The sequence below is a fragment of the Pinus tabuliformis genome, chromosome 4_2 (genome assembly GCF_031772625.1).
Source record: "Pinus tabuliformis cultivar Carrire ecotype Pingquan chromosome 4_2, CPIR1, whole genome shotgun sequence".
Lineage (NCBI taxonomy): Eukaryota > Viridiplantae > Streptophyta > Pinopsida > Pinales > Pinaceae > Pinus > Pinus tabuliformis.
This window is the reverse complement of record NC_142304.1, coordinates 605632190-605704278: the sequence shown is the minus strand read 5'-3', so window position 1 is coordinate 605704278 and position 72089 is coordinate 605632190. Positions and strand designations below refer to the sequence as shown.

The following is a 72089-nucleotide window of genomic DNA, read 5'->3' as shown; positions in this document are numbered from 1 at the left end:
ACATTATAATAAACCATGTTTGACTCAGGAATAATAAACCCAAGCGATTAATATTAAAAACCCAACAGATTAATACTAAAACCCCAAGTGATTATGAACCTAAGGCAAGTTTATTAAACAAAAGAGACTAATAATATAAACCCAAGGGAATAATGAACCCAAGGGATTGATATAATAAACCCAAGGGATTAACAATAAAACCTCAAGGGATTATAAACCCAAGGAAATATTAGAAACCTGTTGTGCTAGACAACAACCCTGCCCATTTCAAAATTTTTATATAAAATTTTTAATAAGAAATGGGTCCCTTTTTTAATAAACTTAGCTAAAATCAATAGTTCTAAATAATAAGTCTTTTTGCTTTTAGGATAACTTCAATAAAAATCGCATTTTGCAAAAATTCCATATGATACATGAAAATCCTTATGATGAGGTCCGATCCAATGTAAACTCGAAACAAAACCTTGTCATAAGATAAACTATGAATGAAACATATCACATTGCGCACATCCTTTGGCTAAAAGATGGACATAACATTTCTTTTGGCATTCCTCGATGCGATAACACAATCGGAAAGCGCATATCGCAAATTTCTTAAGGAAACATTCCATGGGGTCATAAAACTCCGTTGATGCGACAAGGCGATCGCAATCGCGCATCGGTAAGGTCTTGAAACACATAACGAATGCCCATTTGAGATCCGTTGATGCGATTTCATCATCATAAATAAAGGCGCGCTTTTATCTCTCCCAGTCCCATTGCGGCTATCAATCTTCTACAGCTATCATTGGTCTCATTGCAGCTATCAATCTTTTGCGGCTACATGTCTCTCCCAGTCTCCTCCGCCACAGCTCTCTCCTAGTCCCAGACAACCAAAAATAGCGTCCTGCCACAGGACAACGATCGATCTTGTCTTCAACATTGCAGGACAGATCAGACACAAAAAGAAAAGGCACTGACTCCCGAATTTCTGAACAAGCATAAATTGAATGTATAATACCTCACTGCCTCGTGATCTCAAGTGCATACAGTGTATAGTCCAGCAGAAAAAGACCCTATGTGTTCGTTCCGCTCAAGACACTTAGCCAAGGAAGGCGGGCCAAATAGTTCCTATCTCACATTGTTTGCAGCTAGATCTAGAGCTAATCTTTTGACTTATTTCTTTTCGGCTAGGTCTCAGCTCCCATGCTGTGTTTCAACATTCTTTGTTGTCTCACACTGCGAAGTTATCAAAGGAAACAACCAATTTCATAGATGAACTACCTGTTCAACCTTCTGCTGCTAGATCTAAATCTAATCTTTTGCGTTATTTTCTTTGCAACTGGGTTCTACGGGCAAGTAGAATATGGCTACCAACTTCGTCAAAATAGTTGCTGGTCAGTTCCATCCACCTATGGAGGGCAAGCTCCTGCCCATATCATCAGTGAAGCCCCAACTCCCACTGTCCAGGTGGTCCAAGCCTCACTCGATGAGGCTTTGAAGTTTTCTAAAAGTGCCCTCATCTGTCGGTCCAATGGTTTTTGGCCGCAACTGACAGCTCTCCACAATTAGATCTCAGAGGTATGCAAGTCTGTCATTTTTGATGAAATTAATATCTACCCCTGTGCTATGGGTTTCATTATAGTAGATTTTGAAAATCCTAAAATTAGACAATGTCTTCTAGATTCTGGCCCTTGGTTTTGAGAAAACTCAGGTCTATTCATGAAGTGATGGAACCCATCATTTGAACCGTCAACAGCAGTCATAACCTCAACACCAGTTTGGGTGGGATTGCCAAGCCTACCCTTGCATCTCTGGAATCTCTCCTCGCTAAAATCCATTGGAAATGCAATTGGGAAATTTTACTGCAGGTGCCTAGAAACAGAGGAATATGCCAGAACCACCTATGCATGCTTCTGTGTGGAAATGGACTTCAGCGCCAGATTCCTAGCTAAAATAAACCTAACAAGTAAATACTATGTGTGGAACCAAAAACTCGATTACGAAAGTGTCCTCTTCAGATGTCGATCCTACTTTGAGATAGGTCATCTAGCCAAAAATTGCCCAAAAGCCTCCTAGAAAAATTCTGCTAGAAAAAACCACCACAGATCTACATGGTAGGAAGGAGCACAAAAATAACACTACACTGTCATCAAAGAAGAAAACACTAGAGAAAACTATGAATCACAAGAAATCGGGCAAGAAGAAACAACTCTCAAGACAAGTAAGGGAAAGCCATGCCCAACAACAAAAAAGTGAACTCGACAACCCCTAAAGCAGTTATGAGGATTCGAATAATGCAAAAATAAATCTTCATTTAACAGCAAAGCAGATCTCCTAGACCAAACTTATTCTCCAACTATCTTCAAAAGGACGAACACAATAGAATGCGAAGCTAAGACACCAATGTCCCAAGAACCAGAAAAGATGAAGGAGATGCAAGATAAAGGAAGTTGGAAGACCGTAGAGAAAAAAAATAAAGCTACAACACCAATCTCACCAAGAAAGACGAGGAGCCAAACAATTAAAAACTAAGAAAATTATAGGTCTGATAGACCAATTTGGTCTCACTAGACGTTAACCACTACCATCATCACGATCAATACGGTTAAACAAATGCTTGTGGGTTTTAAGAGCATAAATCATTAGTAAATGAGAAATAAACGATTTATTGATTTCTTAAAGATTATCCCACCTCCCTATGACAACTCACTCTTTATCGCAATTGGAGCTATACGAAAGAAATGGCTAAAGCATAAAGTTGGGCCTATCGATCTACAATATGCAATTATTGCTAATCATTGATTGGGAAACTCATGATATTTACTTTAAAGAACCGTTATGAATATGTGCGATGCAACATATCATTATTGCATTTAATGATCACGATTGGTAGTTGTCGAAATCATTAATAAAGCAGTTATGGTTGAATCCTTCGAGGATTTCATCCGTGGTAACACGATATATCAAATTCATATCACTTATTGCGCTTAATTATTGTTAATCTTGTGTATTGTGCATTATCTTGGAACATATTTTCTCCTCTGTTACGGTCATATGTTTCTTTTGCAGAGTAAGTTTGAATTCATCAATTCAGCAGAAATGTCGAAGAAATCAAAGAAAGTAAAGATTCCAATCTTAACCAAAGAGGAACTAGTAAAGAAGGTCTTGATACGTGATACTACCTGCGCCGGCCTAGGAAAAGCTTCATGGGAAAGCATATACAATTTATTGGAAGCTGAAGATCCATCAGTAATTTAAGAAAAAAAGGGAATAGCTAATTCCACTAAAAAATCAAAGAATACTCTCAAGGATTTGGCTTGCTCTTTTCTCCACAAAATAGCTTTCCACGCCAGAATGTTACCCTACAATGACTTAGTTAGATGGGTAATCAAGAGCATTAACATAACAGACGGAGCATTTTTTACGGCTGATGGAAGGATGTTAGGGTCGTTCAGAGTAGAAGATATCAAAGAAGCATTACAACAAGGCATTTATCAAAGCCTTTTCCAAACAAAATGACGTGGAATCGGAGCCTATCAAGTAGTGGAGGCATTACCTAAACAAACACAAGCATGAATCATCGGGTATATATTCCATTGACTCCTTAGCATCTCCTTACTGCTATGCTAGTGCTATGATATGTAGACTCTTTGGAGTCTCCAATCCCGCTAGGTTTTCGATTGAAATGGTTCCTTTAATGGAGGCAACGGTTAACTCGTATATCATGGATTGGGCAACCATTTTGTCTGATAAAATGGCCAACCATATCCTCAATTATAGAAGAAACATGTTCATGACTACCTGGGTAATACCCCTGTTTTATATGAGTGCCTACATTATGGACACTATCTGTTTCAATTCTGATTACTCCAATTTAAGTTGGAAATGGACTCCACAAGACCCAACCCCCATTCACATCTATCATAAGAAACTGTAGAAAACCAATTATAAAAACCATCTTTATAGAATCTATCATGGTTTTTTCTTGCCTGTTCATTTTTCTATATTCAATAAACCCGCTCCTCGGTTTTCCGATGAAGCCAGTGTCGACTTAACATCAATTGGTAATTGGTTTGGTGAAGAAAAGTTCACCTACATTAGACTTTTTGGAAGCACTGTTGCTCCACATGTTCTCCCCTTATACATTCCCGATAAACTATTTACCAGGGAAATAGCTTATTAAATCACAGAAGAAGGGATGTCAAGAAACCTAAAGGAGTCCAAAAAGAAAATGTGGCCTTCATTCCCCCTCCCATGTGGTACTTTCACATTGCATGACTTCAAACATGTAGAGAAAGAAGCAAAAAAAATAAAAGCACTAAATTTAGCAATCATTCCAAAGAGGCAATATGATCCAAAAGCAATAGCCTATAACTTCACCTCTCATGTCAAAATTACCAAGTCTAAACATGAAAAAGATGATTATGATGATTTTTTCACCTCAGCTGAGTTATTTTCTCAAGTAAAACAACTTGAAAAAATCAAATTGGGAGTAGAGGGAGTAGAAGCATTTCTAAACATCAGAACAATGAGGTTGCAAACTCTACTGATGGACTTATCAAATACCACCCCTATGCTGCAACGTGAAGGCCACAGTGAAGGAAAAACTACCCAGAAGATTCATGAAAAGTAAAAGAGCCATGAAAGGTAGAGGAAAAAGCAAAATGACTCCAAAAACCTCACTACACCAAAATCGCCCACAACACAACAGTTTGAGGTTATTAGTGTTCTGATTGAAGGGACAAGCGACCTACCCAAAATGGAGCAGGATATAGAAATCATCCCCGAAAATCCCATAGAAGGGATTGTACTAAAAATAGAAGAAATACCACCCCTTGATGTATTCTACAGTCCAAAGCATAGGGTTGTTGTTAAAAGACAGAGGAAAAAGAGGAAAATCGATCAAGGACCTCTTTTAACTCCTCAGGACGAAATGATGAATGTGGTATGGAAGTCAAAAGTAAATCCTTCTGAGGATTTAAATAAATTATCTCAGTATGTAGGGGATTATACAGCAGCAACAATGGAAAAAGCCTCAGAGGTCAGTCAACTAATCAAGGATAAAGATCAAAGGATCACTCAGCTTGAGATGCAATCGGTAGAAGAACAGCAAAAGATTAATCAACTACAGCAACAGTTAGCAGAAAAAAGGCAACAAAATGACAACTTAAAGAACAGATGAATCTGGAGAAACAAGAAATTGATAAGCAGGCTCTCTAGAAACAATAGAGGTTGTCTCAAGAACTAAGCAGCCTTCAGATAGTGATTGAGCAAGTAAAGAAGGCCAAGGATGATCAAATTGCACAAGTATAATTACAGATAGAAAAATACAAGGGTTATCCATAGGTTACTGAATTCAAAAAAGAAGCCTTGGAGATAACCAAAGACTTGTCCCGGCAATTGAACATCCTTTCCCATAATATATCATTGGCCGAACCCTTGTGCAACATCTCTGCATCATTAACTGAGAATGTAGTTGATAGAAATTTGGAATTAGAGAAATCAGATGAAAAAATAACAAAATTTCTCTCTTAGAAAAATTCAGAGGAAGGAATGGCTACAAATCTACCAAAAATACAAGAATCGCAGAAGGAAATCCTATTTTCAGAATGGGAATCTCAGCTAATCAAAGTCGAAAGAGCAACTTCTAGAGCCAGAGCTACAATGAATGGTGTAATCGAATTAGTAAATAACAATTTACATATGTCTAATTTGATTTCCGATTGCTCTCCAGGTAAACTCCTGAAAGCAAAGGAACTGGAACATCATTGGAGACAGGAGCTGGCAAGTAGAGAAAAACAGATTAGAGAAGTTCAAAACTTGACATGGGATGCATTCTGGTTTCTTCTAGTGAAGCCTCAGAGCCAACAGATGGTCATGAAATTCTTGTCTGACACAGCCAACTCCATGGTTCCCGAAATCTCTGATGCCACCTATACAACCCAGATACATTCTAGGATGAGTCAATCTCCGGAAATCCAACCAATGCTAGCAATCTATGAGCTACAAGCACAAGAGAAGAAGTCGATTCAATGAATTAGTTCAACCACCATCGCACTGCTAATTTTATACCAAATCCTAGATTTTCATGTCACAGTTTGAACAACTTATAGTGATTTTTGTTGATAGTATTTTTTATTTTTATTATTTAAGACCCTTTCATGTATTTAGAAAGGGTCCTCAATTTGTATAAAATTTTGAGTTGGGAAGTCGCACTACTGTACTTCTAAATACTTTTCTTATCAAAAAGTGCATCACGGTTTCACATTGTTATCAACAAGGTTTTTCAAGACTTGCAGTTTTGTATCTTCTGAAGGTTTTCTCAAATAGGAAAATGGAATCGAGGTGTTGTTCACACCGGAAGGATTCAAATGCATGTGGTACTTCTATAACTGTTTTTGTCTTATTTCCTTATGTGAATGAACACTTCTTTAAAAATTTCTATTGTTGATATATGTATTTTTTTCTCAAATAATTCTTTATCATATCATTTTTGAAGATTGAGAATTGTTATATTTCAAAGGATATATGTCAGCGATATACATATTTTGATGAATGTGATAATGTTTTTATAATTACTTTGTTTAATTTTTTAAACAAAGTAACCATTATATGAATGCATCTTTCTACTTGATAAGTAAGCCATCTATATCATTATTTGTCTTTCAGGAATAATCAAAGATCGCATTGTTTATAAATTACCTGGCTTAGATAAGAATATTTATATATTTTTGAGTTGTAGGATAAAGACATTGTCATAGATCCATTCCACATGCTTCAAATTTTCAAAGCGAATCTCATGTTCTTGAAAATGAAGTAAATGTTACTCTTTTCTTTAAGATGCTTGTGGAAATATTAATATTTCCTATAGAAGAGTCATAATAGGTTAGTTCGATTGTGATCTAAACCAAAACCAATATAAGAACCACATTGCAAACCAAGAAGCTTTTTCAAGACTTGCACTTTTGCATCTTCTGGAGGTCTTCTCAAATAGGAAAGTGGAATCAAAGTGTTGTTCACATCAGAAGGATTCAAATGCATGCGGTACTTCTATCACTTTTTTTTTCTTATTTCCTTATGTGAATGAACACTTCTTTAAAAATTGCTATTGTTGATATATGTATTTTTTCTCAAATAATTCTTTATCATATAATTTCTGAAGATTCAAAATTGTTATATTTCAAAAGATATATGTTAGTGATATATATATTTTGATGAATGTGATAATGTTTTTATAATTACTTTGTTTAATTTCTTAAACAAAGCAATCATTATATGAATGCATCTTTCTATTTGATAAGTAAGCCATCTATATGATTATTTTTCTTTTAGGAATAATCAAAGATCACATTGTTTATAAATAACCTGGCTTAGATAAGAATATTTATATCATTGCAACCACAGAAAGAACATTGAGCCTTAACATATATTTTTTGTTTTGTCTACATCAAATAATCCACTACAAAATTGAAGTTCAAAACTATAAAGAATGCCACAATGTTATTAGTTGTATTTCATAGTGATATGGACTTCAATCGCTCCTCTTCCTTCTTCCTAATTGTAACATATGCGCTATCTTTAATCTTGGCATAACATTGGGAAGAAAAAGGCGGTGCAATGTGTATACCATCTATTGATTTCGCTCCTGATATGGCTATGAAATTAAGGCCTTGCTGCTCTTTATTCCCAATATCAACTAATGCTTGTTCTAAAGTCAATCCCTGTCACTTGTAGATTGTAAGAGCCCATGCCATCTTCAAAGGAATTTGATTTCGATTTCCTCTTATCACTAGGGTGATAGGGATAATGTTCAGATTGCTTGCATCAAATGGAACACCAACAAACTTATCAAAAACAACAGTTGTGAACATTGGAATTCAAGGTGGCTTAGAGGTAGGCAGATAGAATATATCCTTAACAAAACCAAGTGCACCATTCACCAAGCCAAATTCAACCCATAGATTACATGTCAACATAACACGCTGACCACGACACAAAAAAACTTCACAGTCCAATTGATCATCATCAACACCACCGATTTTTGAACGCCTTGAATATTCAACAACAGATCGTGCAATTGGAGAATTTAATGATTTTAACATATGCCTATTATGCAAGGACACCAAATTATTTGTTGGAAACATGTGAACTACTGCATTAAATAAATCTCTTTCTGTAGGATGCGACCTCATATCAACCTGAGGGATAAGAAATTCCCAATCTTCAAGAACAGGTTTTACGTTTCTTATGTTATTGAAGACTCTATGGAAACAAGATTGTTTCTCATTATTCCCTTGTTGGCGAAAGAATGTGTCAAGAGTGACAACAATGTTGAATTTGTTCCACAAGACTTTTCCTATTGTATTACTTGCATACAAAGGCTTATCTCTGACAGGAGGTAGTTAGCCAAGGTCACCCACAAGGATGATGGATCTCCCATCAAAAGGACAATTCTTTTTCTCTAGAAATGATTCTCGTAACCGAGCATCTATTTTCATAAACAACCTTGATCCCAGAAAACTCATTTCATCAATCAATATATATATATATATATATATAACATGTCGCCTTTCTTCTTGGAATACTGCAAGTGACTTCCCCTGCAATGGCTGCATATCTTTAATTGGGATTATTAGAGCCGAGTGTATTTTTTTTGCATGTGTATTAAAAGCAATTATTCTTGTTGGCGCAAGAAGAAGCAAAGGGCTTCTTCCATCACTTGATGAATTAGAAAGAGCTTCAAAAATACAATGGATAAAGAAAGACTTCGCAGTGCCCGCAGTGCACTGAATAATCATAAGAAGAGCTTCACGAATTTCATATTCAGCAAAGTGCCTTAACACAATCTCAAAAGCATGTCGTTGTTTTTCCAACAAAGAATCTAGAGATGAAAGTGTTATGTTTGAAAGGTGAACAATATCACTCACTGATTTTGCATTCCTTATAAAATTAGTAGCTTCCTCTGCAACATCATCAGAAATAGTTGTACTTTCCCAGTCAAAGGATATATCAAAGTCCCTTCGAACAAGGGTGTGAAGATCAGAAACTATTATATACCTAGGGGGGATAATATGGGGTACAAAGGGAGGTACCCAAGGTAATAATGTAATAATGGGATGGGCCATAGTAATAAATAAGGTGGTTAACCCATATCATGTAAAGGACCACAAGTAGTTAGTAATAATGTAATGGGCCCATGGTATTAGTTAGATGGTATGAGGGAACCATGGTAAAGACCCATGGTATTGTATATATGAGGCCTATATAGAGGCTAGAGACTCCACATGGAGGGATGTCAAGGATTATTGTATGAACAGGCATATGGCTTGTGGAGTGTTCTCCTTCCTTAAGAAGTGAATGTATGGTGCTGCCCTACCTTAAGGGGTTGATCAATAAATAAGCATTTCTATATTCAAATATTGTTATTCTTGGGTTTATTTGCATTGTCTTATATTTTCATATTAGATCTATAACAGGTGGTATCAGAGCACTTTTTGGGAAAAAAAAAAGTGGATAATTCTTTTATTTGTTTTTGCAGGATTTCTGGGGCGACGAGTTTGCAGATCAGATATGTACGTTTTGGTGCAAGATCTGCAAAACATAATTGGAGATCTGGATTCTATGTGAAAAATACCTGATTTAAAAAAAATAAAAATAAAAATAAAAATAAAAAAAAATCGGTCGAATCGGAGTCCAGATGAAGGAGATGTCTCTGATTTAAAAATCAGTGGGGTTGCAGACAATTTTCCGGGGCAGCGAGTTTGTGGCACGGATCTAGATTTGCTAGTGCAAGATCTACAAAATAAAATTGCAGATCTGAATTCTTTGTGAAAAGATACCCGATTTCAAAAAAAAATCGGTCGAATCGGACTCTGGATGAAGAAGATATCGCTGATCTAAAAATCAGTGGTGTTTAGAGAAAAATCTTCAGCGAAAATCACATAGAGATCATTAACTAATTTAAATAAAAATAAATAAGTAATTAAATAATTAAATATTTTGGTCTAACTAGCCGTTCCCTGGTCAAATCTAGCCGTTACCTGGATATTCTGCCCGATCTATTTATAATGCATAGCAAGATCTGCTCATTCAACTTGTCCTGACGATGAACCACACTAGTTGGTTCAAAACCCGTCGACAAAAATTATCTCTATGTGATTTTCACTGAAGATTTTTCTCTAAATTCATATGGATCACAGAAGCCTAAATTCAATAATCAGTGGTGTCGCAGACAATTTTTCAGGGCAACGAGTTTGCGGCACAGATCTAGACGTCCTGGTGCAAGATCTATAAAATCTAATTGCAGATCTGAATTTTTTGAGAAAAATTACCAATTTTAGAAATAAAAAAAAATTAGTCGAATTGGAGTCCGGATGAGGGAGATATTGCTGATTTAAAATCAACTCTTTTTTGTAGAAACTTTCATGACGATGGGAGAGTTGTATCGCAGATCTGAAATTCCAGTGCCTAGATCAGGATTTCTATCACATGGGTAGATGAAAAATGGTTGTTCCATTTACAAAAATAGGTCATAATAGGGATTTTGAGCAATATTGATGGAAATGTGGCCATTTCAAATTTTCACGAAGTAAGTGAATTTTTCTCAAACCCTCTTCATGGAAAATTTTACTAGAAAAGATGATAGCCCTACTATTGAAGAATTCATACAAAAACTAAAGAACATATTTGAGGAGGGATGGAAGTTTATGGTACCAATTGGTTTGAAAGAAGAGGCCGCCATATGGTGGAACTCACTGGGCATCATAAGCTTGTCCAAATTCTCAAATGAAGAAATGGAAAAACTCCTTATGGACAAATGGTCTCAGGCTAGAAAACAAGATAAGGGGAAACATGTGGGGTTATTTCCTACTGGTATATCCTTATTGCAGGTTCATGGATTGATTCAAAAGGAGAAGATCATTGTTTCTATAAATCCTAGTTGCAAGCATAATTTTATCAATGTTAATTTGGCAAAAAAATTGCAAGTTCCAGCAAAACACATTGAACACACACAAGTGGATGATGAAAATGTTCAATTGTATAAGGATTTGACGATTTCTATGGATAAATATGCGTTGCATGGTGATTTTTATGCTTCACATATGGATAACATGGATGTTGTTTTGGGATACCCTTGGATGGAATCAGTGGGTACTATCAATATTAACGTGTAGAAGAAATTCCTGATGCTCTGGTATAAAAAGAAGAAAATTACATTACATGATATTTCCATTAATAAACAGGTAGAGTCCAAAGAGGCTGAAGCAGAAGATGTTCCAGGGTCTGACATATTAGATGATGAGCCAGTGATGATCGACAATCAAACACAAATAGAGGCTGAAGTAGAAAAGGTTACAGGTGCTGATACATCAGAGGAGGGTTCAGTGGTTGAAGTAATATTAGAAGATAAGACACCACAACAAGCACCACAACATGCACCAGATAACAGTCAGGCTCCAGTAAGGGGTGAATTAAAGAAAAATACACTGTGGGTTATAACTTCGACGTATCACCACCCACATCACCCCGCAAGACAACAACCAACAAGATGGCAACCAATTAGCCACAAGGACAACAACCCCCACATGACAGATAGAGCGGAGCGAAGATCCACCTACTACACATCAACACAGAAGAGCTACCACAGTCAACTTCCATCTCAAGCGAGCAAGGCACCAGCGAGATCAGGGGTTCACCTTTCTCTTGGATGGCTAGATGCACGTGCATGGCACCAATGGACTACTCTTTTGAGTAGATCTTATTATTTGTGTTCTTCCCATGTTTCGGGGACGAAACATGCTAAGGGGGTGGAATGTTATATACCTAGGGGGGATAATATGGGGTACAAAGGGAGGTAACCAAGGTAATAATGTAATAATGGGATGGACCATAGCAATAAATAAGGTGGTTAACCCATATCATGTAAAGGACCACAAGTAGTTAGTAATAATGTAATGGGCCCATGGTATTAGTCCGATGGTATGAGAGAACCAAGGTAAAGACCCATGGTATTGTATGTATGAGGCCTATATAGAGGCTAAAGACTCCACATGGAGGGATGTCAAGGATTATTGTATGAACAAGCATATGGCTTGTGGAGTGTTCTCCTTCCTTAAGGAGTGAATGTATGGTGTTGCCCTACCATAAGGGTTTGATCAATAAAGAAGCATTTCTATCTATTCAGATCTTGTTATTCTTAGGTTTATTTCTATTTATCATATATTTTCTGGGTCAGATCTATAATAGAAACATTCACATCGTTTGGTGGAACCATACGAGAGAAAATCTGCCACTCTTGAAAATCATCTTCAACATTCATTTCGTGGTTAGAAAAATCACCATGTTCTTCATTTCAATATTGTCTATAGTTGATGGGTGGCGATCAACATACCATGCTTAATATAAAAAATTCCTCCAACTTTCAATAATTACTTCAGTTGAAACCCCACGGGGGTAGGCGAGTTGGTAATCACATTACGGTGAAGTTCGTTAGAAAGGCGGGCTCCTTACTGAAGGTCACGAGTTCAAATCCCCCAGATTAACCCAGAAGCTATGGAGAGGGTCAGGCGTAGTTTCTCAGGGGTTATAGTGGTAGCGGTCAGAATCGACCCCGTGTTACGTGAGTTGCGAGGCTGCTCTAGTTACCAATTCCTCTATAACAAAAAATAAAATAAACTTCAGTTGTAATGCCAATTTCTGCCGAAATGTCACGAAATGGCTTGTACAATAGCAATTCTGACTAGAAAAAGGTTTCAAATTCCTTTGAAGCCTCACCGGGAATAGAATAAAACCGTGGCCAAACCCAAACAATAGCATGAACATCTCTAGGCTTCCATGGATCTTGTTTACGCTTGCTATTAAATGTCCAAGATCTTGTTGTTTCTATCAAAGATAGATGTTTAAGGAAAAAAGGTCTCTTCTAATAATGTTGAACGAAAGTATTCTCAGATGAACATTACAAGCCATCCCTTGATATTTTCCTAAAAACCTTTCTTCCAACATTTAAGGAAACAAATTTCCGACTACAAACAATAAGAGGCAGCTTAAGCAACATATGGCATATTTCTTGTGCTCCAATGTCACAGTCAACAATCATTTCTGTAAGAAACTTTCTATATGCACATAAAGCACGATTCTTAGGGCCAATAGAATTTGAAATTCTAGTTAACATATGATGATAAATTTCAGACCTTTTTTCTGCTTTCGATGCATACTTAGCAATGTATTTCAACATAGCATAACGGGAAAGCACTGGCTAACAATCAACATTTGCACACCACATTGTTAGAAGGTCAATGCTATGTACATTAAGCCTGTCATCATTTCTTGCTGACTCATGTTTTTTTCTTCCTTGATCATCTATGAACAATCTTGATTCACCAGAAAGATCCCATGGAGCATTGTACTGACATGTTCGAATAGCGCGCTTTTTGCGTAAACAAGAATCCATAGTACACTTTGTGTGCCTTTGGACATGGATTAACAATTCTTCATAATCATTATGAGGATTACAAGAGAAAACCTGACCAGTATTAAATAGGAAAGGGTCATCATTGAGGCTTTGTGGAACCATTATGTTGTGACGATGTACGTCACATAGAATCCATGCAGTTACATATTTGTCGAAGAACATTTTTGCAAGCTGTACATCAGAACTATTTGACCAATCAAGTATTTCCATGTCAAGAGCACCTTCTGACCATAGGAAACCATGGATATGCGCTGAACCTCTATTTTGCCACTCATATCTAAAATAAATGAACATAAGGTTACTACAAACAATACAAATAGAATCACAATAAAAGTTGAAAAAGTATAGAAAAAAAATTCAACACAAACCTGTACCAAAAGTGTTTAGCTTTAAGATATTTTTGGATAACTTCCTCTCGAAAAATATTGAATCTGTGGTGCATAAATGCTGCAACAATATGAGGGTACTGGATAACATTCTCAATTTTCATACTCATTTGAAGAACGAGAATGTGAATGTATGGGCATGAGGTTGTGCAACTCTGGCCACTTTGTGTCAGCTGCACTCAAAGTAAAAAACAAAGATGGACAACCTAACTGAGTAATCATGTCTGTCAATTCAGATCGATACTTAGTCCAGTATGCCCTTGTACCTCTCAGAGAAGAACCAAACTGCATAAGATGCTTAGCCAACTTATTACCTGGTAAATCAGATAATTGGTGACGCAACTCCTCGACTGTTGTAGGTGAGTTATCATGTAAATGTTTCTTTGCAAAAATTGCAGCAATTGCTTGGCTCCAATGTCGCATTATCATGTTTAATACGTAATATCGAAACCGAGGATGGCTTCGAAATCTTTGATCATAGTACCTAAGAAGATGCAATGCATACTCATGAACTTCAACACTACAAATACGTGTTTTCAACCAATCAACATCACTAGTGGGGAACAATGTTGGGAATGCCATATCGAACAGCCCCTCTGTATTATATTCATTCATTGGAGAGGTTCTAATAGTGGGCCAATCCATGTCTTGAACATGTGAAGGATGAACATTATCAAGAAATGCTCTAATTTCTTCCAGTTATCTGCATTCATTTGGTAGGTGAGAAACAAAGGAAGAAGGATGAAAGGGAAAATGTTTAGCATGAAACTCTTCAATATTAGTTTCATTGATCTCAGATTCTTCAATATGACAATCAACAAATTTAAGCCTGGAGGAGACATCTGTTGATCCTTCGGGCAGAGCATTCACTGAATCATAATCAATTACAACATCTCGATAGTATTGATCACGATGGATTTTGAAAAGTAATGCATCCATCACTGGAGATCTTTTGACATAACATTCATAATATTTAGACTCAACGCCATGTCTCCTCACAATTAAAAAGTCAATATCTTCAACGCGTCAGGGAAGCCTTCATACAATTGTAGAAATATCTTGAGGAAAGCTAATTTTATGACCACTATAGTTATATTTCCCACCTTGAGCATGTGTCACTTGAAAAATGGGATTCACACGTGCTATTAGCATTTCTTCAACTTGAGTAAGAACTCTTAAAATATGAGGTTGCTCACCAGGATCCATGTTATTATACCGAGAAAAATGATGGGCTCCTCTTTCACTCTTACATCGTCTGCAAACAGGTCCTTCAGAATGTCTCACAACAAGGATTCAGGGATATGATTCTTGTCAAATGTGGCACATCTAGACAACTAACAAGCTATCTATCTTTGCTTGAAACCTTTTATGCACTACAATCATGTTTTCATCAAAATGAATATGATCTCTATTCACCTAACCATGTTGAAAACCATTTCGATGAGTAAAATCTCTTCTAACATTTACTTCATCTTCAAGAACATAAGATTCCCTTCGCAAATTCGAAGCACGTGGAATGCATCTATGAGAATTTGTTTCCAAATTTATGGTATGGATTTTGCGAATATGAGAGGATGTAAAGGTATCTTTGTCATAAAAGACTTTAAAATTTAATTTGCAACTAATTATAAATGAACAAAATGAAAAAGAATCAATTGCATTGAAAATTTACATTTTTGTCTTCACGTGGATGAGGGTTATGAGATGGTTGCTCCTAGATTCTAAGAATAGTGGACGGAACATTTTTGCATGTACTTTCTTTGCCTTTATTCAAATAAGTTGTTTCATGTTTCAAAAAAATAAAATATGTTATAAAAATAAATGTCCAAAAAAGAAAGATCCAAAAATTGAAAATAAATCAAATACATCTACAATAGTTTTACAATTTGATCTTTTTGATTCCAATTGGCCAACCTAACGAGATGAAATCATGGTTTCTCCATGAAATGTTACAAAACACAATTTCAAGGCAACTATAAATGAGAAAATGAGAAAAATATCAAATCCACTCAACATTTACATTTGTTTGGCAATGTGGATGAACGCTATGAGATAGTTCCTCTTCGCTTCTAACATCAGTAGATGTAACATCTACGAAGTTAATTTCTATGCCTGTATTGGAATGACTTCTGTCCTATTCAAAGAAAATAAAGATGCCATAAAATCCATTGTCCAAGCAATTAGAAATTTAAAAAATGAAAAGAAAATCAAAAACACTGAAAATTTACGTTAGTCTGGAATGTAGCTAAACAACCACTATTGCAGCGAAAACCAAAATATAATTGTGTTACCTCCATTGTGCCATGCGAAATGTTATCAGGGATGATTGATTCTCTTGCTGGGACCACATTACTTTGATAAGCGGGATTTCAAGGTCTTTTGTTTCAAGCAACTGAATCCAAATTATCAAACAAACGACCAAGTAAACTATCATTCAAATAATCACACAAAATGTCATAGTTACCTTGACCATGGCTTATTTGCAACCTTTGGCCATCAAAACATGCAATTGGACACACGGAAGGGTTAGGGTGGATATTTGCATGCACAATATCGATATGGCATTCTTCCCGATTGCAAAATGTTTCCCCAATGTTATGAACATTTTCAGAAGAGCATCGAACAACAAGACTATGTTTAGGAGGAACATATCTTGATAATGAACCATCAACAGGAAATGTTCTTTCCATTATATTGTCCATACTACGATACTTACAAGGAACTATAGAATCATTTTGAAGAGTGGCCTCACTCGTTTTTCTATTATATACAGCTCTCCTATGCTCATTTATCGTATCCTTATTTTGTTGATACTGCAAATGATGACTTTCATTAGACCTCTCACGCGATTGTGATGACAAAGTTATTTTTCTTGCACGCATGCTTGTGCCTTCAAATGACATGTCTACAATGAATAATAATTATTCATTATGAAATCATAAACATGGAACATAAAAGTGTATTTCTTATTTTTTTTTTCCAACCATATAAACTTATGAAAATGTATAAGGTTTTTTCCAAATGCCTAAAAACAAAAACAAAAAATTTCAAAATGGAAAAAAAAAACAAATGAATTCTTCCAAATGGCTCAAACAAAAAAAAAGGTCTAGATTTCCATGTATCATATTATAATATAAAAAAAACCCATACTATTGCGACACAAGAATCTAAAAATTTGGAACTATATATACTATCAAAATATAAATATAAATATTAAAATGAACATAAACATATAAAACTGTTTGGGAATCAATGACAAAACCCATTACAAATATAATGTATAACATAAATCGTAGAAATTATAATTATACAATGAAATAAAAAAGCATAACATCGAGAAACATCTACATGTAAATAAGAAAACTTTAGTGGAAACAATATTAAATATTTTACATCACAAAGATCGATACAAACATAATTTATAGTATTACCATAAAGACACATAGTATGTATAGAGACAAAAATGGAAATCTTTTCCACAACCATAGAGAGTATATAAAATGGAAATATTTATAAGAACTCCTAAGAATACTAATATCCTAAGAATCCATCACCATATTCCAATGGTGGAATCTCATCAACAGAATCCATATGTACAACAATTGCAAAAACATCTCCATACTCAATAAGATCATTGCAGTGCTCTTGTACTAGGTACCAAAACCAAGACATCTGCTCATTAGTTGAATTATCAATATCTATTGGAAAACATATGTGAGTTACCATGTCATACAATAGGAAAGGAACTTCACTGCAGTTGCACATAAGAACGAGCCCATGGACTGTTCGGAACAGAAGATAGCCAGGACATTTTCTAGTTATATCTGCAGAAATTTCTTCCAACAACTTCCATCTGAAACCACAATCATCTTCAAAGTAGTCAATTCTTCATTCAAAGCACAGTTGATCAAATTGGAAATGATCTAATTCTTCAATTGACCATACGGAAGTGGACCCTTCATTGACAAGGCATATCAAATTCATTTATATTGCTAACGACATACAACGTATGTCACTGATTGGAACAAATGAAAAACCCCACTCATTTTTTATTACGTCAAACTAGTAGATTGTATACCCATACCAAGGATAATCTTCATACTCCTTGTCGAGATACAACCAAAACAATTTACTTTTATAAAACACTACATTCTTGGGGGTGAAGTGCCACCAAATGGAATAGCAGCCCTTTGCATGTTTTAGAACAACCCAGTCATATTTTCTACTGCTTACATTTTCCAATAATGAAAAGAACCCCGACTCTCCAATTCGTACCGGCCCTATGTTTTTAAATGCCTTTGTAAATCGATTCGTTACGAAATAGTTTTGTGTTTGGGAGTATTCTGTTGGTAAAGATAAAACCACCATTGTTCCAACAACACACCCAACAAAGCATGGTGTTCCTGGGTTTGTCGCCATCTCAGGAATGAAATTGACCATACTCGTATGCGGCTCACTCCGTGCAGGTAATATTGAGCTTGAAGCAACACTGAGCCGTAAGCCATTGGGTGCAAATAATAGTACGTCACACCTTTAAAAAGGGCCTCAACACCCCTATGCCTTGTCATGGAATCACTAAGGCACTGAGTCGATGTGGGGCTATCATTAATTAGGGTACTCTTCCCTAGCTCATCGTGAAGACAGTGGGCTAGGTGCCCGAGTTAGCCAAATAGGGCTTTGTGCCTTAGCCAAATCTAGAAAATGAGGGCAAGACAACCAACATAAAGTCATATATGTTTTCGAGCAGGCTTTAGGTTATGAATCAAGGAACTAAGAGTAGTAGTAGGATGTGACTCGTGATATATCTGTCATCATCCTGGAAATGGTTCCTCTACTCTGTATCTTGAATCTATGAATCCCAAATGAAATTGATATATGTGGCCATTCCGATTAAGGCATTGGGCAACAAAACAATTGTCTTCACTATTGAAGAAACAAACGAGAAATCCAATTTTCTTCATGGAGACATTCATGCAACATAAAAAGAAAGAAGAGTTCTGCAAAGCATTCTTCCATTTTTTACATACAGTGCCAAACTTTATCACAACCGATAAAGGGAGCCACAGCAAGACAAGTTCAAGAACTTCGAATGGAAAAGAACTCCAAATAGTTGGATCCATGATGAAACTAACAGTGTAAAAAAAAAGGCATTTGATATCAACAAAACAATTCTATGTTGAATAAAATTAAAAGTAACATAAATACATAATTTACTACACACAATTTTCCATTTTGTTGAAACTGTGTTAACTGAAAACATAGTAAAGGATCATGAATCCACCATGATGATCTCTTGGGCTCCAATTGCTGACCTGAAAACGTTCACTTAAGACTTATGCCGATGCTCGAGAGTGCTTAGAAACGTAAATTGGGATTTGAGTTTAACTATAGAATTTTCCAGTCTCAGTCTTAGACCAAAACTAGATTGTTATTCTACCCAAATATCTAATTTTACTTTTTCATACCTTGTTATTCATTTCTATTTCATCAGTGGTTTCCCCAGTGTTTTCTTTCAACATATCTACCTAGTATTTTCTTTCAACATATCTATCTTTCAATTAATCCTGCATCTAAACTAGGTATGGTTGACCTACTTCGGCCTTATGCCCATAACCAATAGTTATTAATTTCAAATCAAGATGTAGATTTGTTTTACAGATTGGCTCTCATAAATTTAGAGAACACTTCCAATCTAAAATTTAGGAAAACCTATTCAGTCATTGGTAACATAATTCAATTTCATAAAATAACTCTAATTTCTCAATGAAGCACAAGGTTTATCATTCAATAAAAAGAAAAGAAACGTTACAAAGCACTTATATGTTCTATAATTTAGGAAAATATCTTTAGTCATTAGTAACATAATTCAATTTCATAAAATAACTCTAATTTCTCAATGCAGCACAAGGTTTATCATTCAATAACAAGAAAATAAAGTGTTACAAAGGACTTATCTGTTTTTATCGAATCTGTCAGAAGAATTATATCTTTTATATCAGGCAATGGCGTTCAGTCCCTCCTGAGCCTCTTCCCTTCCTGAGAGTTTAGGAATTTATCCTTAATTTAGGCGTTTGATGTTGTCTGTGAACATCAAGACAACACTTGTCCAATTCAAAACTCAACCTTTCTAAGTCCAACTCAAGAACACCTTAGTGTGGCAATGTCTAGCGAAAGGTTTTAGCTCAAATTTCTCTTTCTCAACCCTATCACTCGCCCTGCTATCCTGGGATATATTTTCTTCCAGAGAAAGAGAAACTGATAACTGTCCCTAACTTTCTGGATGCTTCTTTTAAAATTTCTTTCTTGAAAACAATTTCCTTCAGTTTCTTTTAAAATTCCTTTCTTGAAATTAATTTAATTCAATTTAATTATATTTTTTCATCACAAGACTTTATTAGGCCTTTTACCAAGCCACTAGTCATTACAATAGTAACTTAGTAAAATATTCACATGGGTGTTACAGAATGTGCATTGGGAAATATATCTCCAATTCAGTTCAATCTAGTTGAGGCGAGAAGTACTGTGTACTGGTGGATTAGAACATTTTGAGACAATTTATAATTTATTTGTTTTCTAGTTATTACCAGATGTTTTATACTCGTAATATTTAAAAGTCTATTTATAGACCATTGTGGACTCAATCAACTTATGCTATGATTTTATACATAATTTAAAAAATATGTTAGCACTTAATATTATTTATTTATGTTTAAATATTGATGGCATATGTGTAAAGTTTTGGTGGCTTAGTCAAACCAGTGATATAACACCATTGATCGTTGCACAATGTTAGATGTATTTTCGTTAACTTATTCGGATTATTAAATTAATTTGAATAACTTAAAAATAATTAATTAAATCAACATTCTCACTCTCACATGACAAGAAGTAAATTGTTTTTGGATAATATTACCTAGAGAAAATACGATTATCAAAGTATTTCACACTAACCTAAAATATGACTGAAATTGTTTCACAATAAGGTAATTAGACTGAGAAAATTGAAGAACACTTTGCATCTTGTCTCCATGCAGACACTTTCAACCATTCAAGCTTGCCAGCGATAAATTAGACAATTAAGGTAATTCATATATTGGACCAGTGCTGCAAAGATGTCGAGATGAACCTGAAAGTATATTTGGTGGTTTACATATAATGTCTGACAAAATTAAACAAATTACTCTTAACATTCTCAAGAAAAGCTATTTCATCTTAACCTCAAGCGAACCTTATGTAAAGGAGCAACAAATCAGTGTCGAGATTCATTCTGATGAACTTGCATATGTTATCTTTGTAAATGGATGGAAATACCAAGAAATTTAGTTTCATATAACCTTATAAAATAAATCTCATATGCCTGCAGCTATACAGGGAACATTTTTAGCTTCTAATAATATCAGGTGAAAAAGAAGAAAGTCCCTTGGTTACACCAAGACACGCACTAACTTTATAAAAAGAAAAATAAGCTCTCTACTTCCTACCAACATTCACAGGAAAATGCAATCCCTCCCCTAGCTCTGCCACCCTCCCCTAGCTCTGCCACCCTCCTTCTCCGCCACCCTCCCCTGGTATTTCTGATTTTATCCTAACATTCCCTGACAAAATCACTGATCACAGCTGGAGGGCCTGACATCCCCTGATAGATTGGGGACGAGCTGGAATTGCAACCGTGGAAAGTTATTGCTGGTTCCAATTCGAATTGAGAAAATGGTCACCCACAGGCTGCTCTCCAATTTGACTCAGCGCCTCCCGCTCTGCAATTCCACTCTGCAGCTCACCACCCAGGTACTCTTCGGTGAACCTATTAGCATCCTCTGCTAAAACAATGGCGTGCTGAGCATGAGGCCTATCAATGAGGCTTACTATATTCTTCAAGCATGCTATTAAATTTGTCAAGTTGTATCCTGCTTTCCCATGCCTCTGGCTCTCAGTCAAGTATCCCTCCGCTTGCATGGTTTTCCCAAATCTCTCGTAATACAGTTGATGTAGGGAAGCAATGGAAACATGGGCCCGTATTCCTTCTCCACTTCATTGTATTTACCTCGATTGGAAAACAACATACTTTCCTCATCATAAAACTTGGCTAACATTCTGAAAGAATCGTCATCAATGAACTAATGAAGGATTCAGATTAAACTATTTCTGTAAGAATGAACACAGAGATCTTTGTACAAGACATAGAACAAAGGTTAGAGGTCAGAGGCCAGATATTATTACTTGAGTACACATAGAATTGTATCTCATAAGTAGGCCATAGGCAGAAAATAAAGAAATGCATTAACCTTACAACCACAGACTCAAATTAGTAATGTCGCAAATCCAAAGGAGTAGTTAATGAACATCCCCTGCCTCTCTAGCTACAAAGAGAACTTGGCTAACATTCTGAAAGAACCATCGGCAATGAACTAATGAAGGATTCAGATTAAACTATTTTTGTAAGAATGAACTAAATGATTCAGATTAAACTATTTTTGTAAGACTAGAAGATGCCTTTTCTTTAAATAGTGGACCCAAAAAATTGCCCTATCCCATGTAATTGTAGTGGCTATGGGTGGGTCGCTGGTACCAAGCCATCTCAAAATACTTTAATTTTGGCCAACAATGATCACAAGGATATGGACAGTACACAAACAAATATAATTAACATTGTTCAACAAGATGAACCAAACCCAAACTCCTGAAGTCTAAACAATAGCCATAACCAACAAATCCTATGCAAGGGAGGAGCATGCCCACCAGGATTTGAACCTGGATCTTCATCATAACAACTGCTCCATTCGAGCACTAAACTACAACCCGATGGACTATAATTTAGGTTCAACTATTGCATTAGCTTTACCTGTTTAATTTTGCTTATACTATAGCATTTTTTGTTATAAGCAATATTGAATAATGTGTGTGAGGCTTATTGTTTATCTGGCTAAGATATTCTAAGTTTGTACTACCAGGGATAACCTCGGTAAGTGCACTTATTACCAAAATAAGAGAGTCATGCTTCCTAATTGTCTGGGGCAATTCTGTCACAAAGCCCACGGAGATTTCTTCCATTTCAAACTAGCCTCTGGTGAGACCTTTTTGTAAGTTCTAGATATGATTGTTTGTATGATAGTGGTTGTCCTATTTGTATCCCAATGATCACTTTTATATCAACCCTATCTAGTAGAGGATGGAACTTGCATGCAGAGATATAAATCAATCTAGATATGATCAACCCATCCTTATTCTTCATCAACAAATTTCCAGAAGTTAAAATGTAAACATTGGGGGAACTCAAGGTTTCCTTGTTTTGGTTTGTTACCAAACACAAGGGGAAATTTCTTATGATTTATGAGTTGATTGTATAGCTGCATTGGCTCTTTGCTTATACTTGGCATTATATCTTCCTGCCATTAAATTAGGTATTAGGAATAAGCTTGATGTATGCAAGCATTAGGTTTCATTTATGCTACATTCCTTGTGGCATCCTGGCTTGTGCCTTATCTTCAGAGGCTCTTGAGAATGAGAAGCTAGATATGAGGTTCCTTAAGTATTTTGTTAATAAATTTGAATTGGATTTTTTACTTGGGGTGACAGGAAATGTGAATGATTGGACCCATCATGTCACCTATTCTAGCCTTTTTCCTTTATAGGTACATCATGCATATCATCAACCATTAGAGATTCTGGAGTTTTCTTGCACCCTATGAGAGTGTACAGTCCCCATATAAAGCCTAGTTGTTATCACCTAAAAATGAATGTTTCATTATGCATTTTCAGCGGCATCCTTTTCTCAGTAATTCAATTATAAGAATGTGAATCCATTGGCATGAGCGTTGTCTTGAAGGCCAGTTACGAAGTCAGATACCAACATAGAGCTAGACAATGACACCAACAAGGCATGGTGTTCCTGGGTTTGACGCCATCTCAGGAATGAAATTGACCATACTCGTATGCGGCAAAACTAGTAAGCAACCAACAAGGAAGTCATATACCAACATAGAGCTAGACAATGACACCAACAAGGCATGGTGTTCCTGGGTTTGACGCCATCTCAGGAATGAAATTGACCATACTCGTATGCGGCTCACTCCGTGCTTGTCTCTCTTTGCCCGAGGACTACCTTGTTCATCTAGCTTGACTAGATGAAGGTACAAATCATGGATATGATATTTCCATTTCGTTTCTGCTACTAATATTTCCAGGGAAGGAAGTGGTGGGTTATTGAATTGCATAAGCCATGATGTTCATGCTTCCTTGGCAGCTGGACAGTTGATTTAATATAACACAACATATTTTTGTAGCATTGGGTGTATGTATATACACAATATGCATGCACACACATACACAACCCTTTCCTGGTTTCCTGAAACTTTGAAAGTGGTATTTCCAATACACATTTTCAAAAACGTACCCATTTTTCTGTTTCAGGTAACTTATCACTATAGCCTATGAATTTTAAATGCTCTTCTAAAGAGTTATCAAGCACCTGTTCTTGGATATCTACTTTGGGTGATATCTAATACTCAATCTGGTAGTAATGTTTTGAATTTCTCTCAGCTATTTCCTATTCTCACCACACAGTTTTCATGGGGTATCCATGCCATGGAATGATTTCCTTCAACTGATGCAGGTTTTCTATAGGACAATGATACGGGATGTTATTGATTATCATCAACAGTGACATAAATGGAGTCTTTTTTATGATATCAGTAATATGTCCTCCCATGGTTGCCTCTGGTATAGGTAAGGAACGCAGTAGGCCAGTTGTTATCAAGTCTCTCTCTTTTTTTTTTTTTCTTAAATAATTGTTTTGTGAAACAAACCATTAATATCTTTACTGATTATTTTCCAGGATGAAAATATTGAGTCAGAATTAGGTTAGCCTTGAACAAACCCATATGTCCATCTGCTACTTATGAACTTAAATTCAAATCCTATTACCCCATCAACTCTGTAAACCTATTGTACCAATAGATGATATTTTCCATCATTTTCCAATGAGATATGCTAGCTACATTAATGAGCTCAATAATCCATGCATTTTTTGTAGGCACATGTTATACACATTGTTGGAAAACTTCAAATTTTGTTAGTGATGTGTCTACCACTAAACTATGCTTTCCCATGAAGGAAATTTCAAACTATTATATGCTTGCACTTGTCTGACCTATTTCTGATGTACAGGGGACTGATACTAATGTTTCAAGAGATATTGGACAAAGATATCATCTCCATATGTATCAAGCATTATTAATAGCCAGAATTTCGTATTATGCATCCCTTCCATCCCCCCAAATGCTCTCTTTTATTGCATGGAGTATAGAAGTTAAAAAGGTTTTGTAATAAACATGGCTACTTCTTCGCCTTGAGAACAATTTCAGCTTGAACTCTAACCTGTTGCTTTTTCTCTATTTATCTATTTTCCTTTTTTGAAAATGATGCATATAGTATACTAAAAGTCAGATACATCTACATCGAGATCATTACATCCAAGGGCCAAAGAGCAGCCAGACAAGAGTCCCCTGTGCCTACATAAGCAAAGAGTGCTACCATATTTGTTGTTTCCATGATTTGAAGATTGTTTACATCTTCTCTAAACATGGCAATCCCAGTGGAAAGTTGGATAGTTGAGTCTGATCTAAATAGAACAACTTCTTCGAAAGTGAATGAAGTGCGTCACTCATGAAAAATTGATTAACATTATCATTTATGCCTATTAGATGGATTAGATCCGAGATAGGCTATCTTGCCTGATCAATCATCCATTTGTTTCCAAATACATCACCTTTCCAATGTAGAGGGAGAACACATTTGCTTTCTTGCTTCCAAGAGTTGGTAACTTTTCTTCCCCCTCTTGAATTTGCCTGAGAAGGTCTTGCTTTCTTGGAACTCAATCATTGTAGGATAAGCAAACACTGGGTATGGGGAGAAGGCACTTGGTTATTTTGTCTGAATGTTGAGGGCAGGGATGAGGTCGGACCGAAGCAACTTTCACTAGTGCTCTTGGTGTTTGTGTTGGTATTGAAGATTTCATCGCCTTTTCTTTGTTCTAACACATCTCCTTTGCCACGGGTAGTGGAATGTGAGTGTAATGATTGGCTGCTATAAATTTCACATATATTTTGGAAGCACCGAGAATCTTTGAGGACAAACTACTAGTAGAGTTCTGATGTAAACATACATTGTAGAAAGCCCTTTCATTCAAGTCTAGTCCTGCTTAGCAAATGGTCACCCTAAAAATACATGGCCAACATTCATTGGATTGCATCTATTCGAATACTTCCTTTAAGGAATGCCTTGTTGAAAGTGAATGAGGCAAGAAGCAACATCTTAAAGGAAATGCTTGCATCCCAAATTTTTTGCATCCTTTTGTGCTATTTATTTTTGTCATTATTGAGTGATTGATATTTTAGACCTGAAAAAAAAGAATAAAAAATGTTTTATATTTATATATATGGTGGATAACTTGCTAAGATTGAAATTTTGGTTTTGATGTCCTTGCGTATTGTTTGACCAAATCAGTTCAAAATGGGCAAGCGAAAGAAATGGCAATATATCATGGATCTTGAGGTGCAAGACCTCAAAGGCAAAATGACATTCTGTAGTAAAGACTTGGTTTGGACGGAAATAAATAAAAAAAACAATGGTATTGATCGATTTGTTGTAATCCCGTTACGACGAGTTGCTGAATTTATCAAAGGAGAGGAAGAAAATCCTATTTCTCCATGTAAATTCATAAGAAAAACAAAAAAAAAATCAAAAGAAAGATCTATTACTGCATTGCAATATGATATGTGAGTATTTAAAGTATATACTGTTTAGATATTTTGAAACCACAGTTATCTTTCTTTGTATGTACTAACAAATTAAATTTTTGGTTTAGTTATCATTGTTCATTTGGCCTAGAGGACAAAAGAGGAAATCTTTCAGCTAAACGAAGGACCTCATTTGTGCAGAAGAGGGGTTGCCAATGCCACGTTATTGTGAAAGTTATGCATGAAATTCCTGATAGAGCAATATTAACTTTCAATATGTATGAACATGAAGATGGGGAAGGTTGGGCTTGTCATGGTCAATGTGACACTTCAGGTGAGACCAGGGCCTTGCATAGGCCAAAGCTTTCGAGGGACATTGTTGCATATGTAGAGAGTTGTTTCTTTTTGGGAGTGCCTATTGATGTAGTGTATAGAACCCACATTAAGAGACATGTTGACATCGATGTGGCAGCTCAAGATAGAGTTTTATTCTTATGCAGGAAATATATTGTAAACGACTATAATAGATTGGCGAAGGGAAATTATCAACTTCACAAAAAGGATGAAATGAGTGTAAACCTTTGGTATCAAAAGCATCGGGAAGATCTTTTCTTTTACCAAAAGCCCAATGGTGTGGAGGTCCCTTTTATAATAAGGATTCAAACAAAGTGGATGTTGGAGACAATGATGAAGCTATCGTACAATAGCTTAATAGCCATGAATTCAACATTTAACACAAACAAATATGTGGTAAGTCAGATGCCAATGATTTATTGAATAAATTTATTTAAGTTTTATACATTCAAAATGATTAATAACTTTGTTTTAATTTATGTAATGTTGAAAATGACAGTATCAGTTGTATACACTTGTGGCATTTGATGAACAACAAAGCGGGGTGCCTGTTGCATGGTTCGTGGCATCACGAAACACATCAGATGATATTGCAATATGGCTGGAGCAGCTCATGCGCAAGTGTTTCCAAAATCGTCCTGATTGGAAGTCAATGCTTTCATGGTTGATGATGCACTGGCTGAAATCAGTGCCTTGAGGTAACTTTAACATTGTCATGATATAACCAAACTTGCATTTTTTCTAAAAATACCACACTAAAATGCGTTGAATATGGCAGGAGGATCACAGGTTGTGATGTGATCTTATGCGTTTGGCATGTATGGAGGGCTTGGTTGAAAAATGTCAATCGGTTGGCCACTAGTTCCATAAAAGCCAAAGAGATGTTCAATGAGTTAGGTTTCATCACGAAACACACTCTTAATTATGAAGTGGAAGATGCAATCAATCAATTTTTTATCAAGTTTGCAGATGAAGAGAAGTTCTTAGACTATTTCAACAAGAATTGGGTCACTAGAGATAAGATTCGTAAGTAAAAAAAAAAATTGTATTATATGAATTTTTTTCTTTTATAAAGGTTATATAGTGAGACTGACATCGTTCTATTTGCAATTAGGTATGTGGGTGAAAGGTTGTCAGGAGTTTCGTCATGCAAATCGGGAGACCAATAATGTTGTTGAGTCATACCATTGTTACCTAAAAACAACATTTTTATCTGATAGAAGGAAAAAATGTGCCCGAAGGATGGATTGGTTATTGCATATGCTACTAACAACAGTTGAACCTTTTTATCGATTTAAGGAAATCTTAAAATAAGAAGGATTTATAAACAACTACAAGAGAGAAAAGCAGTTAGAATCATAAGTGGAACGAGTAAGAAAAATTTTGGATACTGATTGTTGTCCTCATGAGAGCATAACCCGTGCTTATTGGGTGAGAAGTCAGACAGATCGAGGTAAAAAATACCTTGTCACCTAGTATCGTAAGGATTTTATAACTTGTGAATGTCCATGGTCTAACATTTGCAAGCATGCCATAAAGGTTAATTGGTTGTATTTCCACTTAGATAATTCAAATCCATTGCTTCATGAGCATGCAGAGGATAACATATGCAACGACCCACTTGAGATCAATATAGAGCCTTGAAACCATGATGAAGATGTTGATGCTACTCTTATGGCCAAAAACGTTGTTGATGCAGATGCTGAGGCACTTCATTTGGCAAGGGAGGAGTTGTTTAGCTATACACATCTCATTTTAAATAACCCTCCTACTACTTTGGCGAAGACAATCCAGTTGACTAGTATGCTTTAAAAAATGTTGGATGAAGCCAATAATTTTCACGTTACTGATTTTGACTTCACACCTGGATTGGAATCTCTTGATCCATCTTTGAAGAGGAAGAAGAGTTTCCTTAGCCCCACAAAGAAAAGAAGCATCAGAAGAAAAAACAATGGTTTGGAAATTGATTTAAATGTTGATCCATCAGAATATGAACCATTTGAGTTTCAATACCTCAATAAGCGAGGACGTCATCGATCAAATAATGTTGTCTCTATGGTTCTAGGTTAGTTTCATATGTTTAATACAGTCATGGTTTTAGATTTAAGTATTTAATCATCACTATTCTTTAACATGTGGTATGTTTATTTTTACAGCAATGCAACAATCTCCAACCATGGTGATAACCCAAGACCAAAGGGAGATGCAAGACCATCCAACCTTACCTACCATGCCAGATACATTTCACACTCTTTCATTGTGTGTGCACATATACCTTGATGCTCTAGAAAATTTCTTTGCGATAACGTTTGACACTTTTCTAGGTAACTATAGAATAAGTGGAGAAGCATCATCTTCTACCATGACTGATCATCTATGGAAGGACTTCAACTCTAGTGGGAATCAATGAGGTATGCACAAAGAATAGATAAGCTAGGTTATTATGGCATTGTCAGGTGGCCCTTTATCATATGATAAGTATATTTATGTTTTCCCATTGTTATGTTGTTATAAAAATACCTTTTTCATAATCTGTTCATTGACATAATATGTTCTCTTAAAGTTCATGAAACTTTGTGCTTTGACATGGAATGTTGGGTTGTTTCAGAAGGCTATAGGTACATTGAGAACATGGGTGCCTGCAAAATTTGAGGAAAGTTTGAGCCTTCATCAGTGCAATATTAAGAATATGGGTGCTTGATGAGCACCGAGGAATGTTTGAGGACTCATCAATGCAAAAGTAAAAGTTCAATTATATGCCACTACTCTCCTGAAGTTTCATGAAATTTTGAACTTTGACATGGAATGTCGAGTTAATTCACATGGCTCTATAATTGTTCAACAAATTGAATTGTGGGTTATTTTTACTACAATATTTATGTATTTTCTCACATAATTGGTCTAATACTGCAGACTAAGATATAACAATGCTATATACACACCACAATTTTGAAATGAATTAGTGTTTTGGACATCAATATAAATTGTTCTTCAAATATATTCTCAAATTTTAGATCTGTTATATGATCAAAACAAATATAATTTTATTTACGGTGTTCATATTTAAGAAAGAATCTCTTGGGTTCATGGCATCTTGACGTGCAGTTTTCTAAGCCTGTTGCTTTTGAACCAAGTCAACCTGAAACGTGCATTCTTAGTTATTCTAATGCTTCAATTATGAACTTTGTTACCAACTGCACAACCAACTTTTCCATGAGTTCTAAAAACATGAAGTAAACAAGACACAAATCAAACCCCTTATTTGGAATTTTGAAGCCTAATTTGGTATTTTTGAAGAAGATTACAAACTTGCCCATGCCAAGGTCTGATACCACTTGAAAGCTTGTTATTTCATATTAAAGTGTCAATGTTTGATACATTGGATGCTTGTGTGTATTTATTATCTTTCCATCATGGATCTGCATATCATATCTTTGTTTAGATGGACATAATGAATCACTTCTAGAGGCTATAGTTTCTTTTTTCTCCTTGTACACAAATAAACCCTTACATCCATACCAACCAATACATTATGCATCCTATCCATACTCTATAACCTTCAATGCTTACATAAATACAAGTTTGTAGTTTTATAAAGTACACAAATAAAAATTATATCCATACCAACCAACACATTCTGTCTCCTTTACATAAGAAATCATGGTGTTGTCCATGCTTTTGATGCCTTCCTCCTGTCATTTGTGTTGTAGATGATACATCCTCTTGTCAATTAATGACTTGAACCACTTACTTGAGACTACTTCATTGTGCACTATGACATTTTTATCTAACTTCTTTGGAAAATGAGGAACTGATGTGATTCATCTTAATGCAAAAATTTATAAGATTCGACAAACCCCTGTTCAGCATTGAAATTGATGATAGCATTCCATGTTATTAATTACCAATGTGTCTAATATTTTGACCCACATCTATGTAGATTTATATCATAAAAACTTTATAATCATGATTATTTAGGGATTGCATTAAGACTAGACCTTAAATGGAAGATAACACTCATCTTTTGCATGAATGTTGAACATTCTGAAGTGCTACTCATGGACAATAAATTGATATGCTATGTGAATTGATAACAACAATTAAAGGATAGAAACAGTGCCTAAAACAAGGATGTCTATATTTTCACTATAAGAGATGAGACAAATTGAAGAGGGAGCATGCATAAACCTCATTGACATACCATTCTAGATTTCCCACCCCAAGTAGACAATTATATATTATCTATTGGATGAGGAGGACACATAGGTAAAGAAACCTTTCATCACTAATCAACAACCAATGAACAAATCATATATCATATCAATATCTCTGCCTCTTCAACACTGGCAATGGGCCTCTCACTTCTGGATTAGTGCATGTAAATCTAAGGGGAATGTCCCTAATATATCTTGTTGATCCAAACTTTAGAAATATTCTATTTGAACACTTCAAACCAGCAAGTAAAATACATAGATCTGCAAATAAAACTTGCAGATCAGTGAACAGATTCTTGAAATCTGCAAATAAATCTTCGAAATCAGCAGTCAAGGGTATCTATTTATATGATTGACCGGGGCCTTGTCCTTATGAGTGAGAAAAGAGGGTAGGAAAGAAGAAAATCAAGAAGGGAGTTGTGAATCGAATCTTGCTGATTTATGAATATTAAATCTGAAAGTTTCAGTTACAGAGAATATCCTACAAGGGAATTTTTAGCAATTAAACCACTTGAATAAACCCAACAACATGTCTTCAATTAATCAGAGCTGTTACAAACACGGTCTGAACAAATCTTGGATCTACCTATTTCTCAAAAGAACCTAAGGGGACATGAGATAAATGTCACAAATTAATTCCTTTTAGTGACCTACAAGAGTAGCTTAACCGTAGCCATACTCTATAACCTTCAATGCTTACATAAATACAAGTTTGTAGTTTTATAAAGTACACAAATAAAAAATATATCCATACCAACCAACACATTTTGTCTTCTTTACATAAGAAATCATGGTGTTGTCCATGCTTTTTATGCCTTCCTCCTGTCATTTGTGTTGTAGATGATCCATCCTCTTGTAAATTAATGACTTGAACCACTTACTTGACACTGCTTCATTGTGCACTATGACATTTTTATCTAACTTCTTCAGAAAATGAGGAACTGATGTGATTCATCTTAATACAAAAGTTTATAAGATTCGACAAACCCCTGTTCAACATTGAAATTGATGATAGCATTCCATGTTATTAATTACCAATGTGTCTAATATTTTGACCCACATCTATGTAGATTTATATCATAAAAACTTTATAATCATGATTATTTAGGGATTGCATTAAGACTAGACCTTAAATGGAAAATAACACTCATCTTTTGCATGAATGTTGAACATTCCGAAGTGCTACTCATGGACAATAAATTGATATGCTATGTGAATTGATAACAACAATTAAAGGATAGAAACAATGCCTAAAACAAGGATGTCTATATTTTCTCTATGAGAGATGAGACAAATTGAAGAGGGAGCATGCATAAACCTCATTGACATACCATTCTAGATCTCCCACCCCAAGCAGACAATTATCTATTATCTATTGGATGAGGAGGACACATAGGTAAAGAAACCTTTCATCACTGATCAACAACCAACGAACAAATCATATATCATATCAATATCTCTCTCGCTTCAACACTGGCAATGGGCCTCTCACTTCCGGATTAGTGCATGTAAATCTAAGGGGAATGTCCCTAATATATCCTGTTGATCTAAACTTTAGAAGTATTCTATTTGAACACTTCAAACCAACAAGTAAAATACATAGATCTGCAAATAAAACTTGCAGATCAGTGAACAGATTCTTGAAATCTGGAAATGAATCTTCGAAATCAACAGTCAAGCGTATCTATTTATGTGATTGACCGGGCCTTGTCCTTGTGAGTGAGAAAAGAGGGTAGGAAAGAAGAAAATCAATAAGGGAGTTGTGAATCGAATCTTTCTGATTTATGAATATTAAATCTGAAAGTTTCAGTTACAGAGAATATCCTACAAGGGAATTTTTAGCAATTAAACCACTTGAATAAACCCAACAACATGTCTTCAATTAATCAGGGTTGTTACAAACACGATCTGAACAAATATTGGATCTACCTATTGCTCAAAAGAACCTAAGGGGACATGAGATAAATGTCACAAATTAATTCCTTTTAGTGACCTACAAGAGTAGCTTAACCGTAGCCATACTCTATAACCTTCAATGCTTACATAAATACAAGTTTGTAGTTTTATAAAGTACACAAATAAAAATTATATCCATACCAACCAACACATTCTATCTCCTTTACATAAGAAATCATGGTGTTGTCCATGCTTTTGATGCCTTCCTCCTGTCATTTGTGCTGTAGATGATCCATCCTCTTGTCAATTAATGACTTGAACCACTTACTTGACACTGCTTCATTGTGCACTATGACATTTTTATCTAACTTCTTCGGAAAATGAGGAACTGATGTGATTCATCTTAATGCAAAAGTTTATAAGATTCGACAAGCCCCTGTTCAGCATTGAAATTGATGATAGGATTCCATGTTATTAATTACCAATGTGTCTAATATTTTGACCCACATCTATGTAGATTTATATAATAAAAACTTTATAATCATGATTATTTAGGGATTGCATTAAGACCATACCTTAAATGGAAGATAACACTCATCTTTTGCATGAATGTTGAACATTCCGAAGTGCTACTCATGCACAATAAATTGATATGCTATGTGAATTGATAACAACAATTAAAGGATAGAAATAGTGCCTAAAACAAGGATGTCTATATTTTCACTATGAGAGATGAGAAAAATTGAAGAGGGAGCATGCATAAACCTCATTGACATACCATTCTAGATCTCCCACCCCAAGTAGAAAATTATCTATTATCTATTGGATGAGGAGGACACATAGGTAAAGAAACCTTTCATCACTTGTCAACAACCAACGAACAAATCAGATAGCATATCAATATCTCTGTCGCTTAAACACTGGCAATGGCCCTCTCACTTCTGGATTAGTGCATGCAAATCTGAGGGGAATGTCCCTAATATATCCTATTGATCCAAACTTTAGAAATATGCTATTTGAACACTTCAAACCAGCAAGTAAAATACATAGATCTGCAAATAAAACTTGCAGATCAGTGAACAGATTCTTGAAATATGCAAATGAATCTTCGAAATCAATAGTCAAGGGTATCTATTTATGTGATTGACCGGGGCCTTGTCCTTGTGAGTGAGAAAAGAGGGTAGGAAAGAAGAAAATCAATAAGGGAGTTGTGAATCGAATCTTGCTTATTTATGAATATTAAATTTGAAAGTTTCAGTTACAGAGAATATCCTACAAGGAAAGTTTTAGCAATTAAACCACTTGAATAAACCCAACAACATGTCTTCAATTAATCAAAGCTATTACAAACACGGTCTGAACAAATCTTGGATCTACCTATTGCTCAAAAGAACCTAAGGGGACATGAGATAAATGTCACAAATTAATTCCTTTTAGTGACCTACAAGAGTAGCTTAACCGTAGCCATTAACTCAGAAATAAGATGAGGAGAAAGTTGTGATTTTTCTGAAGAATAGTGAAGGACATTGGGCATTGATTATTAAACTGCCATTCTTCTTTTTCTCTTATAGCTGAAGGTGATATCGAACTGCCCAAGCATAGAATTTCTAACAATAGCACTTATCTTCCAAAACGATGAGCAATAAAGCAGTGCTCAACTGTATAACATTAGCTCTACATCTGCATGATAATTACGGAATGTATGCTACTCTTCTTCTTTGTAGAACACGCTAAATCTGAATTGAAGAATACAATAGAAATTTCAAGAATAGCATTGGACATTAGGATTGTGCCATTCCTCTTAAGACTGAATCCCATTTTAGGCAGAGTTGATCCTCAAAATATCTATCTGAAAAGAAGCAATGATTTTTAATATGAAATCATGCAATTGTAAGCATCATATCTTATCAGAGTTAGAGGGAGGTTGAGAAGACTTACATTTTTCATGAAATTATGATATTATGCCTTTTATCATGCATGCAAGTACTATTGATAGTGCTTCTATTGATTGAAGATAGTTAAATTTCAGTACATGGTAAACACTAAACAAACCTGCAACTAAGAACACTTAGAAAACTGAAAAGCTATAAGAAACTTTCAGAACTTCTTCTTTATGCAAGATCTGAAAACATTTAACCTAACCGAAAAGTTTTTAACAACAGAACTTAGAAAAACATCTTTGTTTTCTTTATTAACTCCGGAAAGAAAACCAAACAAAGTGGATCCGCTCTTTTGTAAACTGAATGAATAAAAAAAGTAGAGGGACGCTACCACTATTGCACCATCCTAATTAACTTAATTCAACCCTAATTCACTTCTAGGAAAGTGCGCCCAAGGTTCTTTCAGAAGTTTCCTAGAATAGAGAGCCTCACTCCTAGACTAATGCACACTAGTCTAAAACTGGAAACCTCATCTACCATGCACTTTTCCTATAAATTGATAACAACAATTAAAGGATAGAAATAGTGCCTAAAACAAGGATGTCTATATTTTCACTATAAGAGATGAGACAAATTGAAGAGGGAGCATGCAGAAACCTCATTGACATACCATTCTAGATTTCCCACCCCAATTAGACAATTATCTATTATATCTTGGATGAGGAGGACACATAGGTAAAGAAACCTTTCATCACTGATCAACAACCAACAAACAAATCACATAGCATATCAATATCTCTCCAGAAACAAAGATCTGAGAAGATGTTTGGAAGGATCAAACAACATCATAATTTATTGATGATAATCACAAAATCATGAACCAGTTACTTTTCTCAAAATACATTCGTCCATGTACATGGAGTATATTACATTTGTCCATAAATTTGTCTCCCATACAAAAAACTGTAATCATTTCATGTTGGGGAGGAATAAAACATTAATAGGTTATTCTTCAGTGAAAGAACCATGCTATGATAGACCCCAGAAAAAGGATAACAGCAACCCATTCGCACAATGGGGATTTATATTGATGGTGATTAATGATTTTTGTTCCAGTGGATAGTGATCCTATGTCATATTTGGCATCTACTTATGTGCTTAAAAATGCTCTGGACATTATATCAGTGGACATCTTTTCAATATTTGTAGAGTGATTGATGGTAAAATGTTTAAATTGAGAACTCCAATTTATTGCTTCCTTATGAAGAGGTTTTAAATTGTCCTTTCGAACCCAATAAATTCCTTTCATCTGATTACATATCAACTCCGAGTTGGTGAAGACTTTAATATCATTTACATCATGTTGTTTTGCCTCTTTTAACCCTTCAACAAGGGCAATGTAATATGCCTCATTGTTTGTCGTCATTCCAGGCACTTCTCTCTTTCCATGAAATAAACGATTTATTGCCATATTGTAAAGGATGAATTTAATAACTGCTCGACCTGGATTTAGAAAGCAAGACGCTTCAATGCATAAACGCCACTTTTGCACCATTTTTTACACTTCAAAAACCTGAAAAATAAATAACAATAAATTCATGTTAAACAAGTAGACAATTATCTATTTCCTAATACTCAACATGTTTTTCAATCATATATAATTAAAAAAAACATATAATTTGTGTTCATTTACACTGCAACACTTTCAATACTGGCAACTATTCTGCAAAAACACATTCAGAAATCACCACTTTATATAGATGAAATGCTCATTATAGGACCCATATACATCTATGTGTTTTAAAATAAATGATACTCAAGGAAGTGAATATTGTATGCAGTTCCCTTATTTTTGGATGTGTGAAAAGGAATAATTCTGATCATAGACTAATTCACATCATTCTTTGGTGTGTCTGTTGATAGTAAGTATAGATTCCCTTTTTTTGGGATGTGTGAATAGATTAATTCAGATCACAGTGAACATATTGCTTCATTATTCTCAAACATTTCTGTATATTAGTCCCCTCACAAAGGTACCATTACACTAAAGGGGGGAGAATTATAGTGTATTATGGTGTGTCATAAATACCATCCTGTACAGCATCATCATTTCCCTACATTCTTATTTTTAAGAGATAGCCAGAGTGTGTACATAAGGTATTCAAGGAGCTAAAGAAATTTTCATCCTTTACAAGCCTGAAACTACTATCCACCAAGGTTTACAGGTCCCTTGACTCGTTTGCAAGGGTTTTGGTTAAAAGATTATTGTTTCTAGGTTGAAATTTAAAACACAGGAAAGTAGGACTTCCTTTAACACATGATGTACTCTGATTTGCATAACAATCACATCTTGTCATGCAATTTGTCAAAAGCTTAGGCTACCATCTTCATTTCAGAAAGGAAATCACAAGTTATTCCAATTTACGCAAGCATTGGATCGCTGTTAGGCCCCTATACTACTAGTGTAACCCCTTATTGTTATTAGTATAACCCACTTATTATATTGATGTACCCATGTAGTGCCCATATTGTTACTATTGTGCCCCATAGAAGCCCACTATTGTTATTATTGTTCCCTTACATTATTATTGTTATGTCGGCTCTGATTATGTTATAACCCCTTAGACTCCTATATATAGAAAGGAGGTCTTTTGATTTGTATCATCCAAGAATTGTTCATTTATGTAATGTAAAGGAGGTTGCCCCCTCGAAGAGGCTAAATTCTAAGGCATTCATCTATCTTTCTATCTTTTCTTGAGTTGGTTTAATAACATTTGGTATCAGAGCTTTGGATTTTAGGGTTTCGCTGCTCCAAACAGGTCATCGTGGCATTTTCGCTATAACTTTTTTCTGTGACGTTTCAGAAGTCGCAAAAAAAACACATTTTAGAAGAAATCGCGTTGAACCTTAGGTTCGAATTTCATAGCTTTTCACGTGATATTTGCAGAGATATGATCTAAGGAATTTGGTCTTTTTGCAGACTCCTGAATTATATTCAAAACAGGTGACCTGGGGAAAATCGTCATAAATTTCTCTCTGGCGATCGGATTGAAATTTCGTAAGAAGGTACAGAAAGAGGACGGACTGTAGTTTCTTGTACGCATTTTTCAGATCCAAAGGTTGAAAAAGTGACACGTGGCACTTCATGCAATTTTTCTCTTCTGGAAAGGTCTATAATCAGGTCATCTTGGGAGATTGTGCATAACTCTTTCTTAGAGAATCCAATTTGGATCAGACTTGTGGCATTGGAAAGAGGACATAGAGGAATACTATAGTTCATAATTTAAGAACTTAAATATCTAAAAGTACAGAGTTACAGTCGTTTCAAGGTCGAGCTCCTAAAATCAAGAAAAAGCAAGATGAGGAAGTTTGATGGCAAGGATCCGGTAAATTGGATACTTTAGATGGAGCAATATTTTGATCTACATGGTGTACAACTGTTACAAAAGGTATGTATTGCATCTTCATATTTAGAACCAGATCAATTTTTATGGTATGAAGGGCTTTGTTCTCGTAAAAAACTTGTTACGTGGTCAATTTTCACGGAGGAAATGATAGCACATTATGAGGATACAAAGAGCAACACCTTCTTTAGAGCAACACCACAACAATTGGAAAGAGTAAAAGGGATTTGTGACATAATGAAAAGCAAAATTATGGACACCAGGAAGCATACCCCTCACAACTATAAAGATCGAAGTGTTGTTTCTCCCAGCCTTCCACAACCTACAAGGGTTACACCACAACAATTGGAAGAAAAAAGAGAAAAAGGGCTTTGTTACAATTGTGATAGCAAATGCACTAAAGGTCATAGGTGTGCTGAGAAGAAATTATTTTACATAGAATATGAAGAGGAGGAAGAAAAGGATCAAGAAACATCAAAAGAAGAGGATATACGCCAGGCCCACCACGCTTCCGCTGTGCACTAGATGAAAGGTCAAAAGAAGAAGATATACTCCAGGAATAAAGCCTAGATGAAGAACAAATAAATCCGACCATATCTTGTAATGCATTGGCAGGAATTACAACTCCTCAAACCATCAAGATAGAAGGACAAATCAAGAAGAAAAAGGTAATATTGTTGATTGATTCAGGAAGCACCCACAATTTTATTCATTGTAGGGTAGCAAAAGAATTGAATTGCTTCCTATATCCAGCACCAGAGTGTCAAGTGATGATTGCAAATGGAGGAACAATAAATTGCTCTGGAAAGTGCCTAATATCAAGCTATCCATGGGAGAATATGTATTAAGTAGCCCAATGCTTTCCATTCCAATGGTTGGTGTTGATGTTGTACTAGGAGTCCAATGGCTACAATCCTTGGGTACAATAGCTTTTAATCTTCAAGAACTTTTCATCAAATTTTCTACGGAAGGAAGGGAAGTTGAATTAAGTGGTATTGCAGGGAAACCAGGAAAGATAATCAGCTCTAATAGCATGACAAAGCTTCTAAAAAAGGAGCAAATAGGTGTAATTGCACAATTATGTTCGCTAGATGTTTCCACATTGGAATCATCTATTTCTCCAGATCTCCAAAAAGTCCTGGACAATCATTCAAAGGTATTTGAGACTCCAAAAGGTCTCCCACCTATGCATAGTCATGATCATGCTATTCATCTGATTCCAGGAAGTGTTCCTCCAAACATCAGGCCGTACAGATATCCCTATGTCCAAAAAAGTGAAATTGAACGTATGGTTGCAGAAATGCTAGAGGTTGGTATAATTAAACCGAGTCAAAGTTCTTTCTCAGCTCCAGTAGTATTGGTGCACAAGAAGGATGGATCATGGCGCATGTGTCCGGATTATAGGGAGCTCAACAAGCTCACTATTAAAGATAAGTTCCCCATTCCTGTTATTGATGAATCACTGGATGAATTGCATGGATCAATTTACTTCACCAAGTTGGATCTTCGTTCGGGATATCATCAAATCAGAATGAAGATTGAAGACATTCCGAAAATAGCATTTAGAACTCATGAGGGTCATTATGAATTTTTGGTCATGCCTTTTGGCCTTACCAATTCACCTTCAACATTTCAAGGTTTGATGAATTCAATTTTCAAACCATTCCTTAGAAAATTTTTGTTAGTATGTTTTGATGATGTACTAATCTACAGCAAGTCTTGGAAGGATCATGTTGAACATGTTGACAGGGTGCTACAACTATTGGAGGAGAAACAATTATATGCAAAAAGATCCAAATGTTTCTTTGGAGTCCAGGAGGTGGAATATTTGGGTCATATTGTATCTCATGAAGGAGTTAAGGTAGACCCTAGCAAAATTAAAGCCATTAAGGAATGGAAAATCCCCACATCCATAAAGCATCTACGAGGATTTCTTGGGTTGACAGGGTATTATCGCAAGTTTGTTAAGAATTATGGGAGAATAGCAGCACCTCTAACAACATTATTGAAGAAAGATTCATTTTCATGGACTCCGGAAGCAACAAAGGCCTTTAAACATCTTAAAGAGGCAATGTGCCAAGCACCGGTCTTAGCTACACCAGACTTCACAAAAACCTTTATTGTGGAATGTGATGCTTCAGGAAATGAAATTGGTGTTGTTCTAATGCAAGATGAAAGACCCATTGCTTTTGAAAGTCGTCCAATCAAGGGAAAGTTTTTAAGCAAAGCTATTTATGAGAAGGAAATGTTGGCAATACTCCATGCACTTAAGAAATGGCGACCCTACCTAATGGGAAGACACTTCAAGGTAAAAATAGATCATGATAGCCTTAAATACTTTTTAGAACAAAGATTATCCTCTGAAGAGCAACAAAATTGGGTCACAAAGATGTTGGGTTATGACTTTGAAATCATCTACAAAAAAGGGAAGCAAAATGTGGTGGCAGATGCACTCTCAAGAAAGGATGAGGATGTGGAGGCATTGTTTTGTGCTATTTATATTATCCAACCAGATTGTATAAACGAAGCAAGGGATGAATGGAAGAAGGACGAAGAAGTATGGCCACTTATTCAAAAGTTGCAAAAGATCCCAATTCAAGCAATATTTCCAGAAGTTGAAGAGGAAGGAAAAATCATATTGGAACCTGGAGCTTCACAGAAACAAGAACCCAACAGCTACGAAATCGATCAATTTCAGAGTATCTCATCAAGTGGAAGAACTTACCCGTTGAATATTCCACATGGGAGGACAAGAATTTTATACAGAAGCATCAAGAACTACTCAAGCGTTGAAGACAACGCTTTTTGAAGGAGAGGGGCATGTTAGGCCCCTATACTACTAGTGTAACCCCTTATTGTTATTAGTATAACCCACTTATTATATTGATGTACCCATGTAATGCCCATATTGTTACTATTTTTCCCCATAGAAGCCCACTATTGTTATTATTGTGCCCTTACATTATTATTTTTATGTCGACTCTGATTATGTTATAACCCCTTAGACTCCTATATATAGAAAGGAGGTCTTTTGATTTGTATCATCCAAGAATTGTTCATTTATGTAATGTAAAGGAGGTTGCCCCCTCGAAGAGGCTGAATTCTAAGGCGTTGATCTATCTTTTCTATCTTTTCTTGAGCTGGTTTCATAACAATCACAAACTGAGCTAACATATGTTTCTCATTCCAAGGTGATGCATTGTGTTGAAGCAACAGGAAAATAGTCTACCGGAAGACAAATACCAGCCAGTGTTCAATAAGCATCCACTTGGTAATTGGAAGAAGATTCCCAACATAGTAGTGGAGCATTAGCTTTCTATTCAAGAATGGCATTAAGGGCATGGTCTAGGTTGAATCTTGGTCTATGCTTCGTATCATTTACACAGTGTGTTCCAATTGAACCTTCTGCATGTGGTTGATAGAAGGTTCAACTACACAAAATAACCTTGATCTAAACACAACTATAGAAGCTTGGAGATTGGTATTGGCTGGAAAATTTCAATTGCTTCATTAGTGTTGTGACTTGTACAAGAACATTCCCAACATAATATCTCCAAGAATACTTGGAAACTGCTTCTAGAATTCACTCAACATAAACCCACAAATCTCAAAGGCTATGATCCTCAGGGTAGAAGATAAACTTAACTTCATAACAAATATGGAGTGCCTCTATTAAATACATCTCTATCCACTCAATTATCATTGCAAGCAAGCAGCCAAGTAGTGGACCAATCTAGAATGGAGGCTTTGATATTGCCATTTCTAGTTTCTACAAACAACACCAACTTCACATGCCTTAATAAGAATGGTGAGTATAGAGGTGATGTAGAGAAGTTGCACCCAGAATTGCGTTGAACACAAAAACTAAAACTCAAAGACCTGATTGGCATACTGAACAGTAGAGGTACATCTTTTTATTCCATTGCCCACTAACTGTTGTGCAAGCTACACTGAAGACAGAGATCATATTTTCACCTAACGATTGGAAGTGCACTAACATGCCTGGAAGTTACAAAAGATGTTTTTTTTCGAAAAATCTAATTCCGACTTGGCAAAACTGGGCGCTTAAATGTAATTTCATGCTTATTTGGCAATGTATTTATTGTGGCGAGAGAGGTAGGCACTGATTAATTAGCAATTTTGGATATCATTGTCCAGTTGTTACAATTCTCTTTATAGGAGCATTCTTTATATTGCTCACAATTTTTTGATGATTATGATTAGCTGTTACAATGTTGCTCATAAAAGCACTTTCCAAATTGCCCTTTTGCAAAAGTTTCAATTATATCCTATGTTATACTCTACTTACATCACAATTCTAGTCTCTTACATAGGTGTGGCTTCAAGTGTGATGAAGCCTAGATAAACCAGGCTGGAACATATAAGGGAATGGAAGAACACCAAAACAGCTAAAAACATGCAAGAAGGTGGAAGAATACCCAACCGATAAGTCTCTAAGGCTATAAGCCTATTGATCTCCTGCAAGTGCTAGATCAATAATCTGTTATTATCTAACCTGTATTAAAGTTAATTCTAATATGCTCCAACCTACAGGCAATTATCTATGAAAGTTTCCTCTAACGAAAAATGTATAAATTATAAATTATACAAGGCAATGAAATATTCAATAGCAACACAAACACCAAGAGCACTAGTGAAAGCAGTAGTTCAAGACCTTGAGGTTTCTTATAAAATTGTTTTGCCCATTACCCTGTTTCAATGGTTGGAAGCTTTACTGATTCAGTTTCTTTGCTCCGAGTATTTGATAGCATAGAGTTTCAATTTCTGTGTGTTTCTATGAATTTCATGGAGAAGGATTGTTAGACCAGATTAGTTAGGTTGAGTAGTTTGTATAGAGGTGATCGTAGAGAAGTTGCACTCAAAATTGCATTGAACACAAAAACTAAAACTCAAAGACCTGATTGGCATACTGAACAACAAAGGTACATCTTGTTATTCCATTGCCCACTAAGTGTTGTGGAAGCTACACTGAAGACAGAGATCATATTTTCACCTAATGATTGAAAGTGCACTAACAAGCCTGCAAGTTACAAAAGATGTTTTTTTTCAAAAAGTCTAATTCCGACTCCTACTTTCCAAATTGCCCTTTTGCAAAAGTTGCAATTATATCCTATGTTATACTCTACTTACATCACAATTCTAGTCTCTTACATAGGCGTGGCTTCAAGTGTGATGAAGCCTAGATAAACCAGGCTGGAACATATAAGGGAATGGAAGAACACCAAAATAGTTGAAAACATGCAAGAAGGTGGAAGAACACCCAACCGATAAGTCTCTAAGGCTATAAACCTATTGATCTCCTGCAAGTGCTAGATCAATAATTTGTTATTATCTAACTTATATTAAAGTTAATTCTAATATGCTCCAACCTACAGGAAATTATCTATGAAAGTTTCCTCTAATGAAAAATGTATTTACAAATTATATATCATGGTTTTGCTTTCCGCGCCTTTCCTTCATTAGTTCATTGCCGACGGTTCTTTCAGAATGTTAACCAAGTTTTATGATGAGGAAAGTATGTTGTTTTCCAATCGAGCTAAATACAATGAAGTGGAGAAGGAAGATGGGCCCCTGTTTCCATTGCTTCCCTACCTCAACTGTATTACGAGAGATTTGGGAAAACCCTGCAAGCCGAGGGATACTTGACTGAGAGCCAGTGGCATGGGAAAGCAGGATACAGCTTGACAAATCTAATAGAAAACTTGAAGAATACAGTAAGCCTCATTGACAGGCCTCATGCTCAGCACGCCATTGTTTTAGCAGAGGATGCTAACCGGTTCACCGAAGAGTAGCTGGGTGGAAAGCTGCAGAGCGGGAGGCGCTAAGTCGAATTGGAGAGCATCCCGTGGGTGACCATTTTCTCAATTCGAATTGGAAGCGGCAATAACTTTCCGCGGCTACAATTCCAGCTCGTCCTCGATCTGTCATGGGATGTCAGGCCCTCTAGCTGCGATCAGTGATTTTGTCAGGGAATGTCAGGATAAAATCAGAAATGCCAAGGGAGGGTGGCGGAGCTAGGGGAGGGTGGCGGAGGGCGGAGGGATTGCCGGTGGCCGGAGCTAGATGTTTTTCCGGCCGGTGACGAAAAACGGGCCATTCCTACGCCTAGGTAGACTACTCCATTATTATCTAATCACTTTTTAAGTGAGACACCACATTTGTATATAAGGCTTTTAAGTTAGACACCAAATTGGCATATAAGACTTTTTGTTTGTATGAGATTTTTTTGTTTGTGGGACAAGAGACTTCCTAGGGTGGATATATAAAATTATTTACTATTATCTAATCACCTTTTAAGTCAGACACTAAATTGGTATATGAGGCCTTTTTACTAAATTCGTATATGAGACCTTTTTGTTTGTATGAGACCTTTTTGTTTGTATGAGACCTTTTTGTTTGTGGGACAAGAGACTCCTGGCTGGATTTTGTTTGTGGGACAGGAGACTCCCTCGGTGAATTTCACTGCTAAGTATGTTAAGTTTACAAAAGCATACATATTTTACCTCTAGGGATTTGAACCTATGACCTCTTAAGAGGAAACACATGCTCTTAACCATTTAAGCCCACTAAAAAAGCCACATGCTCTTAAAAAAATTAAACTTTATAATTAACACTAGAAAAAATTAACTTAAACATCTTGAGTAACGAAACATAAATAAATATAAAAACAAGGAAAAGAAACCTGATTAGCCTGCTCAAAATAAAGAAATGAGATTTTTCCTTATACAAAATATCAGCCAATACAAAATCTAACCAATATATAGAAAATCTATCTAATATCTAATAATAAGATTTCTAATCAAATTTAAAATAAACAAGTTAAAATAATATTAAAAATAATAAAATTTAATTTATAATGTTAAACTATAAACCACTTCTCTAACAGAAAAGTGAATATATAATACCATGTCACAGTTATTACGCCGTAAGGCGTTTTCCTCTGAAATGAACTCCCCCAAATGCCTTTTTGTCCTAATCGTAACCGTTAGATCTTTTGTTAGACAATTGAACAAAAATCAGTTGTTTGATTAGCCATCTGATTTAATAAAAAGTGTTTTAAAATATTAAAAAACCTTAAAAAATGTTTCACTTTCCACTTGACATCTGTGCGCCGAGCTTCAGGAAGAAGTTGCAACTTCCTGAGAGCATGTGGAAAACCCCCCCTGATTCCAGTATCATCTGGACTGCATATTCTTGCAAGAATTACTCGTGCCTCATTCAGAGAAAATACCAGAAGGGCTTCGATGACTGAAAAGACTACTTTGACCTTCAAGGCCAAGACAAAACCAGGTGGGTAAATGGCGGTGGCTCCGTGGATTACTCTGTCGACGAGGTCTTGAATCTGAAGAAGAAGACAATTCGATTTGGATTGGACATCGGAGGAGGAACAGGAACTTTCGCCTTAAGAATGAGGGAGTGGAATGTAACAATTATTATGACTTCGATGAACTTGAATTGGCCCTTCAAAAGTTTCATTGCCTCCAAAGGGGTTATTCCCATGTATATCACTATAACACAGAGGCTGCCATTCTTTGAAAATACTTTGGACATTGTTCATTCTATGCATGTCTTGAGCAATTGGATTCCCACACAGCTGCTGGAATTTGTACTCTATGATATCTACAGGATTCTGAGGCCTGGAGGCCTGTTCTGGCTAGATCATTTTTTCTGCATAAAGGATCAGCTGAAGATCTATGTGCCCATGATTGAGCAGCTAGGGTATAAGAAGCTAAAATGGTTTGTTGCCCCTAAGTTGGATAGAGGTCCCGAGCTCAAAGAAATGCATATCTCTGTTGTCTTGGAGAAGCCACTTAAGAGGCAGTGAGCAAGCTACTTGTAGATGCAGTTTTAAGTTTCATGGGTTTAAGGTCCCTTAACTTAAACAAATAAACATTTCTCTCTGTAATGTATTTTAATTTTCAATTATGGGAATATATATGATGCCCTTTCCTATTTTTAAGATATTTTCCACTTTCAATGTATGGTTCATGTATGTGGGTTTGATTTAGGGCTCCAATATTTTCATATTCATATTAATATATAAGACAGATCTGCAATTTGAAGTTTTGGATTTTCTACCGTGCCATGGTTTTCATTGATTTTTGAAAAAATGTGGATGGTTCGTCTGTAATGGTCGAGGGCTGAAATTCAATGGCCATGTTTAGTAGGTTTTGACTGCAATGGCGAAACTACAAATTATCTGGAATTCATCGTGATTGAATTACGAATGGAATAACAAGAAGATACGGTATACTGTAAAATCACGTTATTTTTATGGCTGTGAAATGTAGAATTTGTGTACTGTGTCCAAACTCTTTGTTAGGTGAGGGTTCTGAGAAGAACCTGTAGAAACATGTGAGAGATCTGAAATTGATACTCTTTTGATTTTGTTTATCAGGAAACTTTTCAAAGATGCTCAGAAGGTAAAGTTTAGCTTGGTGGCTTTTACAGTACTTCTATTTGAGAAATTTTTAATTTTCAATTACGGGAATATATATGATGCCCTTGCCTGTTTTTAATATATTTGCCACTTTCAGTGTATGGTTCATGTATCTGGGTTTGATTTAGGGCTCCAAGATTTTCATATTCATATTAATACATAAAACAGATCTGCAATTTGAATTTCTGGATTTTCTACCGTGCCATGGTTTTCATTGATTTTTGAAAAAACATGGATGGTTTGTCTGTAATAATCAAGGACTGAAATTCAATGGCCATGTTTAGTAGGTTTTGACTACAATGGTGAAACTGCAAATTATCTGGAATTCATTGAGATTGAATTACGAATGGAATAACAAGCAGATACGATATACAGTAAAATCGCGTTATTTTTATGGCTGTGAAATGTAGAATTTGTGCACTGTGTCCAAAATCTTTGTTAGGTGAGGGTTCTGAGAAGAACCTGCAGAAACATGTGAGAGATATGAAATTGATACACCTTTGATTTTGTTTATCAGGAAACTTTTCAAAGATGCTCAGAGGGTAAGGTTTAGTTTGGTGGGTTTTACAGTGCTTCTATTTGAGAAATTTTTAATTTTCAATTATGGGAATATATATGATGCCCTTGCCTATTTTTAAGATATTTGCCACTTTTAGTGCATGGTTCATGTATCTGGGTTTGATTTAGGGCTCCAAGATTTTCATATTCATATTAATATATAAAAAAGATCTGCAATTTGAATTTCTGGATTTTCTACCGTGCCATGGTTTTCATTTATTTTTTAAAAAATGTGGATGGTTCGTCTGTAAAGGTCAAGGGCCGAAATTCAATGGCCATGTTTAGTAGGTTTTGACTGCAATGGCGAAACTACAAATTATCTGGAATTCATTGAGATTGAATTACGAATGGAATAACAAGCAGATACGGTATACAGTAAAATCGCGTTATTTTTATGGCTGTGAAATGTAGAATTTGTGTACTATGTCCAAACTCTTTGTTAGGTGAGGGTTCTGAGAAGAACCTGCAGAAAAATGTGAGAGATCTGAAATTGATACACTTTTCATTTTGTTTATCAGGAAACTTTTCAAATATGCTCAGAAGGTAAAGTTTATCTTGGTGGCTTTTACAGTACTTCTATTTGAGAAATTTCCGATGCCTTCATAACTACGCCGTAAGGTGTTTCCTGTTAGATCTTTTGTTAGATCAACAAATTCTTAAAACAAAACTCTTCATTAACTTCTTATCATGACACATGGTTTAGCTGTTGAAGGAGGACTTTCCTATTGTAAGAACATTGAAATATTACCTCCGCAAATAACATATCAAAAGTACCTAAAAAAATTAAATTATTGCATTAAATGGGTAATATGCATTAAATTACCCAATCCATGATGAGGAGGGGTCCTTCGCATCTAGGCATCCATATTCATAAGACCGTCTTTCATAAGATCCTGGATCAACGCATCAAAGTGCCCAATGACCTAATCAAGATGCCAAAATCAGGGTCCTCACAGTTTCCTCTGCTCATCGTGCTCGCCAAGAAATACGATCAGCCATGCACATCCTTCTTTCAATGTTTTCTTCATGAGGCACCTTGAGAGATACCATACCTCTGATTTTATGATCATACAGGCTGCCACAGGGGTCTGCTCCAAAGTGCCTCACACTTCTTCTATCTTCCAAACTTCCAAGGGTGCTGTCACCCTTATCCAATGGTGCCAACACAAAGGAGCTGCATACTTTTCTTGGATGAACTTCCTTTGCTTCATCTGCTAGACAAAAATAGGATCACATGGAGGGCTGCCACTAAACCCTCTCAACAAAATCACATAAACTACTAGATAATGAAATTATGGAGGGCTTTTATTATTCTTCAAAAATCATTTTCAGATTGATGTCTAAAGGGACCATCCCTTCTCATAACTGCATACTCTATTTTTATTGGCTTCAGGGCAACTCTTATGAAGGTTTCAAAGACATGAATATATATTCCTTATTAATTTGCAAGTTGGCTTGAATGGAACAGGGTTTTAAAACTTGTACATATATATATATATATATATATATATATATATATCCACTTGTAACGTTGATAAGGACTTGGCCTCTTCTTCAATACACAAAATAGGGTTCCTTGATTTTACTAATATAGATGACATAGGACGCCCACTGATTGTCTTTTCGAGGCTTGGAAATATATGCATACAAAATATCGACTTCCTTAAATTATGAAGGGCCTTAGAATTTTTCTTTAAAAGATTCTCCGCTTCCTTACAAATATGTGGAATTAGAAGTCCACCACCTTTCTTCTTTTATAGCCCGGAGATCAGGAAATCACAGCCCCAATGACATGTATTGATCGGCCAAATTCACAGAGCATGATAGTATATAGCAGTGCGTTATGTGACATAGGCTTCTTGGCCTTATTACAAGCACAAGCAATAAGTAGGCATCTTCTTAGATAAAACAATCGACATTAACAAAACTTTTTCTCTTCAATAACTCATAGAAAAAAGAGGCATGAATAGGTCAGATTCACTATCTGAATTGAAGAGAGAGAGAGAATATAAGACAGAGTTCACCGAGCCATAACATTTCTGCCTCCATACCACAAGATCGAAAACAGAGTAATCCTTTCTCCAAGGTTGGCTTCATGAAATGACCTTTGGCATATTCTTGTGTTCTTGCACTTTTCTTGGCCTCTTAGGAGAATAAATTTCTTTTCAAAAGACTTATTGAAAAGCATACTTATGCCTAGAATGTAAAAGAGAAATAGCTCCATTTCATAGCGGACCTTTATTGTTTCTAGTGCTTAGAACAATAGGAACACTTGGCTCCTTCTTAATGGTTCAGAGAACTAGGCCAACAACTCGGTTCTTCATTGCTCCATAGGGCTGTCTTTAATTCATTGATCAAATCCAAATAAATATATGTATCCCTAGAGTCACTTATTTGATCCTCAACAAATTTTCTTGTTGGAAATCTTTATTTAGAAGACTCGAATTTATGTGAGCACAGATGACTGGATGGAAGGACTGCTAGCTTCAGAATTCTGATGCAGAGGTGCCAAAGGGATCAAATCTTCAAACATATTGTTGATTGCTTTATCCAATGAGAAGATTGGACTCAGATCAACAAATTCTTAAAACAAAACTCTTCATTGACTTCTTATCATGACACGTGGTTTAGCTACTAAAGGAGGACTTTCCTATTGTAAGAACATTGAAATATTACCTCCGCAAATAGCATATCAAAAGTACATAAAAAGATTAAATTACTGCATTAAATGGGTAATATGCATTAAATTACCCAATCCATGATGAGGAGGGGTCCTTCGCATCCAGGCATCCATATTCATAAGACTGTCTTTCATAAGATCCTGGCTCAACGCATCAAAGTGCCCAATGATCTAATCAAGATGCCAAAATCAAGGTCCTCACATTTCCCTCTGCTCATCGTTCTCGCCAAGACATAGGATCAGCCATGCACATCCTTCTTCCAATGTGTTCTTCATGAGGCACCTTGAGAGATACGATACCTCTAGTTTTATGTTCATACAGGCTGCTACAGGGGTCTTCTCCAAAGTGCCTCGCACTTCTTCTATCTTCCAAACTTCCAAGGGTACTGTCACCCTTATCCAATGGTGCCAACACAAAGGAGCTGCATACTTTTCTTGGATGAACTTCCTTTGCTTCAGTTGCTAGACAAAAATAGGATCACATGGAGGGCTGCCACTAAACCGTCTCAAGAAAATCACAGCAGCTGCCAGATAATGACATTACGGAGGGCTTTTACTATTCTTCAAAAGTCATTTTCAGATTGATGTCTAAAGGGACCATCCCTTCTCATAACTGCATCCTCTATTTTTATTGGCTTCAGGGCACCTCTTATGAAGGTTTCAAAGACATGAATATATATACCTTATTGATTTCCAAGTTGGCTTGAATGGAATAGGCTTTTAACACTTGTATATATATACATACATATCTATATATATATATATATATATATATATATATATATATATATATATATATATATATATATATATATATATATATATATATATATATATATATATATATAGATATATCTATATATATATATATATCTATATATATATATATATATATATATATCTATATATATATATATATATATATATATATATATATATATATATATATATATATATATATATATATATATGCGCTTGTAACAGTGATAAGGAATTGGCCTCTTCTTCAATACACAAAATAGGGTTCCTTGATTTTACTAATATACATGACATAGGATGCCCACTGATTGTCTTTTCAAGGCTTGGAAATATATGCATACAAAATCTCGACTTCCTTAAATTATGAAGGGCCTTAGAACTGTCCTTTAAAAGATTCTCCACTTCCTTACAAATATGTGGAATAAGAAGTCCACCACCTTTCTTCTTTTATAGCCTGGAGATCAAGAAATCATAGCCCCAATGACCTATACTGCTCAGCCAAACTTGCAGAGCATGATAGTATATAGCAGTGTGTTATGTGACATAGGCTTCTTGGCCTTATTAAAAGAACAAGGAATAAGTAGGCATCTTCTTAGATAAAACAATCGACATTAACAAAACTTTTTCTCTTCAATAACTCAGAGAACAAAGAGGCATGAATAGGTCAGATTCATTGTCTGAATTGAAGAGCGAAAGAGAATATAAGGCAGAGTTCACCGAGCCATAACATTTCTACCTCCATACCACAAGATCGAGAACAAAGTAATCCTTTCTCCACGGTTGGCTTCATGAAATGACCTTTGGCATATTCTTGTGTTCTTGCACTTTTCTTGGCCTCTTAGGAGAATAAATTTCTTTTCAAAAGACTTATCCAAAAGCATACTTGTGCCCAGAATGTAAAAGAGAGATAGCTCCATTGCATAGCAGACCTTTATTTTTTCTTGTGCTCAGAACAATAGGAACACTTGGCTCCTTCTTAATGGTTCAGAGAACTAGGTCAACGACTCGGTTCTTCATTGCTCCATAGGGCTGTCTTTAATTCATTGATCAAATCCAAATAAATATATGTATCCCTAGATTCACTTATTTTATCCTCAACAAATTTTCTTGTTGGACATCTTTATTTACAAGACTTGAATTTATGTGAGCACAGGTGACTGGATGGAAGGACTGCTAGCTTTAGAATTATGATGCCGAGGTGCCAAAGGGATCAGATCTTCAAACATACTGTTGACTGCTATATCCAATGAGAATATTGGACTCAGATTAACAAATTCTTAAAACAAAACTCTTCATTGACTTCTTATCATGACACGTGGTTTAGCTACTAAAGGAGGACTTTCCTATTGTAAGAACATTCAAATATTACCTCTGCAAATAGGATATCAAAAGTACCTAAAAAAATCAAATTACTGCATTAAATGGGTAATATGCATTAAATTACCCAATCCATGATGAGGAGGGGTCCTTCACATCCAGGCATCCATATTCATAAGACCGTCTTTCATAATATCCTGGCTCAACACATCAAAGTGCCCAATGACCTAATCAAGATGCCAAAATCAGGGTCCTCACAGTTCCCTCTGCTCATCATGCTCGCCAAGACATAAAATCAGCCATGCAAATCCTTCTTCCAATGTCTTCTTCGTGAGGCACCTTGAGAGATACCATACGTTTGATTTTGTGTTCATACAGGCTGTTACAAGGTTCTGCTCCAAAGTGCCTCGCACTTCTTCTATCTTCGAGATTTCCAAGGGTACTGTCACCCTTATCCAATGGTGCAACCACAAAGGAGTTGCATACTTTTCTTGGATGAACTTCCTTTGCTCCAGCTACTAGACAAAAATAGGATCACATGGAGGGATGCCACTAAACCTTCTCAACAAAATCACATCAACTGCTAGATAATGACATTATTAAGGGCTTTTACTATTCTTCAAAAATCATTTTCAGATTGATGTCTAAAGGGGCCATCCCTTCTCATAACTACATCCTCTATTTTTATTGGCTTTAGGGCACCTCTTATGAAGGTTTCAAAGACATGAATATACATTCCTTATTGATTCGCAAGTTGGCTTGAATGGAACAGGCTTTTAACACTTGTATATATATATATATATATATATATATATATATATATATATATATATATATATATATATATGTGCTTGTAACAGTGATAAGGACTTGGCCTCTTCTTCAATACAAAAAATAGGGTTCCTTGATTCTACTAATATAGATGACATAGGATGCCCACTAATTGTCTTTTCAAGGCTTGGAAATATATGCATACAAAATCTCGACTTCCTTAAATTATGAAAGGCCTTAGAACTGTCCTTTAAAAGATTATCCACTTCCTTACAAATATGTGGAATGAGAAGTCCACCACCTTTCTTCTTTTGTAGTCCGGAGTTCAAGAAATCACAGCCCCAATGACCTATACTGGTCGACCAAATTCACATAGCATGATAGTATATAGCAGTGCTTTCTGTGACATAGGCTTCTTGGCCTTATTAAAAGCACAAGGAATAAGTAGGCATCTTCTTAGATAAAGCAATTGACATTAACAAAACTTTTTCTCTTCAATAACTCAGAGAACAAAGAGGCATGAATAGGTCGGATTCACTGTCTGAATTGAAGAGCGAGAGAGAATATAAGACAGAGTTCACCGAGCCTAACATTTCTGCCTCAATACCACAAGATCGAGAAGAAAGTAATCCTTTCTCCAAGGTTGGCTTCATGAAATGACCTTTGGCATATTCTTGTGTTCTTGCACTTTTCTTGGCCTCTTAGGAGAATAAAGTTCTTTTCAAAATACTTATCCAAAAGCATACTTATGCCAAGAATGTAAAAGAGAGATAGATCCATTGCATAGCAGACCTTTATTGTTTCTTGTGCTCAGAACAATAGGAACACTTGGCTCCTTCTTAATGGTTCAGAGAACTAGGCCAACAACTCGGTTCTTCATTGCTCCATAGGACTCTCTTTAATTCATTGATCAAATCCAAATAAATATATGTATCCCTAGAGTCACTTATTCGATCCTCAACAAATTTGCTTGTTGGACATCTTTGTTTACAAGACTTGAATTTATGTGAGCACAGGTGACAAGATGGAAGGACTGCTCGCTTCAAAATTCTAATGCAGAGGTGCCAAAGCGATCAGATCTTCAAACATACTATTGATTGCTTTATCCAATGAGAATATTGGACTCAGATCAACAAATTCTTAAAACAAATCTCTTCATTGACTTCCTATCATGACACATGGTTTAGCTGCTGGAGGAGGACTTTCCTATTGTAAGAGCATTGAAATATTAGCTCCGCAAATAGCATATCAAAAGTACCTAAAAAAATTAAATTACTGCATTAAATGTGTAATATGCATTAAATTACCCAATCCATAATGAGGAGGTTTCCTTCGCATCCAGGCATCCATATTCATAAGACCGTCTTTCATAAGATCCTAGCTCAACACATCAAAGTGCCCAATGACCTAATCAAGATGCCAAAATCAGGGTCCTCACAGTGCCCTCTGCTCATCGTGCTTGCCAAGACATAGTATCACCCATGCACATCCTTCTTCCAATGTGTTCTTCATGAGGCACCTTGAGAGATACCATACCTCTGATTTTATGTTCATACAGGTTGTTACAAGGGTCTACTCCAAAGTGCCTCACACTTCTTCTATCTTCGAGACTTCCAAGGGTACTATCACCCTTATCAAATGGTGCCAACACAAAAGATCTGCATACTTTTCTTAGATGAACTTCCTTTGCTTCAGCTACTAGACAAAAATAGGATCAGATGGAGGGCTGCCACTAAACCTTCTCAACAAAATCACATCAACTGCTAGATAATGACATTATGGAGGGATTTTACTATTCTTTAAAAATCATTTTCAGATTGATGTCTAAAGGGACCATCCCTTCTCATAACTACATCCTCTATTTTTATTGGCTTCAGGGCACCTCTTATGAAGGTTTCAAAGACATGAATTTATATATTCCTTATTGATTTACAGGTTGCCTTGAATGGAACAAGCCTTTAACACTTGTGTATGTATGTATCTATATATATATATATATATATATATATATATATGCTTGTGTAACAGTGATAAGGACTTGGCCTCTTATTCAATACACAAAATAGGGTTCCTTGATTTTACTAATATAGATGACATAGGATGCCCATTGATTGTCTTTTCAAGGCTTGGAAATATATGCATACAAAATCTCGACTTCCTTAAATTATGAAGGGCCTTAGAATTGTCCTTTAAAAGATTCTCCACTTCCTTACAAATATGTGGAATGAGAAGTCCACCACCTTTCTTCCTTTATAGCCCAGAGATCAAGAAATCACAACCCTAATGACCTATACTGGTCGGCCAAATTCACAGAGCATGATATTATATAACAGTGCTTTATGTGACATAGGCTTCTTGGCCTTATTACAAGCACAAGCAATAAGTAGGCATCTTCTTAGATAAAACAATCGACATTAACAAAACTTTTTCTCTTCAATAACTCAGAGAACAAAGAGGCATGAATAGGTCGGATTCACTGCCTGAATTGAAGAGCGAGAGAATATAAGACAGAGTTCATCGAGCCATAACATTTCTGCCTCCATACCACAAGATCGAGAACAGAGTAATCCTTTCTCCAAGGTTGGCTTCATGAAATGACCTTTGGCATATTCTTGTGTTCTTGCACTTTTCTTGGCCTCTTAGCAGAATAAAGTTATTTTCAAAAGACTTATCCAAAAGCATACTTATGCTTAGAATGTAAAAGAGAGATAGCTCCATTGCATAGCAGACCTTTATTGTTTCTTGTGCTCAGAACAATAGGAACACTTGGCTCCTTCTTAATGGTTCAGAGAACTAGGCCAACAACTCGGTTCTTCATTGCTCCATAGGACTCTCTTTAATTCATTAATCAAATCCAAATAAATATATGTATCCCTAGAGTCACTTATTTGATCCTCAACAAATTTTCTTGTTGGACATCTTTGTTTACAAGACTTGAATTTATGTGAGCACAGGTGACTAGATGGAAGGACTGCTAGCTTCAAAATTTTGATGCAGAGGTGCCAAAGGGATGAGATTTTCAAACATACTGTTGATTGCTTTATCTAAGAATATTGGACTCAGATCAACAAATTCTTAAAAAAAACTCTTCATTGACTTCTTATCATGACACGTGGTTTAGCTGCTGAAGGAGGACTTTAGCATCTTCAGGTTTGATTAATGGCCTTCATGAGCTATTTAGCCCAGCACTTGCACATACCTAGACTTGTATTATTTTTCGAGACCTCTCATGTTTTCTAATGCTTGCAACAAGATACTTCAAATACATTAACAGTCCACTGCTTCATCTCTTGAGATTGCATTCCTCCTCTTGCTTGGGCTTGACCTCAGCTAGCTCTAATACCATGTTAATTTTTGAGTTAACATGTTCTTTGCTTAGGTAAGAGGTCAGTTACTTCATTAATCCATTAGCCCATTATTAATTCCATTAATCCATTAGCAATCATGTTGACCATTATCACATGACATTAACTGATGAAAAAACATCAAACATAGATGCGAAAGACAAGCCAAGACAAGAGGACACCATGATTTAGACTTAAAGCCAGGGCAAAACCCGACAAGGGGGAAAACCCACAGATATTTTCTTCTTGATAATATCAAATGTTCACAGAGAGAGAAATCCATAAGTACAATGATACATTAGTAAAACTCAATATATTGACTTGCCATAGATGATCCCAATCAATTGTCCAAATGTCAAAGTCACATATGGAGAAGTCAACAACAGTCAAAGCTATCCTAACCAGTCAGCTATCAACGGTTAACAACTCAGTCAAATCTGCCCAATCTATTCGGTAAAAGGAGATAGAAATTCACCCTCTCTAGGCAGTCAAAATGCAGTCAAGGCGGCCTTTAAAAGTCTGGTCAAAACTTGGTCAACAATTTGTGGTTAAACCTGCCTCAGACTTGTGCTCAAACACCTCAGTTTGTGCTTGGTTCCTCTGCTCACAAGTGCGGCCTAGCTGGCAGAGTAATAATCCATCAAAGTCGCAGTCAAACAATTGGGCAAAGTTCCTAGTCAATGCTGCTTTGTGTACTAGAAATGTCAACCATAGAAAATCACAGGAAATCCATCCTCCAAAAATTTGCATGTATGGGAGAGAGATAGTTTCTCAAAGAAAGTCGAATCCATCATGAGAGGAAAGAGAGAATCATGTGTGATGATGCCAAAATGGAGTGAAATCATCTTATATTTATATAATTCAATGTGGGTCAAAGGTCATGTCTTTTGGGCTTCATGAGCCTACATGATTGTGGGGCTGACCTTGACCAAAACCAACATTGTGGGCTTGACTTCAAATATACATTTCTACCTGTCAGAATCCATCGTGCTTTAGGTCAAAATTGGCCCTCTCGAGAAGAGGAATCCAATGACATCATCATCTCATACAAAGGAGTCGTCCATAGTGGAATTTGACCTTAGTTGACCATTTTTAACAATTTCTTATACAGAACTCTAGTTAAAAGACTAATTTTACTCTCAATAAACATTGGACAAAAACTTCTCTCGATCCAGTTTGAATCTGGTAGTATCAAACAAAATTTTCATTCCATAGATGAAACAACTTTTGTATTGCACAAGGGTTCAACTTTTTTGTGGAGAGGTATGTTCATGACACCTCACTTACAAACTAGTTTGTTGTAAAGTTCATCTTAACAATGATTGATTCACTCGAACGAAATAAAGTGGGCAATAGATCCACATACACATCCTACACACATGGACTCATACATAAATATTGTGGGAAGGACAGGAAGATGTGCTGACCTGACTTGAAAAAGAAATTGTTTCAAACCAATGTTGTCAAACTTGGACTCTTCTAAGACTCAGTTGGGTTGTGACTTAGGAAGACTCAGCAGAATATTTTAGGCTTGGCAAAGAGAAAAAAAAATACTCAGAATATGTGTTGGCAAGTTTCAGAGGAGTCTGGCAAGTGGGGATTATGACAGAAGAGTGTCTAGGAGTTACTCTTTTTAGAGGCAACTCAGTGGACTTGGCAAGATTTAGGAGTCCGAAAAGAGTCTGACAACATTGTTTTGAACAAGCATCAGTCACAGTCGAAAAGAAAATGAACAGACAAAAATCAACACTCTTAATAGAAAGGATACATGTGTAGAGTTCTATTTAAGAGTTCAAGGCTAGACTCCAGTATAAAAGTAAATTCTGTTTGCTGCTGCAAACTGTAAAGTAGACAAGAAACAAGCTAAGTATTTTATTTAGCTGAACCTAAAATGATTTGAAAATGCTCAAACGTTAAAAGCAGTTAAATTCCTACCATTTATCTTGGACCTAATTTCATACATAAGCATGCTAGGAAACCACACTCCTCTATAAAAATATACAAGTTGTAAGACGATTATATAAACAATCATAGATTGAAACAATTTTGAGCAAAGGAAATGTTATTTCAATATATTGGCCCTGTTCAAGTTTTGAATGATTTAGAAATTAGCAGATCTATTAGATAGTGGAGGCAGGAAATTTGCACTTCTTTTCTGTCAAACCTGGTAGCTGATAAAAGATGAGAAACAACTTAATCACACACATGTTGGTAAAGGCCTAATACTAAGAAGATAGGTAGAAGTGGATGATTAATATTGTTTATAGGTTTAGCCAACAGTTTTATTGGTAACATGCTTAGTTTAAACTTTTGGTGATACTGTTTCATCACATAGGCTGACTACGGTTTGGTGAATTGTTACTGGAAATATACTTAAATGAAGATAAAATATAGGTGGTAATAACTAGTTGAATGGAGATTCCCAGTATATTGGCCCTTTTGAGGATTATTACTTGACCAATTTGTTGCCTTAGTCTTCTGAGTACATCTTTTTTGTTTTTGTTGGTTGGTTGTTGTTGTAATTGGAAAATTGTATAGGTGATTTTCATTCACATGCTTATTGGAATAGCTGGCTCTTGAATAGGGCAGTCATGCAGTTGAGTATGTGAGAGCGGTTTGTAGAATGCATTATCTAATGAACTCTTATGTAGAGGCAAAAAGTCTCACTCATAGCCTACTCAGGGCCTCAGATGGGAATTTCTTTTATAGACTGATCAACTTACTAGAACTACTACTGCACTTTCTTCATCAACAAAAGCCACTGGAAAATGCTTGAAAAATAAACTCTCTATAAGGGCCATTGTCAATAAAAATATTTGTAGTGGAGGGTGTTTCTACATGTTGACCAACCATGTAAATTGGATCTTATAAATTATAATTCTTGTTTTCTAGCCTTCTATTTCTGTAGATATCAATTGTGTAGTTGATGGCATACTTTTTATAAATAAATTTCCATGGCTATTACAGTTCAATTAAGAGCCAATCTCTTGCAGAGTTCAGAGTTGAATTCATCTGTAACTGCCTTTGATTTAGGGAGTGATCTAGAAAAAACTTCAATGCCTAACAAGACTATGATAATCACAACCATAAATGCAGCTTGGGCAAAAGAAAGCAATGTACTACATTTGTACATGTAGCGCCTTCGAATAGTTATTGAATCATGTTCTCCTCATTGCAGTGGACCAAGGGTCATTTAATCGTTGCCAACATATTCATCACACTGCTATATTTTGCTGAAAGAAATATCTGATCTCAATGAATCTACCTCTGCATACCAAGACTGGTGTGAATGGTAAAATTCAATGAATTTGCCTCTGCGTGCCACTAGAAGTTGTTGGATGAAAATATCTGTTTTAAAGGCAAGAAATGGAATGGTTTTTTTGTTATTTGGATTACCAAAAGAAATGGCTTAGTTAAGATAGCTTATAAATGGAGACATAAGTTCTAAGGCTCTCATGGTGTCATTTCAGTATATTGGCCCTGTTCAAGTTTTGAATGATTCAGAAATTAGTAGATCTGTTAGATAGTGGAGGCAGGAAATTTGCACTTCTTTTCTGTCAAACCTGGTAGCTGATAAAAGATGAGAAACAACTTAATCACACACATCTTGGTAAAAGCCTAATACTAAGAAGGCTAGTAGAAGTGGATGATTAAGATTGTTTATAGGTTTAGCCAGCAGTTTTATTGGTAACATGTGTAGTTTGAACTTTTGGTGATATTGTTTCATCACATAGGCTGACTACAGTTTGGTGAATTGTTACTGGAAATATACTTAAATCAAGATAAAATATAGGTGGTAATACCTAGTTGAATGGAGAGTCCCAGTATATTGGCCCTTTTGAGGATTATTACTTGACCAGTTTGTTTCCTTAGTCTGCTGAGTACATTTTTTTTTGTTGGTTGGTTGTTGTTGTAATTGGTAAATTGTATAGGTGATTTTCATTCACATGCTTATTGGAATAACTGGCTTCTTGAATAGGGCAGTCATGTAGTTGAGTATGTGAGAGGGGTTTGTAGAACACATTATCTAATGAACTCTTATGTAGAGGCAAAAAGTCTCACTCATAGCCTACTCAGGGCTTCAGATGGGAATTTCTTTTATAGACTGATCAACTTACTAGAACTACTGTTGCACTTTCTTCATCCACAAAAGCCACTTGAAAATTCTTGAAAATAAACTCTCTGTAAGGGCCATTGTCAATAAAAATATTTACAGTGGAGGCCCTCAGCCTAACAACCATTTTAGCCAGCCTTGGAAGGCAAATAGTTGAGTTCAAACATGATGAAAATTTAATTCCCTGTATACAAAAGCATGTATTAGGTGTTGATAATGGCTAGAAATATGAACTGAAGATGCATATACCTCCTTCTGTACAAAAATGAACAGAAGCGGCAGAGGTATAAGATTCACCTCGAATTTTCTTGCAAGTTCAATCCACTGTAGGATTTGAAAGGAAGTGTCATAGTGCTAAGAGCGAAAAAAGAGGGGAAGGAAGAAACTAATAATTTCAGAAATTTTAGCTTTCTATCTGTACCTTGATTTGTTCTAATAAAATAAATATTAATTGTTTGACAGCATCCAAGGAGCTATCTGGTAATAATAATATTGTTATTATTAGTATTATAATAATAATAACAACAATGGAAAGGTGGGGAAGGAAGAAACTAATAATTTCATAAATTTGGACCTTTTATCCTAGCTTTATTTGTTCTTCAGATCCAACTAATATTTTGTAGATCCAACATATGGTGAACCAGCAGCTTGAAAGCCAATTGCAAGTCATTCAACCAACAACGATCTATAAGCATGCCATAGTATTATGTCTCTGCATATTCACAATAGTGATTCCACTGTCATATTATTATTCCCCACTTGGATAGAGCAATGACACAAGGGGTTTCTACATGTTGACCAACCATGTAAATTGTATCTTATAAATTAAAATTCTTGTTTTCTAGCCTTCTATTTCTGTAGATATCAATTGTGTAGTTGATGGCATATTTTTTATAAATTCCTCCACAACCTATTATTATTTACAAAATATTCATTTTCATAATACAAATAACTAACTATTGCAATTGTAACTCATTACCATCCACCCTTGCTTTCAACAATGTCCATTCACATGTCCCTATTCTTCCCCACTCTATGTTATTCCTCCCCACTCTATGCCTTACGGCGTTTCCTTTGCAACATATGGTGCAAATTCTAGTAATAAGACTGATAGAAGCAAATAATGGGATTCACTAATTTAACTTATAATGTTAAACTATAAACTACCTGAAAACTAAATATATTATACCATGCGACAGTTATAATAAGACTGATAGAAGCAAATAATGGGATTGGCTATATATAGCTGTATATAGCATCTCTATTTTTCTAGCAAAAGCCTTAGCATGTGGAATCTGACCAGACGCATCGTGTCAATAATGGAAGCGACAAACTGATAATGAGAAAATAACACGAGTGAACACAATTCAATAATGAAATAGACTTCATAGGTGGATTCTCGTGAGCACCCCCACCATCTTAATAATGAAAGCAATAAGAGTCGATAATGGAAATTAGATATTATGTGAGGCAACGTGTCCATAATGGAGGTTGTATTATTTTAATATTTCTTCATCATTTGTAGAATAGTTACTCACTATTTTTCTTCCTCATTCATTTTAAACATGCAATTAAAAGGAAAATCACCTTATCTTTTTTCGAGAATACTTTACTTTTCTAATTTTATTTTTTTTTCAAATATTTTTTTAATAAATAAATACATATTTAAATATCCATGAACAAGATTACCTATTTATATTCAAGCTAATACTACCCTTGACATCTTATACCTACTTAAAAAACAAATATCTATGAATAAACTAGGAAACATACTGGGGCTTGGGGTGGCCCCCAAATTTCTAGCCTTGAAGGAATTATTCATCAAATATCGCCTATACATTATTCTTCTTCAAGAAACTATGCACCCTGCTTCCCATTCAATTGGATACTTTAGACGAATGTTTCTGACTTGGCAAATGGTTGCATAGATGCTTCTAGGCTCTCTGGGGAACATATTGCCATCTGGGACCCTAACCATGTCCGACTTTTGGCATTTTCATGCTTTACCGGCATTTTTCTAGCTGGTAACATTCATGGCTTTTTGGGTCGAATCCATATTCTGAATATCTATGCTCCTTTTCGGGATAGAGAACATTTCTGGCTTTGGTTGGTAGATTCGAATCCCCTGCATATTCCATCTATCATTCTAGCTGGGGACTTAAATTGTACTATTGGGGACCAAGAACACTGGGGACATAAATGCCATGGAGACTCCATGGCAAACACTCTAAAATCCATCATCCTGGTGTTGAGATTTTCTGTTTTATTAAATTTGGGAAAAATCTCATGTATGTGACAACAATAGGATTAGTTGCTATATTAGCTCCAGTATTTTTTGAGGATTTAATGCATCCGATATTTGTTGTGAGGGAATTTATGATTCAGTTTTATGCTCCAGCTATATAGAAATGTAATCCCGTAGAGGATTGTGAGAGTGTGTAGAGAAAGTAGAGAAAATAGGGAGAGCTGAGAGTATGTGTGAAGAATTAGAATTGTTGTAATCTCCTTTGAATAATAAGATTGTCGATGCCTCTATTCTGGTGGACGTAGCCCAGATTGGTTGGGTGAACCACGTTAAATCTGTGTGTTATGGTTTTTTGTTTTTTAATGTGTTGTGTATGTTTTATTTAGTTTATTTCCGTTGCGCATTGTTTAGTCTAACAAGTGGTATCAGAGCGGTGCAGCGGAAGCGTGGAGGGCCCATAACCTACAGGTCTCTGGTTGTGGAGCTGGTGCGTGTGATAGATCTACTGAAGGTGGAGTTTTGTCGATTGGCACAATTTCGGCAAAGACAGTCGCGCCAATTTCTGGGTAGTGAACTAGTTGGCACGTTTTATTTTGGAAGAGATGCACCAATTGGCGCGGATCTGAGTTTAATAATCGTGCCAGAGAACCAGTATCCCGATTGGCATGGAATCGACGGGTTTAAGTGCGCCAATATTTTGTCACTTACGCGGATTTTCTTCTAGCGCAGATCATCTCCTGTTAAAGGAGCGCCAGGCAGTGGATTGTGTTTTAGGCATGGGTTTTCCACTGTCAAGGAGTGCTCGACAGTTTTTCTCTCTGGTAAACCTACAATTTGTTTTTTTTTCTTTTCAAATTGTGGTTACACGGTATGATAGAGGTATTTTTAATTTGGAATTGGAGATTTGTGTTTTGATACAACATGGAAAAAACTCAAAGTGCTCATTTTGAGATCGAGAAGTTCAATGGCAAAAATAAACTCGAAATCTGGAAAGTGAAGATGCATGATCTGCTTGTGCAACAAGGCGTGGCGAAAGCGCTATTGGGAAGATCCAAACAGCCTTACCCCATGACAGACGATGAATGGAATGAATTGGATAGAAGAGCTCTGAGCAGTATTCGACTGTGTTTGGAGGATGATGTTTTGTTTAACATTGTGTCAAAGAAAACTGTTGCGGTTTGTGGACGAAGCTTGAGAAGTTGTACATGACAAAATCCTTGACCAATAGGATTCTTCTGAAGCGACAGTTGTACAGTCTGCACATGAAGGAAGGTACAACTATTACTGATCATTTGAATGTCTTTAATACTCTCATGGTGCAATTAGAAAGTATAGAAGTAAAATTTGAATCAGAAGATAAAGCTGTCTTTAATACTCTCATGGTGTAATTAGAAAGTATAGAAGTAAAATTTGAATCAGAAGATAAAGCTATAGCTTTATTCTGCTCGTTTCCCGAGTCATAGGATCATTTTGTTACTTCTATAAGTCTAAGTATATCAAAAACCCTTGAATTTGATGATGTTGTTGGAGCTTTCTTGTCCGAAGAGACAAGGAAGAGGTCAAATTCAAAAACCTCTACATTAGAAGCAATGATGGCTAGAGGTCGTTCTAGAAAAAGACACTCTGGTAAGCACAGCGACTCGCGTTCAAAATCGAAAGGGAAGAAGAGTAAGGTAAAGTGCTAGTTTTGTGGAAAATCGAGATATTTGAATAAGGGCTGTTGGAAGAGACAGCAAGCATCCAAAGAAGAATCTTCAACAATGAAGCAAGAAGCAAACACGACAAATACAAGTTCGGCATCCAAGACAGGTATGAGTGATGAAGTGTTATCAGTTGATTTGTCTAGTCATGATCAACATTAGCTGTTAGGTTTTGGTGCATCAAATCACATGTGTATTCATAGGGAATGGTTTAAAACTTATAAACCAATCAATGATGGAGTTGTTTACATGGGAAATGATGTCACATGCAACATTGTGGGAATTGGAACTGTTCAGCTTAAAATGTTTGATGGGACAAACAAAATTTTAACTGATGTAAGACATGTACCTGAACTAAGGAAAAACCTCATTTCATTAGGAGTACTGGACACAAATGGATATAAAACCTTTATTCAAGGTGGAGTAATGAAAATTTATAAAGGAATTTTACTAGTAATGAAAGCAAATAAGGTTGGAAATCTTTTTTAGTTAGAAGGAAGAACAGAGTCAGATTATGTTTTTATAGTGTCTGAAAATGACAGTAATTCTATTCGTTTATGGCATCAAAGGTTGGGCCATATGAGCGAAAGAGGTTTAAAGATTTTATCTGATCGTAAGTTACTTCCTAGTCTAAAGTCTATTAAGTTAGTTTTCTGCAAACGTTGTCTATTTGGGAAACAAAGCAAGCATAAGTTTCAAACTGGAAAACATACTAGTAAGGGAATCCTTGATTATATCCATTCCGATGTTTGAGGTCCGTCTCCTACAACCTCATATGGCGGATCGTCATATTTTGTATCTTTTATTGATGATTTCTCTAGGAAAGTATGGGTCTACATGTTAAACAATAAGTCTGATGTGTTTACAGTTTTCAAACAGTTTAGAGCATTAGTTTAAAACATCACTGGAAGAACTATTAAATGTTTAAGAACTGACAATGGTGGTGAGTTTACTTCAAAGGAATTTGATAATTATTGCAAGGAAGCTGGGATCAAAAGACATAAAACCACTGTGTATACTCAACAAAATGGAGTTGTTGAACTCGGGAACAGGATTCTTTTAGAGAGAGCAAGAAGTATGCTGAGTAATGCCAATTTGCAGAAGGAATTGTGGACAGAAGCGGTTGCTACAGCTTGCTATCCGGTAAATCGATCACCATCAACTGCAATAGGATGAAAAATTCCTCAAGAGGTATGGAAAGGTCATCCTTGTGATTATTCTAAACTAAAATTTTTTGGTTGTGATGCATATGCTCTAGTTCCAAAACATCAGCATTCTAAATTAGATCCTAAATCAAAAAGGTATATCTTTTTTGGATATGGTGATGGGACTAAAGGATATAGAGTGTGGGATCCTACTACTCACAAGATCATCATTAAAAGAGATTTTAAATTTAATGAATCCTCACTTGAAAGTTCAGATGTAGATGATAAAGTGAAAGAGGATAACGTATCTAAGCTTCAACACATTCAATTTGAAACCAGTCCAAATACTGATGATGATCAAGATGAACATGGTTCATATGTAAGTCATGAACAAGTTTCAGATGCACGTCATGAACAAGATGTAGATCATGAACATGATTCAGAAGTTGATCATGAAGAAGTTCCTACAGATAATAATCAGCAAATTGTGGAAGTACCAGAAACATCTTTAAGGAGGTCCACAAGAATTAAACGTCCTCCTAGAAGGTATGATGATTATGTTACTTCAGTTACTTTAACCGCTAACGTTGATGAACCTTTGTGTTATCAAGAAGCTGTAGAAGGTTCTAAAAGTGAAAAGTGGAAAGAAGCTATGAAGGATGAGATGACGGCATTACACAAGAATGACACATGGGATCTGGTAGAACTTCCTAAAGACAGAAAAATTGTGGGATGTAAATGGGTGTACAAATTGAAAAGGGGTCTTGATGGTTCAAAGGACAGGTACAAAGCAAGGCTAGTCGCAAAAGGTTTTTCTTAGAAAGCAAGCATTGATTTTCATGAGATATTTTCACCAGTTGTAAAAATTGTTTCAATTCGAATTGTATTAGCATTAGTTGCCTTACTTGATTTAGAATTACAACAACTAGATGTTAAAACCGTATTTTTACATGGCGATTTAGATGAGGAAATTTACATGGAACAACCGGAAGGGTTTGTTCAAGATCGCAACAAGAAATTTGTCTGCAGGCTCAAGAAATCATTGTATGGTCTGAAGTAGTCACCTCGACAATGGTACAAGAAGTTTGATTCTTTCATGTTGAGTCAAAATTATATAAGAAGTGAATATGATCATTGTGTTTACTTTAAGAAATTAAGTAATGGCATGTTCATTATCTTAGTGTTGTATGTTGACGATATGCTTTTAGCAAGAAAAAGCATAACAGAGATCAACAGGTTAAAGGCTCAGATGGCTAGGACATTTTACATGAAAGATCTAGGAGCAGCAAGACAAATTTTGGGCATGGAGATTTTCAGAGACAGAAGTAATGGTAAGCTGTGGCTATCACAACAAAAGTATATTGAGAAAATACTCTTGAGGTTTGGTATGAACAATGTGAAGCCTGTTTCAGTCCCTTTAGCTTCCCATTTCAAGCTTTCTTCAAGTTTATGTCGTAGTACAAATGAAGAAAAGGAATATATGTCTCGAATTCCATATGCCAATTGTTGGTCGCTCTAATTGTTTTCACAATTCGAGCTCCACATAAATTGTCAACCCGAGAAGGTCTTTTTATTTCAAAGGTAATGGCGCACTTGATATGCTCAATTTCAAAAGCGGGATCAATGTTGTAGTGAAAGAAAGACACACACCTGTTAATTTCATTAATCTACTAATTCATACTCTACTGAATTAAAGCTGAAGTCAATCAAATTATAGCAGAAATGATTTCTCTGTTACAGTAAAGGAAAATCAATCTACAAGAAAGGAAATCATTCAACCATAGCAGGAACAGGACCCTATTCCCTGGTGAGGAACTTCAGCACCCGCTGCCTGGCACTAATCACACTGTAAGAAAAGTACTTCAAGAGATCAAGACTCTATTCCCAGGAACAGGAACCTTCAGCACTTGTCCTCTTGTTTCTAATCACACTGCAGGCAAAGGAAAGCAATCAATGGGAGCAAGACCCTATCCCTTTATGCAGGGATCTTCAGCACATGCTCTCAACATCATTCACTCATGCATTCAATACGTGTAGCGCTAAGAAACAGAGTATTGCAAACCATGTAACTAGTGTTTCAACAACAGAATTAAGAGAAGTGCAAACACATAAAGAAATAAACAAACTACAGGAATCAAAAGGGTGAATCTTGTGAGGAAGGCGGGCCCTTTCCTTCTCACAAGATTCCCCAGGAGAAAGAATTAAATTGGAACGCTCAAAAGAAGTTTTTATTCATCTGTCAAAGTAACTGATACATTACAAAAGGAGACTAGCTCCTGTTCTCACACAATACTGTTCTGTGACTCACAATTCAATCCCCCTCTAATGATGATGTCTCCTCTTTTTAAAGAGGAGACATCATTTACAATTTACATGAGAGCGAGTATCTCGATTCTGTTTCCAAAACAGGGCTATTCTGTTCTTAAAAAGAGATACTGTTACAACCGAGACAACAGAAGTGCTATCTTCAGGATGATCCAGGTAACCGTATCTTCAGGCTGTTGCTACTATTGCACAAAAAGTTCTTCCAGAATCGCAAATTACGCATAACGGGATTTGCGTGCTTGACGGCTGTTTCAGCAACTGAGTTAGCTGTTTCAGCAACGGAGTCAGCTGTTTCAGCAACGGAGTCAGCTGTTTCAGCAACGGTCGCTCGTTCCCACCAAGGCATATACATATCTGCGATCTTTGGCTTATGTTAGCAACAATGCACTTCAATAAATGATAAAATATAAGAGTATTGTGGAATTAAATGTAAGACAGATTAACCATATAATAAAGAAGAGGTTTCTATATACCTTGGGATAAAGTGAATGAAAAAGACATTGAGGTTCATGGTTTTAAGAGTAAAGTGATGTCAAAATATATAGCAAAAATGGTACATAGTGGAGTCCTAACACCAATGTAGTAGGTTGTTTAATGTATGCGATGGTTTGTACTCGACCAGATATTTCACATGCAGTTGGGGTTGTCAGCAGGTATATGGAAAATCCAGGAGAAGAACACTGGTCAACAGTGAAATGGGTGCTTCGGTATTTGAGAGTGTTAACGGGAAAAGTGTCTACTCAGAACAACCCTATCCCACTAAGGTGTGACAGTGACCTTAGAAACAAACAGAGAAAACTACTTTCGTATTCTTCTTTATGAACTATAAACGAAGAGGAATAGGATGAACCAACCTGTGTCTTGCACTAGTCCTTTGATCCAATCTCTCTCCTCTTTGACAGCTTCCAGCTACCTGCTCCCTTACTCGCCCAGCTTCACCAAGTTCCTGTAAGATCACAGAAGAAGAAAACTACACAAAGACATGGATTTATATTCATAAATAGCTTTGGATCAGATTTAAGCTAAACATGCAAATATAACAAACATCAATGATACACAAGCATGTAGGAGAAACTCAAATAGTTTTATTGATATAACAAGAAGATCCAGGAGGAGTTACAACCTATGATTCTTGATCCAGCATCAACCTCCCAGCAAAGGAATCCCCTCTTCACCTCCAACAAAGCATAAATCACCCAATACTCTGATATCTATCTCAAAACCAACAGCAATTCTCTGCAATGTACAAAATTCCAGCCTCTGGATCTCTGGGATGAGGGATCCATATATAGATGTATGCAAAGAGGATGAGTCAGCTTATGATCTGACTAGTGGCTTCTCTCTGTCAGTTCTTGTTTCCACTTGGAGACTGAGAGCCTCTTACTCATCCTTGGTCGAACTTAGTGAGGCAAGTGTCATTGGGGAAGATTCTGGAAGCTTCCATTGTCTGTCCACCTCGTGGAATGACACTGCCATTTGTCATTTCCCGCTCAACGCACCCTGGTAGTGCATTTAAGTGCGTTGCAACGCACCTAGCTAGTGTACTTGGGTGCTATGCAATGCAGCTAGCTAGTGGAGCAGCTGAAATGATCCTGATTTCACTGATTCTAAGCAGTTTCTGGTGGAGAACTTCTGGGAGAAGCTGTAATTTGTTGACCTTGTTCATTTAGGGGCCGGAACAACACTTTTAGGGACTTAGGATCCCTTGGTTTATGGACATTTCATGCTTAGAGCTGTAAGGCACAAAAATGTCTATAACAGTTGCCCCCTAAAGTATGAGGCCATTTATCGGGTGAAATGCTTTATTAGGAGGATCCGAAGTTCTTTCAATGCTGGGAGGAGACCTGTAATAAGATACAATACAATACATTATCTTCATACTGTTTTCATGATCTAGCTGAGGCGGGCATTCCCATGCTCAGCTTTATAAATTCATTTTCATGTACATATGACAGACAATCGTTTGATGGTAGACTGATGATTCTAATAGAACCATCATCCTTTTGGTAGGATGATTATCTGTGCTGCAGTGCTGTACATTTCAATGTCTTTATTTTCCTGAATATATATCGCAGCCCGAATGGATGAAACTAGATCCGGGTTCTTCAATCTCGTTCGATCTTCACTCGAAGTACAAGTCGATCCATGTGAGAAATGTTTTGAAGTCGAACATGGAAAGACATCACTTGATTACCAATCAATGATGTAAATTGTTAACAAGCGCGAGACGAATCACCGATAATGATGATGACCCTCAAGGTACTGCAGTACAATTCACGTGGTGTGAATAAAGGACTTGGCGTCGAACACCACGCAAAATCTTTCGGTCGAAGGTCATTGATGTATACCTGTCGCCGGAAGTGAGAAACTTGCCATTGAGGCATGCAAGCTTCAAAGTACTGAATGGGGTGTTCCTAGATCAACTTCTTGGATAATGAGCTGGTGCCGACAAGAAGCGATCTGTCAAAGGAGGGCCTTAATGAATCCCACATCAATGACACGGAACGGAGCAAATGATTTTGATGGAGGTGAAAACGATCTGATGATATATGGTTCAGGATGGCGGTCATGAAAGAACGAAGTATAATGTATGGTAGTGGATGGGACACGGGTGACTTCTCTGGATGACTTCTCTTGAACATGTCGGTGACACTTATGTGATGGATTGGTAGCATTTACCCCAAATGTGGATGGTATGGCATGACCATGGTGATGTGATCGGTGAATGAAACAACCCAACTCGACTCAGGCACGGAGTGGAAGTGTCATGTTCCAGAGCGACTTGCTACCAATAAAGATTCTTTGAGTTTCTTCCCAATTTTTCCCCAGTCATTGCTGACCAATACCTCTTTATTTTTGTCAAGCTTGACGAGGATAACATATGCTTGTTCTATAATTTGCCCTTCGGGCAAACCCATCGCTATGTTTTAACGAGCCTAGCGATAGTGAAACTCGTTCTCGTCCAAAGACAAGTTTGTCGCTATTAACCTTTTTAATGAGTTTAACGACAAAGATAACTCGGTCCTTTTCATTTTTAGAGAGTCTGAAAAGGTACATAAAGGTAACTCCAAAATTCCTTTTTCGTCATCTAATCCCTTAAGTCCGAAAAAGTATAAAACAATACAGAAGGGATGAATTTTTGATAGTTTTAATGAGCCGAACAAAACAAGCGCTCGATATTTTTGTGCAATAATCCCTCAGGTCCAAAAAGATTCAAATCTAGGGGAGGGATAGCGCTTCCGGTCACTTTAACGAGCTGGAAGGCCAAAACTCGGCAATCTTTTCATATTTTACGAGTCAGTTGAAAAGAGCTTAAAGAAGACTTGTCTTTTGAGGAACGAGTGATAAAATGGGTAGCAGCTGATTCCAAGTAAGGGTTGGAATTTTCCAATCACGGCAGTGTCACAAGGATGGCTAGTGAAATCACTCTTCACAGCTATTCCTCAAAATGGATAAACAACCAAATGGAGGTGAATGATGGGCCAATGGAAAAGTGGAGGTGACGGTGCAAACACGACCAAGGCTTTAATGGCTGAAATGCTTCATTCACGGTGGTTATTTACCGGGGAATAGTTCATTTTTTAACGAGCTTAAACGCAGGTGGAAACACTTGCTCATGTCTTATGTTTATTTTTTAACGAGCTTGAACTATGTGCTAAAACTACTCGATTAATCCAGTCATATGATAAGAATGTCTCATATAAAATATGGCAATTTTTAGAGTTTTGCCCCACATCCTTTCTTCATGTAAGTTAGGAAACGACTAATCCAAAAAACAGATAAAAATCGCTCTTTGCTTGCACTCCAAAAGGTTTGCATGCCCCCAGGTATAAAACAGAGTTTCAAGGTCACCCTCTATTCGAGCTGACAAAACATTCATTTTATCAGGAAGGGAAACCTCTTACAGGTTACCCAAACATTGCTCTATTCACAGCGCAAACAAAACACTTCTCTGGCGATGTCTCTCGAAACAAACAAAGGTGAGCGACGATGCCCGCCAACTCACATAACTTTGACAAGAGAATCTTGTTCTAGAATAACCCCTCTTCCAATCACGGACGGGGTACAAACTAGTCATATTCTCCCGTGGAAACCTACCCTATACCCGACGTTTTCTTGCCGAAGCAGACCAGGATGCATGCCCCCTGGGTTTCAGTCATATCCCTCTGAATTACTCGCGCTCATCGGGAGGATGGATTGGAGATTGAGACATTTCTTGCGTGAAGAGACCATTTAGGGATGGCATATGACTATTTGCTATGCGTGATCCGGGAAATGAAAGCTGGTCCACGAGCTTGACCACTCTTCCTTCGTGCGGAAAACACATTACTCTAAAGAGTGAGGAGACG

The 72089-nt window shown here is 36.2% G+C and overlaps 1 pseudogene; it reads left to right on the top strand.

The window, feature by feature from the left end:
* Positions 1-45423: 45423 nt before the first annotated feature.
* LOC149170742 (putative methyltransferase At1g29790 pseudogene) lies at positions 45424-46167 on the top strand (annotated as a pseudogene).
* The last annotated feature ends 25922 nt before the right edge of the window (positions 46168-72089 follow it).